Below are 70,224 nucleotides of genomic sequence, written 5' to 3' on the forward strand. Positions count from 1 at the left end.
CTATAAGGTATTACTTCAATCTCAAACCTGTAAATTACTTTTATGCACTAAAATGTTCATGTAATGCACACAAGGTCGTTATGGAGTGTGGAAAATGAGAGCTAGTTTTGGTTGGCTGTCCATAATAGAGGTGCTTGAGCATAAAACTGACTCTCTGGAGAGCCTCTCAGAAATAATATACAGAGAATAAGAAGAGTTCTTAAGGTGAACTTATGTTGGAGGATGGGTCAGAAAGACTGATGTAACTTATGATATTTAGAAAAATATAGGGCATTTCTGACAGACCATTATAAGTTTACACACGTTTCTTTTAAACCAAAAACACAACTCAGTGCAATTCATAATTCAAAGTACAGGACAGGTAAACCAATTGTGAAAGATCATTTCTAAAAACTGATTGGTACTGAAGAAAGCCCCAGTGCAAGTGTCACGCACACACACACACACACACACACACACACACACACACACACACACACACACACACACACACACACACACATACACACAAAGTAAAATACCCAAAACATACATGCAGTGATTCATAGAAATGTGAATAGCAGTCTAGGATTGCAGGTCAGCTTCAAAAATTATTATGCAGATGGTGTTTCAAACACAAACACAAACCTGTTTAAGCAATTATTATTTTTCATTATTCTGCATGTATGATAGGCCTACAGAAATGACATATTTTTCTTCAAAAAGCGAATGAATATGGTTTATAATATTAATCACATTTTTTACTGAAGGACCTTGCATATGTCTTTAATGTAAAAATGGCAATAAATATCAAATATTGTTCTTAGAATTCTAATACATGTAAAAGTTTACATCTTTAAATCTATAAACAAGACACTCTTGCCAACTGCTGCCTTGATATCCAAATCAAATCCACTTCTGGGGATTCTGTCTGTAACGGCAATCCCAAGGTTCATAAATAATATACTCACTGTAAACAAAATAATATGCACATGATTTGTGCAAAGCCCTAAAGCCCTCCAGCTGTTTGTATCTGAGTAAATCAATAACCTTAAAAAGAAATTTCTGCCGTTTCTAATAAAAGGTGACAAAACTAATAAATAGGTTGCGAGACTGTTACTCAAATCACATATATCCTGTATGAGCCTGTAAAATAATAAAACTAAATTGCAAGCTACAAGTGATCTGAAGGAATGTCAATACATATTCAGCATGTCACACTTTTCTTTGAAGTATTAACATGCACCTTTTAGGCATCGGCATATTACTTTTCATATTGCTTCGCCTTAAAGGAATAGTCCACAGAAAAAAAAAAGAAAATTATGTATCATGTATTCTGCAAAACATCTTATGAGTTGGCAAAATATACCATTAAATATACAACTCAAACCTTGATCTATTTGTATATCTGTACATATAGTGACGGAAACAGCACACTCACCGTTTACTTGAATGTAAGACTGCTGATAATATGGCTTTCCACTGTAATCCTGGAAAGGTGCTGAATTTGCTATATAAGTAATGACTTCAGAGATAAACAAACCACATGGATACACAGGAATGGACATGTATTCAGTAGCCAATGCCACTGAAAATAAGAAAAGAGCAATTTATACCACTAATATTTCAATGATCCGTTATGACATGAATGATTCATAATGAAACAGAGACCTGGTTACTGGACTGTATAGCTAAATTATTCACTTGCCTCTGGTGGAAGCTAAAATAATATAGCAGGGAAGCTGTTAGAAAAGCCTTATATACAGATTTTATGGAAGCAATTTTCATAATATTCACATTAGTTCTACACAGTTCGCCCTGCATAATCCCTTTCCCTGGTGCCACACAGGGGCCTTCATCTCAGAACTGTATACTGGGCCGACTGTACCAATATTCCCTGATTTATGTATCCATGTTTGGGCTCAGTATCCACTGTATAAAAATATTTCAATGTTCGTCATACCGCTACTGCCAACAGAGGTCACTGCCCTGTCCTCCAATTACTGGCTAGATCATACAAGAATGGGATGCGCTTTTAAATTAATTAGAGCTATTTTTAATTTTTGAAGGAAACTGGGGGTTGCTGTGTATTTATGGACATATACAGAAAGGTGGAAATATAAACGTGTGCAGCTTTTCAAAACGCACAAAAAACACCCACAGTCCTTCTCTCAGTCACACTTGCGCACTCACACTGTCAATCTGTCACACAAATATAACACATAGATACACACCTCTTGGCCCATGTGTCTCTTCCTTGCTCGCTTACACACACACACACACAGACACACACACACACACACATCAGGATTGTGTGCCAGTCAGAAGTGAATTGAGAGTGGCTTTTAAATTATGAATAGGAAATGAACAACAGGATTTGCCATTTGATTTTAGGGAGGCAAAATTAAAATGAAAGGAACTGCAGCAATATAAAATTCATATAATTTTTAACTAGAAGACAAAAGTGAATCATGAAAAACATTTAATTTTGTATTGACAGGCTTGTGTGTATAATATACAGCAGTTTGGGTCTACGTCTTACAAACAGACCAACAGATATACAAAAAGAAAATACAAAACCCCTTTATTTTAGTTAGTTCTCAAGGCACAATTTCTCACTTTTAAAATGTACTAAAAATATATATAAAAAGATTTTAATGTTAATAAAACATGTACATTTTCAAATGTACTAAAATATTAAAATTAAAACAGAAAATCTAATAAAATGCCAAAATTAAATAAACGAATATATATATATATATATATATATATATATATATATATATATATATATATATATATATATATATATATATATAAAATAATTTTTTTTTTTATAATTTCCTCCTAAGGCAAGGCTGACTTGTTAGCCTAACCAGTGTACTGTTTACTTTTCATTACTTTTTAATTAAAAAAAAAAAAAATTTTTTTATTGCAATGCTCAAATGCGAACAAATAGACAGTAATTCGATACATTTTAGTGCATTCCGTATTGATTCTCTTTCTTTTTTACTTTTAATTCCCATTCAATAAAACGATCTTCTTCTCAATTAAATCCAACTTCCTGTGGGGCGTGGCCAAATGATATTCAATTTTACGAACTCGCACCTTTCCGCTCCATCACGCGCGTCGTCTCCGTCCTCGCGAACGCGCTCTGAATCACCCGGCCCGTCCACATATCGTTCAGCGGCATAAAGTGATTACCTTCAGATAGGACAGCGGAGTGCTGAGCGCTCACGTTCTCTGCAGCATTCAACACCCAGATGTCCAGCAGAGGACAACAAAATGACCGGCTCGGGGAGGGGGGGAGAGGAGGAGTACGATAAAACAGACAAAAATCCTCAAGAGTTTGCTACGCTCTCGATATAGCTCACCTTTTCTCCTTGCGCCAGGCAAAGCCCGTCTGGATTGATAGAAATGAACGATTTGTAATAAACGACTTTGCTGGTCTCTCTGTGGAACACAATGACAGCAAAGAACGGATAATCCCAGGTTAGAGAATAATTTGGTGGAGCGTTTTATTTCTCTGCCGCCTCTCCTTTTTAGGCGGCTAAGTTGCGTCTCCGGGGTCTGTTGGAGGGGGACAAAAAAGCGGGAACGTTCCCGGCTGGGGTTAAAAGGACGGGAGGAGGCGTGCGAGGAAGCGGGCTGTAACAACTATCTTGATTGCATAGTGATACGCCACCGGCGCGTGTACAGCCGCTTTTAAAATATTCCAGCAACCGTCCACAACGGCAAGTTTAGCATTCAACACGTGTCGCGCGAGTGATGAAGAGAGAGAGAGGGAGGTTGCTAGGTGACGGGGCGTATATACTGAATTTTAACAAAATAACTGGAGAGAGAGACCGAGTGAGTGAGAAAGAGAGAGGAGGAGGGGGGAGGCGAGGAGGGTGGGAGAGAGCTAGTCAGCAACATGTAGGCAGGCTGAGTAAAGAGAGGTCGAGACTGTGTGTACGTACAATTTATTTTACGTTTTTTTTTTACCTCAGAGAAAACATACCGGGTGGAAACGTCGTGGAAATGGGCAGCTGTGGAATGGATGTACAAGTGACGAAGTGCCGCAGGGAGAACGGAGTGTCTGGATCCTGAAAAACAGTGAGTACGCTGGGTTTTTTTTTTTTTTTTTTTTTTTTCTTGTGGGGTGTTCGGTCAAGTCCTCAACGGATTTTTGCCCTTCAAATCGGCAAAAGGCGGCAAGCGAGAGACACGCTTCTGCGTCAGCGCCCGAACGCTCCCGCGTCTCGCGCGCACATCCACTTTGATGGATAGGAGACAACCGGCCGGTGCGCGAGGGGTTTGACCCCTCTGTCATTGATGCGCGTGCACATAACGCAAGGTCTCTCTCTCCCGCTAACCTGGCTATCACCTAGACATCCTAAACACATATAGGATGGCACTTACTTTCACCCTACGGGCTCGCGAATAGGGTCTTAACTTTACCTCACTGACAAGGGTAGAGCCTAGTATGCTTCCTCAGGGAGAGCAGCAGTCCACCGGGGAAAGCACGTATGTATAGCCATTCCGTATTCCGGTGTTATTTCTGACAAGTGGTCGCACGGATCTCCTTGACGGACTGTTCTCAATAGTCTTATATATCAGCTGTTTAATATTTTAACATTCCTGTGAAAACACTGCAGTTTTAATGCCGTCATTCGTTTCTCCTTGTGTGTTATTTTTTTTGGAGTTGAGATCAAATGATGAATCAGTTTTCGTCTTGTTGCAAAAATACGCCGACATCTCAAGGTTTTTTTTTTACACAACGTGTTTTTTCCCCCTCGCATAAAACCCAGAAATGGTGTTATTGCTGAAACTCAACCACAGTTTGTTTTACAAGTGTCGCATATTAAAACAGGTCGGTCTAATAAATGTAATGCTTCTCGACCGCGGGGATCAAATACATGTCATTCAGTCTGTAATATCAGAGTAAGTGTGCTGAGTTTAATAATTGAGGTGCCTTCTTTCTTGTAGCTCAGATTGCCTCCTTTTGTGTGCCACTTGTTACTGGGCAATCAAGATCCAAGGAATCTGCATGTCTCTGGCTTATTAGGAGGAATAAGCTGACTTTTTATTGTTCAGCGGGCTTAACTTTGCTGAAAATATCAGTTGGCTTTGATTGCTGTGAATGCCATATGTGTCGTTGGTTCAATTACTTTTGGTGTGGCTGCCGTTCTGCTTGTTCTCTCACCCAGCTCTCAGTGTCCAGGTTTTATATAGGGTGCTCGGTGCATTTGACAGCGCTTCACAAAGCCTTCAGCCACCTCCTACCTAAATGTTGAAGCTCTCCTAGTGACCTGCTGGAGACATTAGAGTTGGCTTGACAGTCTTAGACGATTCCCCATGGGAAAGCCAGGTTTTTGCAGAAGCCACCTAAAGGCTTGTCTGACAGGTTTGAAGGTGGCAGGAAGGTGCCGGTGATACTGGAGGAGGGGGTGGCACTGTTTGGGCTGTCTCAGAGATTGCTGCTGCTTCAAAGTCCTCCCCAGGTTATAGTTGTTGACTCCAAGAACATAACCACCCGCCATATAAAAACACACATACACAAGTGAAAAAAAAATCCTCACTTGTTTCAGTTGAAGCAGCACAGCTTGAGGGCATTTTGGGACGACTGCCCAACAGGAAGCTGGCCTAGAGGTCTTGAAAAGGCACATCCCAGGGAGAAAGCAAGAGAGAAGCCAAATTGCGTCCTGTTTTCCCCTCGCCTTTTCAAGCCCCCTCCCTACGGGATTCAGTGCTTGCCAGACCCCAGCTGTTCTGAGGAGCCACCTCCTACGTCCAACCCTGTCATGTCTATGCATCAGAGCTGTGTTACATCACCCTACGTATAAGACTGAGACTGACTGATATTTCTTCACAAGACTTTAGAGCAGTTGGAAATTGACTACATTATCTACCGTCACGTAGCGATCGTTGATTTGTTTGTAGCAGGGCGATATCTAGATCCGAAGCCTGAACTGCATGAAGATAACACATTTTGACATGTTAGAAAATTCTGATTTAAGTTCTTTTTGATCATCATTCGTAATCATTTTGATTTGGCGATTTGAAACCCCTTGTCTGACATGCTTATATTTTGCAGAACATCATTTCATTGTGATGAATTAGAGCGTTGTGCTGGATTACAGGGTGTGGATACTCTTTTCAAGGCCCCCATTAGAATGCACCTGCATTTGCCTCTAGTCTGTAGTATGTTAATATCGGTCACACAATAGATTTTAATCATACCCGAAACCCCCCAGAAGGACTTATCTTGCCCTTTAAACTTAATTAAATGTCAAAAAAGAGATATAGAAGCAATTAGCCTCTCTATATTCCAAAACATGCCTCAACAGGTGTCCAAAAATGGGTTTCTGAAATCCACAGAGATACTGAATATTTCTGTATGTATTATTTAGCTAGTGAAATAAGACAGGCAAATCAATTTTATAACCGTATCCATTAAAGGCTCATCAAACTTTTTCACCATGGTACGGTTTAAATAACCCCTATAGCTTTCTGTTCCTGCTGTCTGAAGCTCATAGGCATATAAAAATGGAATTGAATCTAAATGAAGTGGATGGAAGCAGTCGGCATTACTTTCCAGTGGTACCATAGGATTTGTCAACATCACTATGCAAAGCGAGACTTAAAATCTTGACAGTGTAGCTTTTCGGAGAACTAGAGTGCTAATGATTTTCAGTAGCTCTGCATCCTGCTTTTCCTGTTCTTCTCCTTGACGGCTCGTATGTGTTGATGTTGTCTTGGAGGAACAACTCAGACGCTGGCTGCATCTGGAAATAGCAGGCATTTTACTTAAAAAAAAAAAAAAAAAAAAAGAAGAAAAAAAAAACTCAATGTATGCTACTGGGGAAGATGCTGAAGCAGCAAAACTGCAAGCTTTGAAGCACAAAAAGGCATATGCTTGCGCGCAAGACATTTATTTATGTCTGTGATATATTTTTACCTAGATATTGATGCCTGGGGCTGGCCCACTGCGAAATTGGAAGATTTGTCTTTCTTTCATATAATTTCAGCATTATGGATGCACCAAGGAGAGCAGACATTGTCCATTTGCGGCTAATGAGAATAAATGTAGTTAAGTTAAGTGATATTATGTTCAGCGTGATGTACCATACTCTTCTGGAACCCCTCACTGTGCATGTGTTGTGTTTTAAATAATGGAAGCCACTATCTCAATGACAATTCTAGATCTGGTTTCACCTTTTATTTTTATCTTTGTGTATAAACTCCTGTCCCCAGACGACTGTAGTGACATTCACACTCCCAGGATATTCTCAGAAAACAATAGATTCGACTTTCGATCCAACTTTATGTCAAGGCAGGGTTTCGGCTCATCTGCAAGGTCGACCTCAAAGGCATGCGACAGGAAGTCAATGGTGCAACGAAGCCACAATTTTAAATAGCTTAAGCCTTCATCACTTTACGTTACACTCTATTTGACAACCTTCTGATTGCATATATCACCATATTGTAAAACGTTTAATCAAACCCCTCATTATTGAACCAAAAACTGGAAATAAAACACTTTATAAAGAATGAAGCGAATGATCCAACCCTCTGTTTCTGTTTATCACCTATTTCCGACAAGTATTTCTGCTATCCTCCTAGCTATTCAATCTCCTGTTTTTGCTTTATTTGGCTGTGAAAACACATTCAGACCCCCCGCTGTATACCGTGACAGAGTGACATGATATTTAAACACAATCTCTCCCAATGCGCAACAGACATTTTCTGTCTAATGGTCCTGCACTAGGCTGCCTGGCAGCCAGAATCTTTCCACATGCTCTCTCCCACCGGTCTTTTCTTCACCCCCTGAAGAATCTCGCCCAGACCGAGATGCGCTCTGATCACTGTGAATTAATAACTCCGCACTTCCTTCTCAGTACTAACGGAGACTCCCCAGATGTATTTATTCATCTGATTTTCAGTTCGATTCCAGTAAGAGCACTACTCTCATGCCCTGACTTGGTATGAACTTGATGTCCGTTGAGTTTCGTCCTTAATTTGTAGTCTTTTGGTCAAGTTGTATTTTTCCCCTCCGTCTCAAGTGATATGTGGTGGAATGATGTCTTTGTCTTTCGACCGCTGGGCTTGATTGCTCATCTAAATAAGTACCTTAGTGAAAAGGGAACAAGGGCGAACTGCTATTTCGCACTCTGTTAACATCGGGGCTTGAAATCAGCCGTAAATTACCCTTGCTTATCGGACAGGCGTGAATGTTTTTTTTCCCTTTTTTTCTTTCTCAGGCCATTGATTGTAAATCCCTTTTTGTTCCAATGTAAACCGACATTTTATCTGCGCACTTGTGCTTGATGAAGTCTGAGCGGTGGAGTCCAGAGCCTCTGAAACTAAAGCTAGCCAAGCTCATCCTGGGTTCGAATTAATCCGACATGATGTCTTGTGGGGGCGGGCGGATGGTAGGGTGGGGTTTGCAGGGATTCCCTCCTTCTCTTTCCCCTGAGCGAGACAGACAGAAACCGGCTCCCCGCAAGCATCTGAAATTAAATCTCAGGGGCCTCCACAGATGTGATTTTCAACGTAGGGCAATATGGCTTGCTGCTGCCACTGTCACTTTTACTCTTTGGTTCTCCACTCTCTCCTCCCTCCCACTGGGCTTTGGGATATGATTCAAATTAAGCTCCTCACCTTTGCGAGTTCTTCTTTTTTGTCTCCTGAGTGGGATACGGTTGTGTGTTTGATGAGATGGATGAGTTTTTTCAGCTCTTTTCATTTTGTACCTCAAGGAGGAGGCATTAATTTAACATGGAATCATGGCAAGAGGCTTCTTTGTTTTGGACAGGGCTGTTTTCTGATGTTTCACCAATTTATGGAAAATGTGTTGTTTGCTGAGGTACATCCAAAGAAAGACTTCCATAGAAAATGTTTTTATTGCTCGGAGGTTGCTCTGTCACAGCTCGGGGGATTTAATGGGAGTCTCAGATTTTTTTTAAGGAATATTCCAGGTACAAGTTAAGCAAAAGTGTTTGTAGTATGATGTTCATTACCACAAAAATTATTTATGCCTGTTTTTTTTAAAGAAATAAATCAAGGTTGCAATGAGGCTCTTACAATGGAAGTGAATGGGACCAATTTTTAGAGGATGTAAAAGCAGAACTGTGAATAATTTTAACAGTAATTTTAGGGTTTATCATGGTGGTTCTAAGTTGTAAAAGTTTAATATAGCCCAACTTTACAAAGGAAAAGATTAGAAAGTTTTTTCTTCTAAAATCGTGTGAACACACATATGTTTACATGTGATTATGCTATTAATATAGTGAGTTTTTTTACATCTATGGATTGGCCCTATTTAGTTTCATTGTAAATGCCTCACTGTAACCTACATTATCAAGAAATTAATTTCTGTTGTTATCAACATTTCTACAAATGCTGTCTATTCTTGTATTGAATCCACAGTATTGTGCCAACTTTTTTCTGTTAAAATTCCCTAGGAGGAATAAAAATGCAAAAAAAAAACAATTATAGCAAACAGACAGATATTTTAGATGCGTAACACCGAGGGACAGAAAACATTGTACACGAAGGACAAATTCTGGCCATGTTGAATATGACAGTACAGTCACCCTGTTTGCCAAGTCTCTTAAATCAAAGATGGTGATTAATGAACTGGGCAAAAACATCTGACTGTGATGCTGTACTCTGAGACAATTGTTATGGCTATAGGGCATTGTTAGTGTGAAGAGAACTAAAGTACATATTATCTGCATGGAGCAGATATATATTTTTGTAAATCTATCTTTAAAAATGAATAACTTAAATGACTTGGTCTTGAATGAATTAAGCTTTTAAACAGCAATGATATCAATAAACCAGTTTCTAGGTAAATCTGAGAGCATTGGGTGACATACTAGAGGAGACACTTGAGATTGTTTGGTGGTTTCTTATAGACTTTCTCAAAAGTCTCCATTTGTTCCTTATTTAATCATATTGGCCTCTTTTTTTTTCTTACCAGGTAGTTCCCTAAACCTGTTATAGCTTGGAACATATGTCAGGCTAGCATTTAAAAGCCACACGGTTTATTCTTCAGAGCCACACTTAAAATCATTGTATTGAAGATGAAGAAGCCCATTTGACAGATAAATCCAATGACATCAGTATCAAAGAATGAGAAGAGTGACTACGAAGCATTCAACTGTAACACTCACCCTGGGATTGTTTCTCATTAGCTCTAATAAAGTGCAGGGTCCTTGTGTAATGAAATAAGCCTTCAGGTGTGTTGTCAATGCTTTTCTGTTTATTATTTATCATCCCCCATTTTATTACTTCAGTCCTCTTCACACTAACAATGCCCCTAGCCGTAACAATGCTCTCGGAGTAGAGCTTCACAGCCAGATGTTTCTGCCCAGTCCATTACTCACCATCTTCATTTAAGAGCATTGGCAAATAGGGTAACTGAGCTGTCATACTCGAGATGGCCAAAATTTGTCCTTTGTGTACATTTGTTTTTCAGTGTCTCAGTGTTATTTGGGAATGATATCCGGCCAGGGACTGCACGGACTGTTTTTAGCAGATGCATATGGATTTCAGCGTTAAGACAAGATAGCAGACTTGGATGTGATTGTAGAATGAAAATATAGATTAATGTTAAATTCAAGGTTATATATTTAGCATCAACAGTGAAAGTAAAGTTGCAAGAAATTCTGAGGCCACAGCTGGAATTTTGAGTGACCAACATTGGCTTTATCTTATGCATTACTCGCTCTAATGCCATCAGTCAATCAAGGCTCAAAGTGGAGAGCACATCAATCACTGAAGTCCAAGCTAGATTCACTTTTACACGAAGACACTGGGGTGCATACTGATTGTGCCAAATCTTGCCGTCTTGATTTTCATGTCCATGCAGTCAGTACTTAGCAATTTGGGAAATGTCTGCTTGTGTCAAGAAAAGCTTTTTGTTTCACCAATATTTGTGATAAATCTGACCATTTTGTCCTTTTTGAAAATCACAGAGCTAACACTCACTACAATGTTGAATTTGTACGAATCTCGGTTTGTAGGAATTCTAGCTGAGCAGCTGCCAGTTTCATACACCAGTGAGCGAGACGACCCGCTCTGCTGATGCCGGGAAAGTTATCGCTTCAGGTCGCCGAACCGAGATGGTAGGCCACTGGCAGGCCGTCAGTAAATTTAATGTTACAGCCAAACATAACAAAGACACAACACTCATTGATGACACTGTTTCTGATTCAGTGGCATCTCTAATCTGGCTGCAGAACCCATAAATGGGTAGAGCTAATTTATTAATGATGCAGTCATAGTTATCTATAAAGCGTGCATACATTTAGCATTTATTAGTGGATAAAGAAGAGCAAGGCGATAAAAGCAGCAGTGCAGATAGCGCATTAGGCGTAGTTTTAAAATAGTGATATCATTCAATACAAGGCTCATTAGGCATCCAGATGAAGACAACAGATTTGATAGATCATATTACAGTAGGGAGTAGGGATGTCAAAAGTATCAGTTTTTTTGGTTATTTTTTTTGCCAAGTTGCTTTTGAACCATGCCATGTGAATTTATGTGCATGGTCTATTTTAATGATGCTGGAACAAAAATAGGATTTCTGTAAAATCCTGGATTTGGAAATGCAGCATATAGTGCTAATTAATGTTATTTTAATCAAACAACAGTATTGATGAGAAAACCCCTTGCTGCTCTCCTTGTTTTAAGCAAATATTTGTTTTTATTAGAAACGCTTAAAGCCGAAATTATTTAGTCGAAGCTTTTAAATGAAGAGTTTAATGCCACAAGTTAGAACATACATGTGTGGAAATTGCTTACATGTAATGTCACTGTGGCATGTGTTTGTGCTGAACTTCTGAAAGAAGATGTATTGTGTGCGATTTAACTTGCATCAGGGTAACCAACATAAAGCTACTCTACAACCTCACACCTAACCTTTAAAATATAGCCTTATTGATTAAATATACATATATTGACCAAAAGTCATGTATGCAGTGAATAATGCATGGATTTATTGAATCTTCTGGCTTCTGGTCTCAAGCGTAGAGTCTTACTTGTTCTCTTTCTTTCTCTCTCTCTCTCTCTCATATATATATATATATATAGACACACACACTCTATATATTTGTGTGCATTTTTTCAGTGTGGCCCACACACACCACAGATAACTAGTAGATGTCATCAGGGACATTTCTATTAGAAGTACTCGACAGCCTCATGATCGACTGTAGCCTTGGAGATTACAGTGATGTGGCCTGATGTGGTAAATGTTGTCTAAAATCAGTTACATCAGCATCAGCCAGTCTTTTTACAGCTTTCTTTGTTGTATTTTTTTCATGTAACAAAGCATTGCCACATTTGTTACTTAAAATCTATTACTTACGACCAAAATTGAGTACTCCTTAAAATCAAGATGTAGAACATTCCTTAGTGTTTTTTTCCTTCCATTTCAGTTTCATATACTTAACAAATTTAAAATCATACAATATTAAATTCTATTTTTAAATGTACTAATTTAAATATATTATGGATAATTAATAGATTATTATTGTGTATTGTATTTCTCTTTTTTATAATTTTTAAAATATACAAGTTGATTTATTTATTTCTTTTTTTCATTAGATATAAGAATGCGATATAGGCCAGCCTTAAAAGTAATATTTTATAATTTTGTAATTTGCTTTGTGCTAAATTTGATTCCGTTTTGGTGTGAACTATGAAATCGCACATGTTCTAGATATTTTGAGGTTCACCCAGTTTTAATTAAAGTTTGTATATTTTGAAAATGTTTTTTTGTGAGTTGCCACTGTTTTTGTCTGTTTCTCAGAAATAATGTCAGCTGTGCAAGGACACGTGCTGATTGCGGTTCATCTTTTACATTTTTTTTTTTTTCTAAATTTGAAATGATGTGGTGTTTGTAAACCAGTGACTGACCCTGTTTAAGTGTGAGAGTTCCATCTGCATGTTGGAGTGGGCCCTGAGGCCCCCAGCCGGCCTGCAATTCCCAGCAGCTCTCTTTAAGAGCCTGTGTCTGAGCCAGCTAAATATCAACTCATTAGCTCAGGCAAATGGGACTGCATTATAAAAAAAACAGAAAGCGAAAAGAGAATACTGAATCCATTTAAGCCTTGGTGAGAAACACAGGAAGCACTTGCATGGGAAAAGGTAGGAAACAGAGTTTTTGTAGCATTCTTCTTGCATATTTTGGCTTGTTTTTCTTTCCTGTATCAGACCTTATTGCTACTGTCCTTGGTCTGTCCTCATATTTCTTGTTCCACTTCTCTCGGTTTCTTTCCCCCTCACTCGCTCACTTTTTTTTGGTGTGTCTGTTCCTCCCTGTCTGTGGCCTATATCTTCTGCTTTCACTCTTTCCTTCCGCTCGCAACCTCTTTCACCTTTTGCAATCTGTAATTTCCTGTAAAATACAGCCATGGTGAATTTGCTCTCATTTTCCCAAGCCTCTTTTAAATCTAATTAACTAAATGATTGTTAAGAACACTGGAAACAAGGTCACAGTGATGCCTGTTGATTACTTTCCCCTTGTTGCAGAATACAGCAGAGCCAGCCGGCATCTGTCGATTCATATGCTAGGAGCCTCACAGATACCATAACACTCTTTTTTCCATTTCGTTTTTTAACACCTCATTTACAACAACAATGCTTTTTTTTTCATCACGTAGTCCTTTTGTGGATACAAAAGATTGCACCAGTGCCCAATCAACTGAGGCGTTCTTTTACCTTCAGTGTATCGTTTTATATTTTGCCTCCTTTGACTTCATCGTGCTTTGGGGCTTGCTGTTTCTCAGGTACAATCTGCTCTCTCGCAGCGACACGCTCTTGAAGAATATGCTTGAAGTAATGCGTCTGTGGTGCAATAAATTGCAATTCTGTGCTCTTTACGCCGGTGGACTTGTGCCAAACTGCGTGGAAGACTGAATGAAGATGTCGCTTCATGAAATGACAGGACTGATTTTGCCAGGTGGGTCTCTGAAAGAGAAATGGCAATTTGCACCAAGGAACTAATGATGGCATTATCGTATGCAAAACAAATATGCGATTAAATATTAATTTAACGCTGTAAAGATGGGTTTGTGTGTCGAGGCATGCTCTGAAATTAGTGCCTCTTGCATAGGGGGTGGAGGTGCTCTAAAGCAGACTGGCACATCGGCATATGAATTAGTATTTTTTTAGGTGTGTGTAGCGCGCGGAGTGTCACCCCTGTTGCGAGGGACAAGGCTGGGCCTGAGTGAGAGGAAGCCATCTTTAGCTGCATGAAATTCCATCTCTGTCAGAGCAGGGGCCCTGCAGTGCCGTGAAAAGCAGTTCGGTCTTGACAGAATTTAATTTGTTTTTTTCACTTTTCTCCTCCTCTCTTTTGGGTCGAGGTTGTGCAATATGTTGCTAAGAGGATGTTTTTGTTGGGAGGGGATCTTCAGCTTGATTGTGAATCCAAAGATAACACCTCACTATAGAATCCTTTTCCACAGAGGAGGTTATTGCTCCACGCGGAGAGCACTTGTGCGCGCTCTTTTGCACTAGCAAGACCGAAGGGGATGACGGCTTAGGTCAAGGTTCCGCTCTGTAATGTATTCAGTGAATGGGGTCTCTGCTCTGCTAATTATCCAAAGTAATTAACAGCAGGTTTTCAAGGTATTGCATATTATTATGTCATTAAAACTTTCCTGTGCGGAGGCGTTCGGGAGACGGTGGTGGACTCTGCAACCTCTGGAGTGACCGTGGGTGGACATTTTCTGTGGACATTTATGTATTGCATTTTACAATGACATGACTTTGACCTCTGTGTTGTAACCACATATAGTCTTATGCACTGCAAAATAGGAACTGTTGGAAAGGGCAGTGGGATCTGTCTTTGTTAAAGTCAACATGAAATCGAAATTGACCTTATTTACTTGCTTGATACACATTTCTGCTCATATTTTGCATGATTCATTCATGCATGTTATTCAAAAGAAAATTCTGTGTTCATATTTTTCTTTGTATTGTTTCATCAAAATGTAATAACCTCTGCTCCACCTCTCAGCAGCTTCTTTTTGGTTGATGCTGCCAATTCCTCTTATTTTTCAACCCCTTCCACCTGTCCCCATTTTGATATGTAACGCCCACTTTTCACAATCCAATCAATTCCACTGGATTAAATTGAGTCCTGCCCTTTACTGATAAGAATGAAGTTCTCAAATGATTCTTTGTTGGAAAGTATTCTTCCATGAAGAAACTTTTAACATTTTGGGAACCTACCCTTTGCACAAAATGTTCTCACTCTTAAAAATAAACGTTCCTGAATTAACTTTAATGGTATTTCAATCAGAAATAAATGGGTTATGGCTGTTGGTTTAACATTGACTGACTTTTTTTAAACAATAGAAACGCTGAATGCATCCAGAGAAGTCTTTGTAAAACCTGCGCCATGAGCTGTGAATGATGAAGGGCTCGTGCTGTTAGATGAGACACAGCAGACTCCGCCATAACTCATCTCCATGTCCGAATCACAGACGAACGCATGTTAGACAGCGCTGCGCAACGCAGACAGTGATCTGCCCACATCCCTTGCAGCAACAACAAAAAAGACCTGCAGGGATGGTGGCTTACACAAAATCCAACTTTCACAAAAAAGAGGCTTTGATATTGAAGATGTTGAAATCAATACCGCCCAGACGTTGGAAATGGCAAGGAAGATGTTCATGGTGGGCTTTTTCAGATGCTGATGTATGACACGGGCCTACCCGGATTAGCATCTCTTATATATTTTTTTATTTCTTCCCTTTTTTCCCCCAAGAGAGTCATTTCAGATAAGTACTTCTCTCTGGAAAGCACTGCACTGCAGACCTATGATCTGAACAAGTGACCATCTGTTCATCCCTCCATTTTTTCCCCCAACAAGCAACTTGCACATGTAAGAGGAAATTTGCAAGCTACTCAAAACCAAGCGCACAGATGCTACGGTGCCATACCAGAATATTTATAGGGGTTCATTGAGGAATACAGAATGATTTTTACAGTCATTCAAGACTGATGAAATTGCGCTGCTGTAAATTTACCTGCAGCAAAATCCTCAAGAGGTGGAGGGATGGGGGCACAGCTGAAGAGTAAACGATCCCAGAGATGTCATTTAGTTAGAATGTTATTTAAAGGTGCATTATTAACATGAAAATGCCCCGAAGAGCCAGCTTATTCCAAAGCTTTGAGTAAAAAAAAAAAACGGAGGTTGCTCTACGGATACCAAAAGCACAACCAGTGCTTGTAAAAGAACTGTACTTAGCTTTAGACATTCACAGAAGCACAAATTGCTGTTTTGAAAAGAGCGCAATTTCGGATGTAGAATACCTGTGACTAAAAGAGCAATAAATTCTTGTTAGCTTTATGAATAGATCCTGTTTTTCTAGGATATGCCAAGTCATCCGGATGCTGGCAAGTCATGAGGACTAGGAGAACGGATTCCAAGCCAGTCAATTTCTCAGAGTCAGTCAGTCGGATACAGAGCTCCACAAATTTACTGCCACGTACGCTAGTACCTCAAGCTGAACCACGCTGAAAAGAACCTGCTTGTTGAGCAGCGAGTAGCTCTTATTTGATTTTCGCCCTTCAGTTACCTTGACAACTTCTACAGTTTATCTTGTTTGATGTAGTTCTGAAAGACTAAAAGAACAGTTCTGAAATTCTGTCAGTATTTACACACCCTCATGTCGTTCCAAATCTGTGTGTTTTTTGTTTTTTCTTTAGTGGTGAGTCTTTAAGAATATCCTGCCACTCTTTTCCATATATTACAAGTGAATTGAGGCTGGGGCTGTCAAGCTCCAAAATGATAAAAGCGCAATAAAAAAAAGTATTATAAAAGTGCTTCAAACAACTTGCATGTTCTAACGGACAGTGTTGCATGTTCTGACTCAGTGTAACGAACACTGAGTCATTTGAACAAAAAATTTGAAACACAGGAAGCCTTTAAACCAGTGGTTATCAACGACAGTCTTAGGGACCAATTGCTGTGAACATTGTATGTTGTCCTTATTTAATGCATCTAATACAGACCATCAAATTGTTAGGAGAAAGCTTCAGAGTGTGCCAGATAAGGGAGACAAATGTACAATGACCAAAATTGAAAACCACCGTTTTAGATTTTTTTTTTTCCTAACTGAATCAAAAAAATTGGGGAATGCTACATTAGAATCTAATCAAATTGAGATCAGTTCTATTTCTGTTGCTTCTTCTCTCATGAAGTAGAAATGCTAGTTTGGCTCATTTTGCTTCAGATTATTTGGCTTTAGGTTATTGGTTCAGCTTCTTGAGCCCCAGAAACTATCTCTGCACTTCACATTGGAGAGCAGTGATGTGCTAAGATGTGGTCACCATGCAGAAAATGTATATTGCCTTTACAGTACGCCACAGAAATCTCAAGACATTTTTTCTTTGACTCATTTCATCATGAGGTCACTCGCCCCAGAATGAGTCAATTCTACTTATCAACCCTGAACGGATTTGCACTGTGCGACCTGTGTGTCGAGCCTGAAATATTTATTGCCATCATACTCTTGGGGAAACAACTTGAAATCACACAACAATACCCCACAGGGGAAGGTAAAATTCCATATACTATCCCTTTAGAATCCCATTTACATTTTTTTATATTGTAAAGCAGAATAATTTGAATAAGACTATAAATTGTGGGGTGGTAGTTGATTGATTTTAGACCCGTGGCTTGTTCTGAGACTGGAGTATAATCTATTTAAAGCTTGTTTAGCAGCATTAAGTTCTCTTTGTCTTTCAGCACCTGCTTTGCCACAACATCTAGATTTAAGTACTGTGTATTTTCTGAAGTACAATAGAAAAAAAAACACTATTGTGAAGTTACTGCTTTGTGGCCTTTTAATTTCTACTTGCAAGTTTAGTCACCAGTGTGCTTTCACGAAGGTTGCTTGTCATTTAGCAGACGATTTCTGCTATTCTACACAAATGGCAGGAGCTGTTTCCCTAGAGCAACATGGTATTAAGTGTCTTGATGAAAGACTTGATTGTGTTAGGCTTCACTTAGAAACTCCCCAGTTTATGTCTCAGTCCTGCCCAGAATCACATTTGTGACGTCTGCGTTATCAGCACAGAGTCTTAATCACCAGACGGCCACTCACAGAGGCAGCGACTGGCCAAATTGCCCGACTTAGAGTGTTTTCACACTTTGTACGATTGCTTCAGTCCATATCCAATTTCAGTTGTTCCCCTCTGGTCTGCTTTCACACTATTTTCTGATGTGCGTTTCCGTCATCAACATGTGGCAACAAGCTTTTAAATGCTCGTAAAAATAGGGAACAATGTTTGCTTCACCTTTTCAGTTTTGCAAATCGATTTCAAGGACATTTCAAATCATTATTCATTTTGAATAAATCAATATTTATGAACTTGGAGCAATGTACTGTACTGTCTTAAGCCTTTCATTTCTTTTTCGAAAAGGCTTGAATTGCTGTCTGGTTTCATTGTCGATATTGTAGCTGAATTCGGTCTTCCAGAGTCAAAAGCAGCTCTCTCTTTTAAACTCGTCTTCAGAAAGTCAAGCTCACAGACTTTAAGGGCAAAAGGAATTTAAGGGCAAAAGAAATATCTTGCCGTTTTGTCAATCATCTTAGCTTCAGCCCGGAGTAAAGGTGTGATATATACACTTGTGAGCATATCGTCCAATAGAAAGTGCACATTACTTATTTACATTATGCACAGCTATGCTGCCTATATCAGTGCTGGCTATGCATGAGTCTTATAGATGCATGAACTTATATATTTAAACTTCTACAAATAAAACATGTAAAAACAGTTTGAACGAAATAACAACTTCAAATAAATATTTTCATTATTTTTGCATATTAAAAATAATTTTTCAGGGTCATGCTGTACGCCTCCTAAAGGCACAAGCACAAGCCTAGATGACAAGAACCCTCAACCTCATTTATATGAGAAGTCATGCAGTTCCTTGGTGTAAACAAACCAGACTTTAACTTTAAACCAATCTGAATGTTTAACACACTTTGACACAAAATTCATAATTGCCCATAATTACTTTGCCTAAGATTTAACAAAAAAACACATTTGGGAATATCTATATTATAATACCTATAAATATTTAACCTATCAAATATTTGACCTCTTTTTGAATTCAACTCATGTTTAATATACATCTTGTGATTTTTACCTGAGGTATGTGTTGGACTTCCTGCTCTACTGTGTTATTGTGCACTCTCTTACTAATAACCCATTCGAATCAAACATAAGGAGCTTTATACCTCCACAGCTTCATTTATAATCATAGTTAACTATCCAGAACAGATGTTCCTATCTAGACTCGGTCTACTGTACTGGTTATTGTTTTCTTATCCATCCGTTGCTTCGTATTTCTTTGAAGCGGAATTATAATTTTAATGGATTTTTATGCTTGATGCACAAAGAAGTCACCTTCTCTGGTCCACAATCCCTTTGGATTTTAACACACCAAATGAGAACCGAAACCTATAGCCCTTCACTGCCATCCACTTGAAGCGCTGTGCGCACACACAAGAGTCAAATAAATTTTGTTTGTGTTCTTCCATTTAGTCCGCAGTATTTCCCACTGCAGTCTTTGCCTATAGGCCAGTGTGAATGCTGTAATGATGTGCTGAATTATGCAGCAGACCCTCTGATAGGCCCTTTCGCCTTTACTCGAAACTCCCTTTTAGGCATCTGTCCTTTACGTTATTGAACTCACTCTTAAATATTTCTCTTTTTACCTCCTTTGCTCCCATCGTTTCCATCCCTTCTCTTCATTCCCACTTCACACGCTCCGCTCTCATCCAAACGTCCACATCTCTTTAATTTTTTTCACCCCCTCTTCTCTGCCTATTGGTCTTTCCCAAACGGATCTCGCTTTCCCAAGTCTTAATCCCCCATTCTGTGTGTCTTTTTCCCCAGTGTCAAAAGAACCACAAGGAGAATTAATGGGGGAGAGAGAAGCAGGGAAATGAGAGAAAAAATTATGACGTCAGCTCGCCTTCTGGTTTAAAGCTATGACATTAGCTCCGGCGCTGAAACTTAGCCAGTATGACGGAGAGATAGATGTGCATTTGCGTTTGTGGGTGTGTGAATGTGCTGCCAAGCCCTGAGTCAGTGCTTTACTTAATATGCGTATATAGGTACGCTTGCGCTATACATCACACGCAGTATCACACTATTGCCAGTCTGTGCACTCACGTACAGGTTGTTTGTGTGTAAATAAGTGTGTTTAGTGGGAGGTTAATTAAAGAGAGTGTGTATGTGCACGTCTACCTCGAAGGCGGAGGGATGGGTGGGTAGGTTTTGATGGCTGGCGTACAAAGTGACTTGAAAATGATTCATGGTGTTGCTGGCGCTTACATGGCCTGCCATTTGTATCAGCACAAGCACGCCGTCTCTCCCTCCCTTTCTCGTTCTCTCGCTTTTTCGCTCATTGTGCAAGGAACACAAACAAAAGGCTCGGAGGGCGGCCTCATCCCCTCTGTTTTTCTTTTATATTCACTTTTATTTACTCAGTCTGCTCTGAATCTACCCAGGCAGGGATGGACGCTTTACGACCAAGCAGATTTATAGCAGAGAATCAAGACTCTCTCTCCTGCGTTGAAGGATCTAATGCATGAATCAGTGCAGGAGGAGTAATGATTTCCCATGTTCCCTGGGGAATGGTGGGGTTCAAGGAGGTGAGATGTGTTAGCTTTCTTCTCCAATCCCTGTGCAGTGACTAAACAACGACTGCCAGGTTAATGTATCTTGGTGTCTGGTGGCGTCCTAATTGATGCTGATGGACTGTATACCGATGGCTTGCCTTTCATGTTTTCCCTCTGTTCTGTTTGGGTACGGCATTTCTAACAGTTTTTCTTTCTTTTTTCCCTCAAGGTCCTGCATAAATCGCTACTCACCCAAGTGACTCTCTGGCCGTGTCATGGCGGCAAGGCCCGCCCTTTCATTCTTATTGGCTGTGCTGGCGTGCACTGGGCCGGCCCAGCCCTCCCCCCCACTGCTGCTCCGCCCCCGGGAGAGAGAGAGGGACTCTGGAGGGGCTTCGGGCGGAGTCAACATCGCTGTGGTCCACTCCGGCTCCTCCCACCTCCCGGAAACGAGCGCCGGGGTGGGGGGCGTGGGCGGCGCCTCTTCGGCGGGCTCTGGCTCCGGTGCCGGGCCAAGCAGCAGCAGCAACTCTGGGACGGGTTTTCTGAGTCGGGCCTGGTCGGGACAAGTGGGTGAGAGCGTGATGACACCGTGGGGACCCGCGAACGTGATTTGGCTGGCAGTGAACGAGAGCAGTCCTGGGAGCCTCTTGCTACAGTTGTGCGAGTTACTGGCTACCACTCCACTACAAGGCCTTGTGTTTGAGGAGGAAAAGCCACCACCACCCAACCGGGCACCACTGGCACCTATGCTGGAATTTGTCTCGGCCCAGACAGGAGTGCCTGTGATTGCTGTTGGAGGAGGCGCCGGCTTGGGAAGGGAGCCACAGGTAAGAACTATGATTCTATGATTCGATCATGTTGGCTTACATTTAAGGTTGGAACGTTTACAGTTGATTAAATAATAAAAAATATATTCTCTGTGGTTAGTATTACCTTTTTAATATTTTAATTATCATTAAAACTATTTGACTACCACGATTTGAATAACTCAGGATAAACAAATACTATCTAGCGTAAAGCAAAGTGTCAACAGTCTCAGGTTGCACAGCACGCAGAGCAGTTTCATGTTTTTGTGAAAACATGATTTTAAAAATGTGCAAAGGGAATTATACAAATATCAATTAATTAATTATATGAATGTACTTCTGAAGTTTCTGGTTGTCATCAGAAAGGATTTGATGGCATTTAGATTCTTAACCAAAATGTATTTGTTGCTTGCAAGAAAGTGTTTTCCCTTAGAAATCCACAGATACTAAATTGCCATCAATGGACAAGGATGATCATCATCTAGCAGGTGCAGCCTGCACTAGAGTAGCCAGACAAACCCTGACCCCTTGGTGCAGTCTAATTGAAAATAAACTAAAGCTCATTACCATTTTCTTTAGACCTAATTCTTTTTTTTTCCTGGAATGCATAAAGCACTTTCCCCTAGAGATGTAATAGTATTTGGTCATTTTTCAGCCATGACCTCAGTTGTCCTCTCTATGTACACTGCTCTCAGCGGCCTGGAAAAGCACTGAGCTGTCTCCCAGATATGCCTCTTCTAATTCTAGCGAAACAGTGGGTAATTATTCAAAGTATTAAGCATTAGTCAACAATACAGGTCATGCAGGGTTTTTTTAAACAGTAAATGGGCAGTAAACAGAACAGAATGTTGTGTAAGAGACCTGTGTACACTAGTAAAATGTTTTACCAATATTATGGTACATAACTTGAGTCAGTGCCTATACGCACTGGAATTTATCTACATTACAGTTTTGAGGGAAAAAATGCAAAAGGTTTGTAAAAGTGATGCTCTATCATTTGACCATAACTTATAAATTATACATTTTGACCTCAAAAATTTGTATCAGCTCTCTAAAGACATTTCAGAATGGCAGATGCAGAGAGAATTTCTGATTGGCTAGAAGAGTGTGACGCTTCCAGATTACTTTTTGCTGTTTATAGAGCCTAGGGCTGTCAGATACGGTATATCAGAACACACTTGATTTGATGTATTCCAAATAAACTGGTACCTTTTATTTTTAAATGTAAACTAGTATGTACAGTATTAAGATGACTTTGTATTTTCATAGTATTGTGCCATCAGTAGCAGAAAATCTTGCTAAGATGATTTTGTAGACACTCTATGATTACAGCATGAAAGTGTTATTCGTACACAAACACATCCGGTACATCTATTATAGTCAGAAATGACTCAGTCAGAGGCCTTTTGAAGGTCTCCTTTGTCACTTAAGCCTCATGCTGTCGACACATGCCCTGGATTTACAATATTTAAAATCTCTGTCTGTTTCACACTTTTCCCCGCTCTTTTGAACAAACACCGCCCGGGCTTGTTTGGAAAAATCCCTACTTTAATTATTCATTCTGCTGCAACCGGGATCTGCCACGCACATGTGACGGTGGACTAAAAATTCACCGTGTCGTACTACTTAATAAGATTTCAGCATAATTAAGATGACCAATTAAACTCGAATAAGTTTCAGGCTACCTATGTTGTTTTATTCACACTCGGGAGACAGCCTCTCCGCCACCGCATTTCTCTCCTGTGGAAAAATATTACATTACATTTTCATTTGCTTGCTTAGGCTTTAATTAACTACACTTAGAAAGGCTCATGTGTTGCGGATTGGTGAGAGCGTGGGTTTGGAGCCATGGAGTTAACTCTCTCTGGCAGGGCATGTCTCCAGAGACTTCTTTTACCTCTTCACAAACCGACAACCAGAGCACAAAGGAGTCACTTAACTGTTTTAATTAGGACAGTAATTAATTACATCATGTGGTTAAATATTTCTATGTGAGAAGAAAGTAGATGTTTCAGACGCTGTTTTGGCACCTGTCACACTTTGCCAGAGCTGCTAAATGTAATGCTGCAAGTGCAAATCCAGTTTCAAGTGCTCAATGTAGATTGATTTCAGCCGAATCAAAGCTGCGGCATCAGAAGAGACTGAAGTCTGTTAGTACTGGGATTCTTTTGAAAACACAAACACCTCAGGCACTTGCTCTCCCCCCTAAAAGAATGAAAAATAAATGTAGAATTGCATATTGCATCTGTTTTAGGCTGATTTTTTTTGGAGTCGTTTTTTAAACATAGCCTTCCAGGGTCCATTTTATTCTCTGAAAGCTTTTGAATAAAATAAAATAACTTAGTCCATCTGGACCTCAATATGGCACGTAATGCAGTACAGACGATTATTGCCGTCTCGGGGGCACAAGCTAGCACGTGAACGGTTCAAGTATAGTGTGCGCATATGAAACCAGCAGGAGTCGGTCGTTACTCAATTACACTGCAAAGCTATGCAATACTATACAATATGTGACACATTTGCACAAGAATGGAATACACGTTGAAGCCTTATCTAGCAACAGCATTAAATGTATCACTATAGAGTCATTTGATTACAAGTGGGTAGTTAAAAAAAAAAGTGTGCCATTTAGATTTTTGGACTCTTCAGTTGCCTGTACTGTATGTTATATGTGTTATAGACATTGGCACAGAACATCTAAATTTTCACTCCTAATACAATTGAATTTAAATAAAAGATGTTTTCTGTCACATTTAAATGGGTCGTTTTTGGGAGGAAACAAGAACATTGATTTTATATTCTTACCGATATACAATTGATGTTTCCAAAAATATAATGTGTTTGGTTTGGTTGCTGAGAGGTTGCAGAGCTGGCTGTTCCAATTCTCTACGTACAGAATGTAATTGCTAACAGAAGGTACTTCATTAGCGCGTATAGATTTACATCTGGGGTCATTTAGAGCTGAAATTGATCTAGTAGTGTTTATTATACTGTATATTGTTTTGCAATTTAATCTAAATCTTCCCACCTGCAATGCATTTAATGCATGCTGCAAATCCAGTTTCAAGTGCTCAATGTAGATTGATTTTAGAGCCGAATCAAAGCTGCGGCATCAGAAGAAACTGGAGTCTGTTAGTACTCGGGTTCTTTTTGAAGCAAAAACACCACAGGCAAAACAGCCTCCACCTTCAAAAAGAAATGAAGAAATGCTAATTTCTTCAGTTTTAAACACATGCATTTAATTTGGAAAAAAAGGAAAGCATTATTGTTTTATATTCTTGAAAATAATAATAATAATAAACATAAAATCACCACAAATTATACAGTAAATACTTTTATTATATAGGCCTATATTCATTTCATTATATATGTACAGTATGTCAGGAAGACCTGAAATGAATCTCTTCCTCACTCTCAGTGAAGTATAATGAAAGATATTTACCTGCTCCAATTTTGGTGTATCAAATTTATCAAGGTATTTGATTCCAATGCGGAGTTGAAGGAAATGTCGAAACGTGGAAAATATAACCTGACCCATTTAGGTGCTTCACTGCTGCAAGTTACAGTACTACTGTAAGCTCTTTGAGCTTTTACAAGCTAGTCTTCATTTAAATATAGAGCGGAGGTGAGCCTTTATGCCTGGTTAATGCTCTGCAGTCGTGACATTTTCCTCCTCACCAGGTTTGCAGCTCCTCTGTCTGGTTATTATTTGAAAGACTCAACGTAATAGCCTGGCTTTATCTTTTGGTCACACAGTATGAACACTTGTTTTGCATGTGTGTGCGTTGTAATAAGCATGTTAGAAAGCATGCTGAGTGCCTTGAATGCTGACAGATGTTAAAAAATTTCCTCGCTGTATTTTACAGGTATGTATCATGAATATACTAACAGTGTAAGTGTAATTATAAAAAAACCTGCCAGATTGCCAAGGTAACGCCTAGGGGGAAATTATTCATAAGGGAAAAGTACTGCAGAGTTAATTGAGATTTTATTTGCATAGGAAGCATTTGTAATAGGGAAAAACTGTTCTAGATGAAGACAAACTTAACATGAACTGTGTGTTCAATACACATATTTTGTTGTGTCATTATGTCAGGTGTCTATACCGGGTTAAAAACAAGCCAATTTGGGTAGTTTTTAAACATGATGTCGGGTAAATAATAAACTAAAGACACGCTGTGTTAATCTTATTCGACAAGTTGGGGCGCTCATTTACCCAGCAGGCTGGGTTATGCATTTAACACAGACGGTAGCTCATTTTGACTAGAATTCTGGACTGATAAGTGGCTATTATTTTAATCTTTCTATAACTCTAGAAATAAATTGATTAACCGTGAACTTGAATAGGCTGTTTTTGCAGTCACAGAATTATTAATTCATACATAGATGACTCAGACCATTTAAATAAAATTAGCACTTTGGCTCTTTCAAATTACAATGCAGAAATGATAATGCCTGTAGAAAAATATAGATGTTATGGACCAGCAAATAGCCTAAACGAATACTCGCTTTTACAAATGGATGCAACATCACTATATGTTGTATCATCACCTCCATTATGATCAATACAGCTGTACGGTAGCCTTATTCAGTGGCAGCTTTGATTATTATAACAGGGTCCATCTTGAGTGGTCACATCTCTTCACTTGCTCTGACACGTTGTATGGTTGTGTAAACCCAGCAAATGAAATGAAGTTTTAGGCGAAGCTATACCAAAAACAGTGCAAATATACCATGCACATTTAACCCACAGGTTTTAAAGCATACAGGCATTTCACCCTTATGCTTCTCCATGTAAAAGCATTAATACACTTGAAATATGTTCTGTTGTCTAAGCTTTGTCTGTGCTGTTCACGTGCAGATGCATGATTTGTCTGTATGCAATTTGCATAGCTGCAATTACAGTATTTACTCTAATGTGGTGTTTTAGCAGCTGCAGTATACACAAAACATCTGCCCAGAAATTATCTTTCAAAGATCCACGGAGGTCACGTTTAGCTCGTCTGAATTTTCAAGAAGTAAATTCAATTATAAAGGCAGTACACTTTCTCCATTTAATGACCAGTATCACCAGCAGGCACAAAACAGGTGTCATGCCACATTTGTGATATATTTGATCATGATTATGATGCATTAGCAAGTGTCAGACTAAGCGTTGCTATTTTTCACTATCAGAAATATGGCTTTGTGTCAGAGTCATAAATCTCCTCGATTGTACAGTGGAATGGTCACCTTCCGGGGTATAGAAAAAAAGATGCTGAGATGAGCTGAAGCAAAGCCGAACCGACTGTTTCAAAACCTAAAGCAGCCAAGGACACTAATGTCACCTGAAACACAGGCTTATGAATAGCAATGAATCCTTTACGTCATGCTGTGTGGGTATTAAGAATGACTGTATTGATCTGAATGAGTAAGAAGCAGAGGGTAAATGGAGGGAAGAGAAAAAAGGCCTGATGAATGAGATCTACTGAAACAAAGTGCTTGTAGATGGTCTATAACTATGAACAGACATTAAGAGAACATTTAGGCTGGTAAGTGAACTTCCTTTCAGAAGTTTCTCCGTTTATGCAAAATCGTATGTTGGGAAGTTTCTCCATGTCCCACATTTTCTCGCACTTTTAGGAAAGCGGCTCCGTCTACTTGCAGTTCTCGTGCTCCACTGGCCTTCAGCTGGAGGTTATTTTCGAAGTTCTGGAGGAGTTTGATTGGACGGCTTTCTCTGTGGTTACCACACGGCACCACGGCTATGAGGACTTCCTGGCCATGGTAGAAGGCATGATAGATGGCTCCTTCATCGGCTGGGAGAGAAAGAGCGTGGTGATGCTCAACCTGACTGATGACCCCGGAGGAGCTCGTACACGCAGGCTGCTGAAAGAGAATGAAGCACAGGTCAGGAGTGAGAATATAAAGGCAGTTGATTTTGAACGTCTGAAACCACTCAAAATGCTTCTATTTTGCACGCTTTTTGTAGCTGAATACATTTCACTTCCAAACGTTATTATCGGCACAAACATTACAGTGAAAAGTTAACATTTTAGGTTAAAAATAAACATATCAGAAATAGTTTTTGGTTTATCTCTTTTGCTGTAATGACAGCAGCACTCGAGCAGCTGCTTGAACTTGACAAGCTTGTGTAAAACCTGATGATCATGTTTTCCAGCATGATCTGAGAATGATCAAAGGGCATCTTGAGCATCAATGGAAACAAGAGCATCTTACTTTCTGTACAAAGGAGTCACATGATCACTATTACAACTTTTTAGCATTTGATTAGTTACATATAAATAGTGCAAGATTATTTATTTTTTCTTATTTATTTACATTTTAATGGTTTATTCGCAGATTCGAATCCCAGATTTTCTTATGCTTTGACATTCATTTATTTGTTCAAATCAATTCTCAAAATTATCTTTCTTGTAGGGATGCCAATATTAGATTTTTGCCAATATCCGATATGCAATTTTTTTTTCCCAACTCATTTTTGCAAATGCCCATGCGGATACTGATATATTTCCTTTTGTTTGGAAAAAACACTTAAGTCTATCCTGTGCAGGGATTCTAAAAAAATTACATTTTGGTTCGTTTTTAACAAAAATACGTTAGAGTTAAATACACAATAATGAATTTCTTTTATAATAAGAGTACATTGAAAGCTTTAAAAAAAAATTATAAATCAACTCCAATTACAATAACTTTTTTTGGACAGATGCAGTGGTAACCTTAACATTTTATTTAAAGATTTAACATTTGTATGGTCTAAAGAAAAAGAAAAAGAGTTCTAAAAAACTATATCAGTAAAATAATAATAAAAAAACATGTGTATTACACATTTAGGAATGTATTTAATGTACAATTGTCATGTTTTTGATGTTCTTCTTCTTCTTCTGACCTTTTAAATCAAAACATACTCATGATTTTACGACATCAGATACTGCTTTATTTAATCAGAAATAAATCTTGATATTATTTGTGTACTTTCATTTTAATACAAGTAGGCCATTAAAACTCCTTACCTGATAAGCATTAGGACCCAGGGGAGGCTGCTGCTGTTGCATGGGCTAGTTACGAAATCTATCAAAATCTAATCACCACTCAGGCAAAAAAAATGACCACAATGCTGACTCTACCTTATCGCTAGCATACCATGAGTATTATTTGTCTTATCTGCAAGACTTATCGGTATAATTGTATGTATCAGACCGATAACGAATTTTACATTATCGGCCCATTCTGTGATAATATTGTGCATCTTTACATTCTTGTATATCATTTTATGTCTTTATGTAAATCATAAAATGTATATTTTTGGATTGAAAGCCTAGAAGTCTTTCATTTGATCTGATGTTTCTTTCTTTCCTTCTTAAGCCTTTTTCTTTAAATCCCACAATATTTATTTCCAGTTTAAATAGAAGGCTTTTAATGACGTATAATCCCTTTTTTCTTTGATTTATCATAAATTATTAATCATAATTGCTTGTAAAGAGAGACAGAGACAGAAAGTGACGGTTTTATTTATCATTGCGACAGCTCATATTTAAAAGTCCAAGTTTTCACAATAACATTCTTGTTTAATCTGTAATTTTTTTTTTCAAATCTTCATATAATCCAGTCCATTGTGCGAACTGCACTGGAAGCTCTTTCTCTCCATTGGGATTGTCCAGTTCATTCTCTTCCCATTTTTTTGTTTCCTTTCACTATCATTCCCACTCCACCAGCTCCTATTTCATCCCCCCCCCTCCTTTTTTTAAATTCAAAGTTGCTTCTCTGCCAGCACAATTAACAACTGTATTACCAAATCAGTCTTGGTTAATTATAGAAATATGAATATGACAACAAAAAGAGAAAAGACAGCTCTAATGCCCCAGAGCAATTATTCTACAGCTCTCGAAAATCAGCAACATAAGGTAAAGCTCCTCATGCGTTGTATAAGTCACTTCCTCCATATTCCCAGCTTGATTTCCTGATTAACCTTCTCTTTCATTGCTCATGTATCCGTTCCACGCTTTCATTTCTTCTTACTCTCTCTCTCACTCTCCTGCGTTCTTTGGCCTTTACGTGAAGGCTCCCAAAGAGAAGGAGGTCACGTGACCTACGAAAGGGGAGATGGCATCCGTAATGTTACTGAGCAGCGTGACATTAAATGACAGTTTCCATCTGACCCAAAGGTGGCCAACTCAATTCCCCACAGGACTGGCCATGCCAGCAGACATCCTCGACGTTCAACAACTTGACTGATTAATTCTCCACAGTGTCCAAGCACCCAGACGTTCAGACCCTAATCAGTGACTGATACAGGAGCACATTCAAAGTGCCTGTCACAGTTCCAGCATGAAAAAGAACGAGGAAAAAATTGGGGTCAGCTTGATGCAATGTGATAGGAACTTTTTCGGGGGTTTTTCTCGCAGTGATTTAAACATCAGTTTGGTTTTTGTAAGGGCCCGACAGACACACGCTACATCAAAGTGCAGATGTTATCGGCAAGCTTTGTTATAAATGTAAAAACTCTGCCTCCAGTGATTTGCTTTGAAACATAAGCTTACTAGCTTTATTTTATTCGAATAAGCTTTACCAAAAAGACCAGCATGATAATAAATTGTAAATGTAAAATGTAAACTGCTCCATTATCAAAACTGCTATCAGAATGAATATTTCACAAGTGTTTAACCCTCAGAGGCCCAGCGTAGAAGAATCGCAACAGCTGTATAAAGCAATGAAATAAAAAATCATTTCATTATATGCGAGTTAAAAACAACACATAACAGTGATACACTGAAAAATTGCATATTAACGCTAAAGTCAAAGACAGCTGTTGCAGTATTCAAGCTTATATGGACTGAAATTCAGAACATAGAATAATTTTAGTCAGAAATATTAGTGCCAAAAATGAATGCATACATAAATATGTTGCTCTTACAAAGAGGTACCTATTATTTTAATTATTCCATGTATGTTTTGATATGAATAATTATTGCAGTATCAACAGTAAATGATCAAATAATAACATTTATTAACTTTTTAATCAATTGTTTTCTTTCTTTTTTTTCAATTTCAAACTTTAACTTAGTGTCTAAAATACTGTAATAAAATTTTGCATTGTAAAATTATACCCCGTGTCTTTTTTTCATGATTTAAGTGATATAAGTGCTTAGGCCTCTTATGTAAAAATGGTAATGAACGTCTAAGTTTGCATTGTCATCAACTGCAAGTGTCAGAATTGTAGTTCAGGAGATGTTTATATTTAAGTATTTCCATTCACTTTTGGCCGTGAAACGCAGAAAATAAAACCCATGGCCATTGAAAAAACATCTGGGGGTGTAGTTCAGTAGCCTGAGCCTAGTCTTGCCCTGCTTGAAGGTCTATTGATTCCACACTTCTACTTTTGCTGTAGTTGTTATACTGTAGGAATTGTTGGAGGAGTGCAGGTCACCAGTCAACAACCCTCAAGAGTAGTTTTATCTCCCTGTCAGGAGCCTGTGGCTATATGTTGACAAGTGGGATAAGCAACCCATCTCCAGCAAGAAAAACAACACCCCTGCACATCAAAGTAATTTCAAGATGTCTGACATCTCTGACCTTTTTTCTAAAACGTGTGAAGAAAAATCCCTTGTACACCTCTTCCATGGTTTGAGGTTTACAAAAAACCCATGGTCATGCTAAGGAAATTGAAGAACATGAGTTAGCACATGTATAACAAGCTGACCAGATCACTGTGTTCCGACAGGACAATCTCTGAAATTATAGAAGTATCATGAGCAGCCAGAAAGACCTTATTGGGCTTGATGATTCAGCATGATATTCATTTTCTAGATAACATTTTTTTTTATATTCTTTGCATTTTAGAGTAAATCAGTACATTTAATGAGAAAGAAGTGGCTCCAGTTTCATTTTGTTTAAACATCACAATTATTATTTTTTTCTTAATGCTCATTCATTTGTGCATAATCATGAAAAAAAGTAAATACGTTTTGATTATATGTCGACTTTAAAATGAAGAAGTGGTTCTTGGAATACTTATTCCTTTGTTACTCTGCCTCTCTTTACAGGTGCGACTGCTATATTGCTCGCAGGAAGAGGCGGAGCACATTTTTAAGGCTGCATGGGCATCAGGGCAGGCTACTCCCTCACACATGTGGTTTGCGGTGGGCCCAGGTCTGTCTGGACTTGGTCTTGAGGGTCTACCCAAGGCTCTGTTTGCTGTGCGACCCCAGGGATGGAGGGACGAGCCGCGGCGACGAATTGCAAAGGGTGTGTCAGTACTGACGCACGGTGCTATGGCTTTACGTAGAGAATACGGTGGGGCTCGAGGGACAAGCTTTGCTGGGAACTGCGTGATGGATGGAAATCAAACACAGAGGGTACCAGATAGAATCAGGTGAGAAAATCGAATTGAGAGCCGATAAATTCACAGCTTTGGTAATATTCCTGTTTCATCTTAATATATTTAAAAATGGTGCAAATACCACGAATTAGACGAGTTCAAATGTTTTGAAATTTGAATACTCTCCTGCCATAATTGTTTTGCGTCTGAATAGAAACTCTGTGTTCAGTAAGGTCAGGCACAAAAATAACTGTATCTACGCCTTTTCATAGCTAATTCTTCATTGCGCGTCTTCGGTAAATCCTAGCAGTACTGTTTTAAAGGCAAAAGATGGTTTGCACTGGTGCAGGCTGTTAGTATATCCAGCACTTAATTTCTTAGAAAAAAAATTTAGACTGACCTCATAAAATGACTTAACCAGCGCAGATTTGGAGGCATTTCTCTTTCTATTAAAATTTGGATTGGGTTAAGATGCGTGTTTCAGGTTTTAGTCTTTTTTTTTGTAGAGAATGTAAATAAATGCACTAAAAAGACAGAAAATACCGTTTCAGTCTTTCTACTTAAACATTCATGATTAATTTAAAGTCTTACAAGAACGTCTTTTTAATTATTTGTGAAATTTACTAGCAGTTGAATAAAAATAGTTCTACCACCAAATTATTTTCAGCGTAAGCTAAAATGTGGGTCCACAAATCACATATTTTAATTTTATAACGTCTTTAGGAAATCATGAATAGTGTTTATTTAACCATGATCTGCACATAATTGTGCAGGGATAAAAATTTCCAGCTGCATTTGAACGAATAAAAGTACTGACCCAAATGCAGTCCTGACTCATTCCACTCAAAATTGTTAAAGCATTCATTTGATAATAAATATTTATTATATTTTTGTTATAATATATCTCCCCACAGACTCCTAACACAAACTGAAATCTTTATTTCAGACCGTGCATCACTGCTTTTAATTATGTATGAACACTACATTGACTTTGTACTGTTAGAGGAAATGGCCCTAAACCGGGTGCATCACGAACAGCAAAACCAAAAAAAAAAAATTCTAACGAGTTCCTGTTTCATCTCTTGCAGCACAGAATTCAAAGAGCGGTGCCAAACAGTGCGACTGTGATGACTGTATCAAAAACCCGTGTTGTCTGTTTCCTGGGTCTCTTTTCACCCATCACCCCAATGAGGCCACATGTGTTCACTCACACACACGCCCTTAACCTGCGTTTGATTTGTGTTTGACAGCCCATACTGCAGGGATTTGCTGCCTGTCAGTCATGCTTCTCACAAATCACTCAATCTCCAAAAAACTGTGGCCTCAAACAGCACTGTCGTCTAGTCTTTATGGTGGGGGGAGCTCTCTCGGAAGTGTTCGTGTCACTCAGGCATGAACTGAGAGAATCATAAATCTTTTAACCACCTTCAAAAGTCAATCACTTAAACATGCCATCAGGTTAGGTTAGCTGACCCGGCCGCTTCGTTTTCATATCGAGCGTTCTCTCAATCCCACTTTACAAGCACCGTTATCAATCATTGGATTTAGTTTGATGTGACATCTGCATACTAGGTGTAACCGAAATGATCCATATTTCAAAACGAATTTCTCTACTCTTCGCCTGAAAAGGATTTGCTTCTCTACCTCAAAGTATTGCAACAGCTATTCCTTCAGGGAGCCAACGGACAGCCTGTACACGTTAAAAGCTGCTGCTATATTTTGCTCAAGGTTTTTCCATTGATCTCTATTCATTAGCGCTGAGCACGGAGTCACATCTATAGATCCTTTACGAGTACTTATGTACAGACTTTTTCATTGTTTCCCTCTCATTTAATTGTTTTCTTCCTTATTTTGAAATCATTGCAAACTGGATTTGAACAAACTCATCTTCCTATCTTCATGCTTTTCATATTGGATTTAAGCAGTGGGGGAATATGACACCATTAGCACATTCTGCAAAGCTTTTTGTAGGTGCATTTTTATTCTCCAATTAATTTTTTTAAAACGGGTGGTTGTCCAGGTCATATTTCAGTTCCAAAATCAAAACAAAAAAATAATACAATATACTTTGCATATTGCCTATTTTTAGGGCCATTAGGATTGTGACACTTTTTCTTGACAAATGACCATATTTTCTTTCCGCATTCTCATTACAGCGATATATCAGGATATTTTACTTTTGAGTTTATTTGTAATTCTCGTTATTTTCAATAGGGATTCTCATTAGGTTCTCATTAAATGACCTTACAATTGATATAATATGTACGGTAAGATTTTTTTTTTGCCCACTTTATGATAATAAGAGTTTAGGGAAAATTGTCCCCAAGTGTTCTTTTGGGCCCCTTTAGTTTTAATTGTATTAAGAGTCAGATTTGAAATTACACAAAGATGAGCAAATTATTTTATATCTCAATTCTGAGAAAAAAACTTGCGAGAAAATTGTCATAAAATTCACCACTTGTGAAAAAGGGCTCACTGAAAACCTTTTCAACTAAGTATGGCAAGATTCATGCAGCCTCTTGGCATATTTTGATTGATATTGATCACACTTTGAGTTATGAACCACCCATGCTTGATATTTGAGTATAGTGGTCATGTATTAGAGAAACTGAATTGATTATTATAATGGTGGTCAGCTGGATAATGGAAAGTTACAATACAGCTTCTACTATGAATAGGATTCATCTACAATCCACTTTTGACTTGATGAAATAATGAAATATCGCTTTGATTTATTTCTTTGTCCTCATTATACTCTACCGTTATCTGCAGTCCAATCAATGGCACTAGTTGACGGATTACGCATACGTGTACTGTATATTATACAGATTTGTCTCAGACGGTCGCACCATATGACCGTCTGCTCTGGAAACAGTATAATCCAGTCACTCCAGATTAAATATGGAAGCAGATGCGCAGAGAACTGTTCCTAAATCACTCATTAGAGTCTGGTGCAGGAAACGGGAGTGCTGGCATTACTATGAGTAAGCATATTGTAACAGACCTGTTGCCCCCTACTGCTAACTTTTTGTTACTGCTTAAGTTAATGGAGTGTGATGAATGCTCACCTGTACTCCTGCCCATTGTTATTCACCCTTCATCGCCTTTCTCCTTTCAACCTTTTTACCCTCTTTTTTGGGCTGTTTCTCATTGTTTTGCTTTCTTTTAGTCTCTCAAATCCCCTACTCATTTTTCTGTCATTCTTTTCACCCTTTTTCACGTCCTCCCACTCTTTCATGCCCGTGCCTTTCTCAGTCCTTGCACTCTTTGATAATAACTCTCCTCTCTCATCATGTCGACATTACTGTCCCCACTCTAATTCCATCTCTTTATCTCATACTCTTCGCTCTCTCCCGCACTCATTCTTTCCTGCCCCCCCCCTCCTTTTCTCCCACCCTTTTGTTGGCCCCCACTGTCTCATCCCTTCATTTTTCCTCTTCGCTCTCGTCTTGCCCCTGCGGGCGGCTCTAAAGAGGCACGCATGCGGTGTCGTTTTGCATGTAAATAGGATAATTGGTTATGGTGCGCCGAATGCAGGGGGAAATATCACAGACTGTCACCAATGGAACTGATCTCGCAGCCACCCGGCTTCACCCACACGCACACTCAAACTCAATCTTACTCTCACTCATTCACTCACTCAAGGTCTGCTCCATCCCTCATTCGCTCACTCTTACGCCCACTTCCTCCTATTAACTCATGCTGTCTGTGCAGGATGTCGCAGCAGTATTGACGTCTTCAGCCAACTTTGCCAACTTCCCCTCTCTCTCTCGCTCTCTGGTTGTGTTTCAAAACCTTGTGAGCTGCTTATGGAGACTATTTTTTTTGATCTCTCAGGCACTTTCCTGTGTGGGTGCATTCAAATATTCCTACTTTTTGTAGCATTATTAATGTGTGGCACTTTTCCTGCAATTTTCCTTCTTTATTCACACTGTACAGTAGATGCATTCAAATATTTTCACCTAGACCATTTTCGAGATCAAAATTATGCAAATATCATAGGTGCATTTTTTACTGATTGATTTTTTTTTGAGGAGCATCACAGTTATGTTTAAACTACATCATAGGTGTGTTTTAACAGTCATATGTATAAATAGTTTGGGGCATAATAGATGCATTTTAAGCATCAGACACAGACTATTTTTATTCTTAGATTGCAACTATGGTCGTGATAGGCACATTTGAACATTTCTGCCTTTTTTTTTTTAACAACTTTTGTTTCTTAAACAACATTTGTGTGATGCTGAACAGAGGAATGCACTAGCATGCATTGTGGTACTCTCATGAACAAAAATCACACAAAAAAGAGAATACATTTTCTGTGTGTTTTTTTGCACACACAAAAAAGCATTCTCATGGCATCATAAAATCAAGGTTAAACCACTGATGTTGCATGTTCTGAATTTTTTTTTATTGTGTTGACCATATCTCTACACCTAAACCTAACTATACCCATGAGTAATCTCTAAATTCAGAGGAAATAATAAAAGAATGACACTGATGTGCAGCCCCCTAAAACTGATTGTAAGCCTAAACTTCACAAAAACTATAAACTGGTTCCTTCAAATCTGATTGTTAATCATAATATTGTTCCAGGGTCCGAAAAGATGTTGATCTAGGAACATGTTGCACTTGGTAAAATCAGGTTCTGAGACTAATGTCATAGGACTGTTTTATCAATGTCTTAACTTTCTGGGCCTTAATGGTTTTAGTTGCTTTGTTGTCTGTAGAGGGACAGAAAGCTCTCTAATTTCATCAAAAATATTTTAATTTGTGTTCCCAAGATGAATGGATGTTTTATGGGTTTGGAACAACAAGAGTGTGAGTAATTAATTACAGAATTTTCATTTTTGGCTGAACTATCCCTTTAAGCAGTAGTTTTCATAGACAGCAGTTTTAGGCATTGGTAAAGTGTTGCTGCCAAGACAGATTTAGATAACCTTACAGGCCTTTTTGGGTATCATAGGCACATTCCAATGCTTCTAAATTGGCTGCTTTTTTTGGCCATGTTGTGTTTGAAGACTCCAATCTAGACAGTTACTACAAGCTCCATTTTTGGCCAGCTTGATCACATCCTTAGCCAATATTTTTGGGGATCATAGACACATCATTTTTTAGGTATTGGGCACATACAAATGTTGCATCACATGTGCTTTCAAACATTCCTACATTAACCAGTTTTGGGTAACCAGTTATGCTCCAACTCGGATATTTTCAGCATTCAGAATTTTTTTTTGTGCGGAACAGGTGTGTTGAATGTTCGTAGACAATATTTTTAAGCATCAATATGGAGTTCAAACAAAACTCTTTTTTTGCTGTTGTGGCTTTCCATTGCACTGATTTTCCATTGTTGAATGTAAAAATGTGGATGTGATCGACCATTTCACTCTCGTCTTGCATCGCCCCTTCTTCCGGTCTAGCTTTTTGGGCATGATAAGCATGTTAAATATGCCTAGAAAGCATATTTGGGGCATCACCCTTGAGCTCGAACATTCATTCCTAGACAGCATTTTCAGAATTTAGTAGGCGTATTTGAATGTTCCTACTTACATTCTTAGGCATTGTGGCTGAGCTTAAACATTCTTGCTAAGACAGCATTTTTGACCCTTTCAATTAACTTTTTAACCTTTTGAACCCCAAAAATGCGGTCTAGGTGTTGTTAGGCTTTGGAACAGCCTCTCTTTTTATGACTTTCGTTCATAGGGTAACCATATTGCTGTGGTATACAGCCATACTGCTTTGAGATACTCTTCTCTTTCAATCACACACACAGCTGCAGAGGGCAGTGCCTCTGCTCATCACCATACTAATGCAGCTTTAATGGACACATTAAAACCCCTCAAATGTTTCTGATGTTTAAACACCCCTCTGATGTTTAAACATTCTGCATCTCTCCTTATCCTGTCCTGGTGTGTGCGCCGCACACGTCCCCCCCCGCCTCCTCTTCCTTGTGTCTCCAGGCTTTTTCATTTCACATTCTGTGTGACAGTACATCACTGCTACGTTTCCATTTTGTGTCAGGCTCACGCTCCCTTTTTCCTGCCTCTCTCTTTCTCGTCTTCATTGTGATGACACAAGTGACATCTGTATTCCGCTACGTGCTGTGCTTTAGGTTGTTTGTTCACCCCACAATGTAAGGCATTAGCGGAACACATGTAATGTCAATGGCTGTGTCGCTATGACAACCTTGCAGGGGTCTAGTGCGAGGGAACGAGGGAAGTGTGAGTGCTGGCATTGCTGACTTGAGGTTGTTAAGATTGTTACGCTCTCCATTGCACTCTCGAAATGAGTGCCGGATAAATTAATTACGCCGGATCAGACGGTTTCTTTAATTGCCGATCCGTGGCAGATATCGCGTGTGACAAATCGAAGAAGTTTAAGAGCGATTTGTAAACTCGATTACGGTTCCCTTCTGAGTGTGCATGAAAAATGAACAGAGCCTTATTTCGTATTTCTAAAAGTGTTTAGAGTGCCGTTGTGAGAGCAAATGAAGTTTGGCTAAGCAATACCTTGAAGGTTCTATTAAACAGGGCATTAAACCAGAAGCCCGTGGTAGCAATCATTGCAACCAGCGATTTGAAATGAACATCATCTCTTATATAGAGCCTGACATAAATTATGGATTAGATATCAAGTACAATTTCTCCCAAAGACAGAAGTAGAAAGACTTATGAGACATGTCTCATAAAAACGAGCCTAGCGTCCCGTGCAATGACGGGCTAAAATAAAAAAATGAAAAACGAGCTGGTTGAAAGAGTCTTTTTCTCTGGTCATTACCACATCACAAGTGAAAGGAAAACTGCTGACGAATGCCCAGCGAGTGAAGCAGCTTCCGCACGCGCAGGGGAGAAAGATTGCTTCGTCGTGATGTTCGCTCTTGCCGTCTGTTCCAGAGTTTGGGTGCTACTCTCGTGCTTCTAGTTGTCATGGCGACTAACAAGAGCATCTCGGCAGCATCCTAAGAGCTCCAAACACTGAATATTGAAAACGAGCCACTGGCGAGATGACTGCCGTGTCCTGCCGTCGATCTGGAAGTGCGATAAAAGCGCAATCGGAACCATGGCTGCGGTGCCTGAGGGCATGTCATTCATCCTTCATCCACCCAGTGCCTCTTTCATAGATTCATCGATTCATTCCTCTGTGAAGGTTATCCTTTACTTTACCCTTTTTTTTTATCTGTCCATCACAATTTTTCTTCATAAACAGTGAAAACATATATAAATACAAATTTTATTTGTTCTGATTTTTTTTTATTCTTTCTTTCCATACTGTTCCACTGTACATTCTTTTTAGTCATTTATCTTTTCATCCATGTTTTTTCTCTGCATTCATTCATTCATTAATTTATTCACTATTTACCCTTTAAACTAGTCTTTGTTTTTTTATTATTTATCTTTTTAAATTAAATTTATTCATGAAATTGATCCTATTTTACCTGCCTATTCATTCATCTTTTTCTCTTCGCTTATTAGTGATTCCCTGATTTATACTTTATAAAGGTTATCCTACAGTACCCTTAATTTTTATTCATCTTTAAATCTATCCATAATTAAAATAAATACAACCACACACACACACACATATATATGTATATGTGTGTATATATATATATATATATATATATATATATATATGTATGTATGTATATATGTATGTGTGTGTGTGTATGTATATATATATATATATATATATATATATATATATATATATATATATATATATATATATACATACATTTCTTTCTCTTTGTCCATACTGTCTGTTATCATCTGTATTCATTTTATTTATTTATTTGGTTACACAGTTATACTGGGAGTTTTTGATCATTTTATGTTCAGAAAGATTCAATGCTGTCTTTTCTATTTAATGTTCATACAGTTTCGTTCATTCATTATTTTTGCTCTTTAAACTACAAATTTTTATCCATTCATCCATCCCATTTCTCTTTCCTATTCATTCATTTATTCATGAAGTTGATCCTTTTTACTCACGTTCATATTTTATCTGTGTGTTCATCCATCTTTTTCTCTCTACTTCTTCGTTCCCTAATTTATACATTTGTGAAGTTCATCTTTCAGCACCTTCATCTTTTCATTCATCTATGCATTTGTCTACCCTTTCTTCCAGTATATTTCTTATCCTTTCACAAATACCGTACATCCACCCTAGCTATTCATTCATTCATCAATTTTTTTTTTTTTGTATTTCATTTCAAATTTAGCTTGATCGTTCATTCTTTTGTTCGTTCCTTAATTCATTGTTACTTTGCCAATTGTTTTTTTTTTTTTTTTTTTATCCTTCCATACTGTCATTCTTCTCCTTTATTAATTCATCGATTCATTCATTTGGTTAGGCAGTTTTAGCCGTTTCGGCCGTTCTGTAAATGAATTTCTTTTTTATGTTCATTGAGATTCAGTGTTGTCATTTCTGTTTAATGTTCAGCAGAGAAGGTTTGCTTAAGAGTCCCTTAAGCATTCAGCACAAATCACACACAGCACCCCAAGTGGAGAGGTGACTAATGGAACTCCCATCTATCACTCTTTATCTCTCGCTGCTCTCTCTCCTTCTCTTTATCACTTTCACTCAGACTCCTCCTTTATCACCCTGCTCTTTTTTCCCTCTTCTCCTCCTGCAGGTTCTTCAGTAACATAACTCTATCTGGACGGGACTATTCCTTTAATAATGACGGTTATCTGGCAAATCCGCTCCTGGATGTTATCTCCTACACTGCAGGAAGAGGCTGGGAGGAGGTAGGGGTGGAGCCATTAGTATGCTTAAATGTGTTTAGATATTCATGGTTATCATTGAACTGTTTTAAATGCAGCTCCCAAGTGAGTTCACATTTTGCCATGCCATTTAAATGCAATATAAACGAAATGTGAAGAACGCATATGAAATGAACCGTGTGTTGCATACAGAAGGGACTGAAGTGCATCAAATAATAAATATATGCACATTCACATTACAATACATTTTGCACAAAGCCCAAAATTTGCATCAACAGTTTTTTTAAATTGTATTATAATGTATAAACCGTTATGAAAATCAAGGTCTCAATGCTGCTGTTTTCATTACAATCGGAACTGTATTTGTGTTATTATTAACACAGCTATCCTTGATTTCTATATTCAGTACTATATTTAGTACATGTACATTTGATGTAATGCAGCAAAATGATCAACTTACTGCACTGAGAGTTTTGTGCAGAGCGAACTTACTGTGCACTGAGAGTTATAAAAATGACTAGACGGCAGTTTATACATTTATGTCTTTATATGCTTATTTATGTTTTACATAATTCACAATGTTCCTGTTTTCCAGTGACTTATTTTAAATTACGCTCAAAAGGGAAAATGTTTACGGGGCAGTGCAACTTGAATGCAATTGAGCGGCAATTGCAAATGATTGCACATACTGCATTTTCCTGGCAAATGTCAATAAGCCATGGGAAATAATAGATTTTTGCAGGAACGTATTTGGTATTGGTTATTCATGTACTTTTTGACAGTTTGAAATGACTGGTTTCAGAAGAATGCCAGTGGAGCTGCAGAAATATTAAATCATTCATTGTCAAGTTAGAACAAGTCCTTATTATATTTAATTGTCATGTTCGCTGAAAGATGGTTAACACTTGGGAGCGGGGAATCATGTGAAGTTAAAAAAGGTGCCATGCTGCAGTAGCTTTGAAAGGTTTGGCTTTACGTGACTTGATAAAAGGTAAAATAGCTGTCACTTGGGAAGACAGAAATTTTAAATGTTCTTCAGTTTCTTACTTAGTTGGCATTACATCCACAGTCTGTCTTTAGAATGTCAAAAAGAAAACCGATGCCAACACCGATCATGTAACTTCTTTATAGTGCCATTGTGAAAACACTCTGCGTCTGTCTGAGGTCTCATTTGAATGGCATCTTGTTATTGTTGTAGGTAGGTTGGTGGGAAAATGGTGTGCTCCGTTTGCGTTACCCGCCCTGGTCCCGTTACGGCCCGTTCCTCAAACCTCTGGATGACTCCCAGCACTTGCGTGTGGTTACTCTGGAGGAGAGGCCGTTCGTCATCGTAGAGCCTGCTGATCCTGGAACAGGCTCCTGCATCAGAGACTCTGTGCCGTGCCGTCTGCCGCTCAACAACAGGTCATGGTTCAGTCTGTGGATTTTTAGACTGGAAATGTTCAACCTTTGAGGTTATCACTTTGGCAAATGTGGCAGTGAATATGCAGATGTTGCAAATTACATTCACATTAGCCCAGGGGCATTCATTCCCCGTCCTGTCACTAGCACTGATGGAATTTAAATAAATTAGAAATGCACGTAGAAATGGAAGAGGTTGATCAATGATGGTTCTGCGTTAGAGTGCTTTACTTCATTTACTTTATTTAAATGCAGAATTTCTCTGAATACTTCCTTGTCTAGCATACCACGCCTGGGTGAGTCTCAATAAAAAACTAAATGGCATAGGGCGTATTTCACCACAAAAATCTGCTTTATATAATAAGAAGCATTATAACTTTGTTTGACCAAAATAATTTTGCATAAATTTTAAAATTCCATGATATTTTCATTATAGTTAATGTGTAAAAAATTATTTGATTATATATACAGTACATATATTCTCGTTAACGGAAAAAATAGTGTAATATCTATATTACATCAAATTGTGAATTTTTTTGTAATAAGTAAAACTGCTACTATATATTGTAATGGCTACTTTTTGGAATAAAATGCATTTTACAAGAATTAATTAAATAACATTACTTAAAATTTTTTAAAGAATTTAAAAGAACATTTCTGTTATTGCAGTATTTTTCGATAAAATCATTGGCGAGTATTTATTTGATACAATACTTATTCCAAAAATATAAGAAAATCTTTAATTATTCAAAGCCTTTGGCCACTAAAGTATATTTCTAAAATGATTGCAGTGGTGATTCTCGTTTGATTCATAATGAGAATCATTAAACAATCAGGAGTAAAATGATGGGTTATGATGATGAGAGATAAGGCAAAATGTTCTTATTTGTCATGACAATCAAGTCACAGTGTAAAAAATATTAAACAATAGCTTCGATTAGCCACAATTAATACAAAGAATGTGATTTTGGGTGATATATGGCACGTAGTCTTTATATAAATAATAACCTTTTCCTGTTTAATCACTTCTCCAGTATCTATTGAGTAGTGCTTATTTTTAGCAAACCATTTCCTTTAAAGAGTCTTATTCTTCATGCTAGATCTCAGATTATATTTGTTTGCTTTAGTGACACAGCACTGAATTCTGAGCAGGGATGTTCATTTAGTTTCTTTTGCTTTCTTTCTCTACATTATTTCTTTCTTTTATCACTGTCCCCTTTCTATTTCTTTTTCCTTTTCTATGTCTTTCTCCTCCTCTTCTTCTTTTCAATTACAGCATGGTTGTTGAGGGCATTCAATCCATGAAGCACTGCTGCAAAGGCTTCTGTATTGATGTTCTCAAGCGCCTGGCTAAAATAGTGGGCTTCACCTATGACCTCTATCTGGTGACCAATGGCAGACATGGAAAGAACATAGACGGAGAGTGGAATGGAATGGTCGGGGAGGTCAGGCCCTCATTTTATCTCTCAACTATTTGTTCACTTTGATTTTAATATCACAAAGTCCACTGAATTCAGGTGCAGCAGGGGGGGTTTTTCGTCTTGAATTGTGACACCGGCAAAGCACCATAATATACAAACTAATGTTCCATAAATTATTAACAATTAAACTGAATATTTTTAAAATGTGTAAACTAACATTCAAACTAGTAGTCCATAAAGGGTTAATTACCATCTTGACCATCTGTTTAACTTTTTCAAATGCACTTTCACCGTTCGTAATGTTATTAGTCTCTTTCCCCACCAGGTGGTGTCCAAGCGGGCCGACATGGCGATCGGCTCCCTGACTATTAATGAAGAGAGGTCAGAGGTTGTGGAGTTCTCTGTACCTTTTGTGGAGACTGGCATCAGTGTCATGGTCTCTCGCAGCAATGGCACGGTGTCACCATCTGCTTTCCTCGGTAAGGCAATAGGAGGGAGCACCAGACTTTTTTACTTTTAGGCATTTAGCATACACTTTTCCAAACTAATACAATTTATCAATTTGTATCTTTCCTGTGGAATCAAGCCTCTGACTTTGATTTTGCCAGCACTATGCTGTATCAGTATCTACAGACTCCATATTACTTCAGATTTAGTGTTATATTTAGTGTGTTATATGTTGCCTTTGCAATTATTCAGCTTATAAAACAAATTATTGCCTTTTGCCTTTTTATGCATGCTGCCAAATGAGAGAGTTTTAAGGATCCTTACTTAGCAAGCCAACTTAACCTCTCCTTGACAATGAAAATTTCTTGATTGTTTAGACAATCTTGTCATCATCAAATACTTTGAACACACTCCCCAGTCTAAAAAGAACAATTATTTAATCTGAAACGCTCTGTGCATAGTTTAACTCGTGTCAGGGAAATGCAAAGACTGTTTAAAAACATGGATGCAGTGTCTGGCATCACTCATGGGTTTCTAAAGAGCATTTTTGAAGCTCAGAGGGGGCAGAGCCAGCCATTGCCTACTGCACCTGCTGCTCTGCAAATACCTCTGAAAGATCCCAGCATTAACAAAAATGACTGAAATTTATTTGAACGAATTACCTGACAATTCCTCGCTTGATTTTAATGTGCACACTTTTACATGGATTTAATAATTGTACTGTTCAATTCTAGGGTGGAAAAAGGAGCTCAGGGGGAAAGATCATGTTGTTCGGATTGCCATCTATTCATTTTTATACTTTCCCCACTATTTTAGAGCCATACAGCCCAGCTGTGTGGGTTATGATGTTCGTCATGTGCCTTTCTGTGGTAGCTGTGACCGTCTTCATATTCGAGTTCTTCAGCCCTGTTGGATATAACCGAAGCTTACAGAGTGGGAAGAGTACGTTGTTTATATATTTAAGGTTTTGCCCTAGGCACTTTCATGAATGCAATCAGCAACGAAGGACTGTTTACAGATTGTGATTATCATTGTAAGCATGTTCCACAGTTCACCTCGAGCTGTGTTCCTTGTTTTCTCAGGTGTCTCTTTGTTGTCTCCCTTTACACTGTTATCACTGTGTATGTCATAATAAGACATGCCTCATTTGGCCTTCCTGTGTTATTCTTTTCTCAGAGGCAGGGGGTTCAAAGTTCACCATAGGGAAGTCTATTTGGCTGCTTTGGGCTCTGGTATTTAACAACTCTGTTCCGGTGGAAAACCCGAGAGGCACCACCAGTAAGATAATGGTGCTGGTCTGGGCTTTCTTTGCTGTCATCTTCCTGGCCAGCTACACCGCTAACCTGGCTGCTTTCATGATTCAAGAAGAGTACATCGATACTGTGTCTGGCCTCAGTGATAAGAAGGTAGACAATAATTTTTTTTTTTTGTAACAAATTTAGCTATTATGTTGAGACTAAGGTCGTACTTGTGTGGAAATGTTATGTCATTAATATGATTAACCTGTATAATTATTTATAATTTATAATTGTCATAATATATCAACCACTATTGGATACTGAATTGTTAGATGACCAACTTAAAGGGATATTTCTACGTTATAGTAAAAACAGGATGTTCCCTGTGCTATTTGTTTTTCGTAGCAGCACGTGTTGAAGAAAATTATTTATTCATTATTCATTATTCATTTTGCATATTAAGTACATAGTTGTAATAGTATTTTAATTATACTGTTATAGTATAATTAATTATTTTAATTTAGCCAAGTAATTTTGTTGAGTGCTTTTGTCATTTGTATTCATTTTTATTTTATTTATAGTTTTAATTTTCATTATGTAGTACGTTAATGTGTTAAGGCAACATTTCTTATTTTTGTTCAAGATTACAATTACAATTTTCATCTAGCATTTATGTTTAATTTATTTTAACGTCATTTCAGTTTCTTCAAACATTCCGTAATAAATTTAGTTAATGATAACATCATGGTTATCATCGGTAAAATGAAAATGATTATTGGCTTATTAGTATCAGTCACGATCAGTACATCCCTTTTTACTGGACATGAATTTTTATAGAAGCTGAAATTGTTTAAAACAATAACTGACATTGCAGTGATACGGATACACTCTATAAATCTTTTTAAATGCGTCTCACTTTCATCTCAACCAGGCATTTGTTTGTGTGGAGCAGTTGGGGCCAAATTATGCAAATAAATCATTGGCCTATAATCATATGAAACAATTCCATTTTCATTCTTTTTACACCCACCACACACTTTAATGTTTCCAATGATAGTTAGCCACATGATTAATTATGTGAATTTCAGTGGCCTAAACTGTAATCTCATATTTCAGAGACTTAATGAAGTATCTCCTGTCTTGTTCAGTTTCAGCAGCCCACAGAACAGTATCCTCCTTTACGCTTCGGCACTGTCCCAAACGGAAGTACGGAGGAAAATATACGGAGCAATTACCCAAACATGCATCAGTACATGGTGCGAAACAATCAGAGAGGAGTGGAAGAGGCCATCGACAACCTTAAAACCGGGTGAGTGAATGATGACCATCGTGAAAGAATCGGGTTCAAATGTGTACACACTCTCTCGGAAGAATCCATAGGTTAATCCATATGGATAAGCTGTATCTATAATGAAGTGTTTTAGTAGCAGCCAAAAAAATCAGCCAATCTCCAGCTTTAATCCTGCCCTAATTCAGACCACAAAAGTGTTACGTCTCAATGAATCAAGATGTTCTTTTAAGCAGTGGGGGGAAACAGATGTGCTCACAAGTAATTGACTGATATGGGTGACATGATGGATCACAACAGAGGCGTTAATTATTTTGTTGGCTGTTGCTTTTCGCCTCTATTTCGAAGGAGAGTGTGAAGATTGAATTTCTTCTTTGGTGCTATGTCAATGGAAGGACCAAACCTTCAGCAGGCTTCACTACTTCCACAGGACACTACTACTATAACTGGATTCATGCTGTGATATATAGATGAGGAACATCACAAGCAATTTGTCAGAACAGGACGGTCTTAAATAATCAGTGTAACTAGCATTCAATGAGTGTTTTTTATTCACACTTTCATGCATTAAATCAATCTAGATTTACATTGTTATTTCAGATCAATGATGTTTTTAAATAAATGCTTTTTGGCTTCCGATATGTCAAAAAATGCAGAATGGTTTCTACAAAGCTATTAACAACTGTTTTTAATGTTGATATTACTAGGAAATGTTTCTTGATCAACAAAACGGTACATTAGAATGATTTTTGAGGGATCATGTGACATTGAAGACTGCAGTAATGATAATAAAAAATTTTGAATAAAAAATTCTAAATGTTATCAAATATTTTTACAAATATTGAATTATAAAATACTTTAGTTTAAATTGTAATATTTCACAACATTACTGTTCTGTTGTATCATTACATATTTTTGAGCATAAGAGACTTCTTTGTAAAAAAGTTATGTATTTTTCTGCTATAAATTATGTATATGTTTTGAGAATGTCCAATTGGCTTAATCTAACTTATATTAGTCATGTGTTATAATATTGAGTAAATGCTTTTAGGTGTTCTTTGCTTTTAGTAGTTTAATGCTGTCACACTGAATATGATCTTTGTTGTTTTAATGCCGGAATAAATACTGCTCTAAATGCAAAAACAAACCATACAGTTGGCAAGTTGCATATTTAAAAGATTACCTCCTTCTGCGAATGCAAATCTAGAAAGTAGTCTCATTACCTTTAATGTATTTGTATTGAAGGCAAACAATGACACCTGCTTTATACTGCTGTCACAGACTGTGTTTTTGTTAGCGTCGCATTGTGACCCTCGGCCCTGGAAGCTTAGTTTAGAGGCATGGCGGTATTGTGATTGTTCAGTCAAGCATAGTTTTCTTGGTGCTTTTATGTGCCGAGCCAGTTGACACCACTCAGTATGATGCTAGTTTAGGAAACAAAACTTTTTAAAAAGCTTTGTCAGACTTTGTTATACAAAGAGCATTTGATGTCATTCCATTTTCATCCGTTAGCGTTTAATCACCGAAACGAGCAGTTCTGCACTTGTGTATTATTCATTCGCTGCTCTGCATCATAAGATGCCATGATTGTTCCAGAATTATTAAATAGCAATATGGTGTCGCTAACACTGCCTCACTGCCCTCGGATCTGCGCACGAGAGTGTGCGCGTCTACAGCTGTACTATCTAAAGCTCGAGTCTCTGCATTATGCATACAAAGGACATGAATATGCACCCTATCGCAAAAAAAGGTTATGTTTGCGGGCTAGAATGGGTAATCGCAGTGTTCAGGCTTTGCAATTGCTCATGAAGATTTCATCTGTCATTCATAAGCACTCGGTTTGTGTAATAGTAGCAGCCTGCAGAGTGAGACTTTCGATTTCAAGCCGTGCAATGCAAGGCAGGCCCGCCGGCCCACAAGTCAACAAGTCAGGTCTCCAACTAGGCGCTAGCTGATTCTCAAAGGCACTTGTGTACCTCAACAGCCTACCTACTGTTTTTACTGCTTTCCTATTTCAGTCGGGTTGTACTGTGGGGCAGTGTGCTGTGCTATCAAACACCTGTCTGTGTGTGTTCTGTTCGTTTGGTTTCACCCTTACTGAAATGTGTGACTCATTTTCCCCCAAGGGCTCTGTTTTGTTGGATACAACACTTCTGACAAAAGCTGCCACCTTGAATGCTAATGTGGTGCTCGCTGGTCTTGGAGGGCCAGGTTGAGCTTGTTAATAACCTCAAGGTGTGCTTAGCAGGAGGTTGAAGAGTAGCCAGTAATAAGCTGTCAATTTGGGTTTTTGCTGCGAAGACGTTGGCATGTTACAAGGTGGGTGAAATATGATCAAAGATAGAGGCATACCGGTGCACCTGACTCTGATAAGGCACAAAGCTTCCTTGACTTCTGAAAAGTAACTTACTTTTATGTCTTTACTGTAAGAGACTCCCGCGCTGAATTATTTAGCACTATGAATATGGAATAATGAGATTAAAGTGGATTTTTGCATTAAATGACACAATTTTTGCCTGTTTTATCATGCAGCAGGTGAACATTTTAGTTTGATTGCTTAGGAACATAATTGCACAAAATGCTCTATTCCGAACATCACATTTCAAACTGTTACTCAACAATCTTCACCACTGACAGGATGTGTATTTGAGACATTTCAAGAATCTTGCTGCTAGCCACTTTTAGTCCCAGTTTCATGTTTTTTTTTTTTTTTTTTTGTTGTTTTACATGGGGTTTATTTGAAGACCAGTGTCTGCACAAATTAGCCCTCCTATTATGCGCTGCTTATTTCAGCAAAGCGAACAGCCAGACAATCTCAGCGTTCTTTGGAGCTATTCTGCAAAGTGCTTGTGCGCATATATTATCACATTTATGGCAGAGAAACAAGTCGTGTCCCAGAAAATTCTTGAGGTATTTGATTATACACCTGCATATAAAAACAGAGTATGTCTGCATGAAGTAGCTGCGTATTTGAGGCTTATTCATGGCTTATTTACACTTACAGTTTATAGTTTTATCACTATATTTTGTATATTGTATAAAAATATAAACATTCATTGTGCTATGTTGTTAATTTAAGAAATAAAATTATAAACAGCGTAGTAAAAAGACATCACTGATTCTTCAAAGATCATTAATTTAGCTGTGATTCATTGAAAATATTTTCCAGAAATCATTCTAATATACTGATATGGTGCTCAAGAAACATTTATTAATAATCAATAATAAATAACAATAGTATTATTTGAATTAGTTTTATGTTTTTTTTGGAACAATGATCCCAGTGTCACAATTCCACAAAGGAATCCAACTGGAAAACCCATAGAAAGGTAATAGAAAAATCATGGAAATTCGCTTGTTTTAAAGACGGCAAAGAGCTTTTTGAAAGGCAATAAAAAAACATGTCCTAAAAAGAATTTCATTTCTGCTAAGCCAAGAAATGCATGGTGTAGAACTGGGATGGCTACTTAACTGGCTCCACTGATTCCCCGTTACAGACTATTTAGCTTAGAAACAGGATTTCCCTGAAGATCATCAATGTTTTCGCCCTTACCTGTAACAATCAATAAAATGATAATTGGTCTCGTAAAGTAATTTCCCAATGCCTTTATTTCCCATTTCCGTTTTGTCTCTGCAGGAAGCTGGACGCATTCATATATGATGCGGCTGTCCTGAACTACATGGCTCGTGAGGACGAGGGCTGCAAAGTAATGACCATCGGCTCTGGCAAAGTGTTCGCTACAACAGGGTATGGCATTGCCTTACACAAAAACTCCCGCTGGAAGCGGCCGCTAGACCTTGCCCTCCTGCAGCTTGTTGGAGACGGTAAGACAATGAAATATCTAGGTACTCCCCAGGTTTAACAACACATTAACCCCTCGCTATTGAGTTTTGTTGTTTGTTTCTGGAGCTGACAAAGAAACATTCCTACTGTTTTGTTTACATAGTGACAGAGTGGATTTTTGGGGAAGTGTTGTTACACTTGTTATTCTGATTCTCTGAGGTCCTTCCCCCTTTCCTCCCATCTCACATGCACACACATTCTCATGTTTTTCTCTCGCATTGCTTGTTTTTCTTTGATCAGACTCGATGATGAGGAACCTAGTGCCTCATAATGATTAAAGAATAAATGTGAAAGGGAGCTGGAAGACTCTCACTGAAATATGATAAATGATATTAGAAAGAATGTCACAGCAAATGAACACAATTATGAATAGCCATAGGGTCACTTCAGTAAACAGCGCATGCTGTAGTCGAACACCTCAATTTTTTAATTTCAACTCATTCCAATTTGGATTGAAATTCTCAGGGCTGATTTTTGCTTGTTTGAATAAATAAATATAATGACAAATATTAGGATTTCAGTTACTGTGATTACATTTTTCATTACCTAAGCCATAGTTCAAGGCCATATTGTCATAAATTGAAACACGTAATTAACCTGTGGGGTCCACACAGTTGTTTTGTTTTTATTCTTTGTTTCATATGAAAAGAGGATTTAGGCTTATCTCTTTCCCTCCTTCGTGGCAAAGGAATAATCCTTGATATAAAGCCAGCATCTAAATGCATATGTCGTTTTTCTGCCAGAAACATGCCCTTGTCATGCCTTTATTTTTTCCACAGTGACATTTTCACTCTGATAAATGCACTAATGGCTATTGTTGGGAGGTAGGCCCATCAGTCTAGAGCTTTCATCTCCAAACTACTCTGGGCCTGTCTTATCACAAGAGCCTCGAAACCAGGCCATTTCAGACCTCCATCAAAGCTGTTATTATCCTCCAGTCTCTCTTTCTCTGCTTCTCTCGTTCCTCCTCCTTGCCTTTCATGATTCTTTTCCTGTGTTTTTTCTTTTCCATTTTCACCTTTTTGTGAACAAAGTGTAATAATAACCAAAGCTAAACCAAGATCTCCACTGTTTGGAGATTTGAATTAAAGACTCACTTTTCCCAACAATAGAGTTTGAATCTAGTGCTCTTTTGCCTTCTTTAGCCTTTCTTTTTCATTCTCTCCCTTCTGTCCATCTGTCTTGTCCCCTGTTTATACGCCTGCTTATCTTTCTTGCTTCTTATCTTCTGTCATTTTGCTCATCTTTTCCTTCTTTTTAGATGAGATTGACATGCTTGAACGACTCTGGCTGTCTGGGATCTGTCATAATGATAAGATTGAGGTGATGAGTTCCAAACTGGACATAGACAATATGGCAGGAGTCTTCTATATGCTTCTGGTTGCCATGGGCCTAAGTCTGCTGGTGTTTGCATGGGAGCATCTCGTCTATTGGAAGCTTCGCCACTGTTTGGGCCGCTCTGGAGGACTGGACTTCCTACTTGCTTTCAGTCGAGTGAGTGACCCAAATAAAATCCATTCTAATAAAAATAGCTGTCAGTTAATCCATTCATTTTTAATGAAAGAAAACAAAATAATATATGTAATTATTGTTCTTCAATTTGTGTTAATGGCACTCAGAATACATGTACCCACCCCCCATCACCACCACCATTGACCCACAGTCCTCTGCTGGTGATTGCATTAACATTTTTATGAATGACTGTGTTCCACTTGTGGATGATGTTTCACTTTTTGAGCCTCAATGATAATTAAATTTCATTATAAAAAGGCTGCAAATGACTTTACCATTGTTAAACGTCCCATCTGGGTTTAATTTATAAATAAATAATCTGTAGAATAATGGTTTTCTCAGTCATTTAGGCCACTGATAAATGGGAGCACCCATAGGGAATTTTTTGCATATGTGTGAGAGAGACTTGCGCTGTGGCTCTAGAGGGTTTTGGTCAGTTCTGAAAGCCTCCCATTCATTTTTAGAAATCACACAAAACAGATCTAGTTCAATATCAGAATAAAAGTGTTATTTGCACTTAAAAACATTTAATTAATTACAAACATGTTAACACGTATACATTTTCATAGCCCTTATAAATATACTAATTTCAGGAATATTTCTGATAAAACAATTTGAGAGAAGGTGGTAAAATAAATTGAGGAACAATAATTGTACCGTAATGATCCTTTCATTCCAGCTCTGTAAACTGAAATCAGTAGCCCAGGAAATGTAAAAATTAACCTAAGAAAGCTGAAATGATTTAAATGTATTTGCAAGTAAAAGGAAAGATTACCCTTTTTTGCAATTCTTGTTATTTGCACCAAGAACAAAGACTGACATGCAGTAATCTCTTGCAATCAGGCGTTAAATCCTTAGAAGGGGACTTTGCAGCACACTCCTTTAATTCCTGTCATTTCTAAAATGTGATGGCATATCCAGAATTCCCACTGCACACATAGAGGGATTTTATGAAAGCCCATAACTTCTCTCATAGTAATGATTGGGGAGGAAGCGGATGACAGAAGATTGATAATTTATTTGTTATGTTTTATCACAATTTGTCTTTGTTTACATTGTGGAAAGAATGAGAAGAACCTTAAATCCCCCTTTGCAAGCCACCAGACTTTCTATAAGAGAATTGTAAGCCAGTTAGGTTAAATGGGACTCTCAAACATTGAGGTCAGCATTGGCATTACCTCAGAGAAAGGTTAGCTGAGCTTACAGTGTGTACTCTTGCATCATCAAAGCACTAGGAGCTTTACAATTTCATTATTATGGTAATGTTTCTCATCTTTACCGAGACATTTTCCAAGTGCCTAAATCGGTTTGTATGTCACCAAGGGGAATATTATGATATCCTGAACTGTTTGCTAAATAAATCTTTTGCTTGTTATCTCTTACAGGGAATGTACAGCTGCTGCAATTTTGAGGATGAAACAGCTCCTGGAGGTTCCCAAAGCACACTTCCTCAATATCATCATGTCTCCACAGTTCCTCCTCCTCCACCACCTCATGTGATCTCTACAGCCATGGCCAATCCCCCCATTGCTATGGCCCAACAACAACAGCAGCAGCAACAACAAAAGCAACACCACCAGCAGCCACCGGTATACAATGCGCTTCTTCCCGGCTCTCCTCCTTCTGGTGGACATTCTGGAATGGCTCTAGGCCCGTCAAACAGTCCCATTCTTGGAGCACCCATGCCTTGCTCTACATTCCTACCACGGCATGATCGTCGACTAGCTGTGGTGGATCGGTGGACACGTCCAAAGGTTGGTCCTGAGAAGCCTGGTGTGAGCAGTGGAATAGCAGACTTACCACAGTTCCAAGGCATGCCCCCTCACTGGGGTGCAGGAATAAGTGGAGGAGAGGGGGGTCTGGATGAATATAAGAGATACTATGGGCCAATTGATCCAGAAGGCTTAGGGGTCTCTGCTGAACCTCAAAATGTAGGCACCCAAACTCCAAAAACAAAGCATCGAGGGACAAAATCCTCTGGTAACCCACGGTTACCTCCTAAAGGTCAAGCCTCTGGACACTTACCAATTAACCATGCTTTGCCACATCCATCTCCACCTCAGCAATCTATCTGGAGGAGAAGCAGCTTCTCAAAAAGGAAGGGCTCAGGTGGGCCACTCTACGAAAACATCCTTCCACTCGGAAGGAGAGGTGGTGGCAGATATGGAATGAGGGATGGTGGTGGGAGAAGAGGACGTCGTCCCCCTCCCCTTCCTCTGCCTATACCTGTGCCCCTCTCTTCACCAACACAGACTCCGCCCTCACCTTCTCCAACTATATGCTACACATCCACTTCGTCAAGCAGCTCCAGCACCACCAGTTCATCCTCTTCTTCAGAATCAGTCTCCCGATCCAATTCTCCTTCATCTTCATCATCGTACACATCATCCCAGAGCTTTAGATATCGAGCAGATGTGCGAGATGTGTATGAGGACTATGACACAGATGAGCTTACGGAGGAGTCGAGTTTGCTTTTGGGGAGGAGAAAAAGTCGTTCACGTATGTCCTCTCGGTCCCTGCCCAGCAGTCCTCCACCACCACCTATACCACCCCGCAAACCTTGCGGACAGAGGGCGCAGGTGAGAGACAGAGCTGGCAGCCAGATTGCACAGCTTCAAGAGTGGTGGGCCTCTTGGGGAGAGAAAGAAAAGGGTAGAAGAGCAGTTGGAGATAGAGATGTTAAGGAGGAGAAACGACATCATAAAGAAAGGGAAAGAGAGAGAAAGAGGAGAAAGAAGGGTAGAAAGAAAAAGAAGAGAGAAGAGCGTGAAAGAGAAAGGGAGCGTAAAAGACGTAAGGTGAAAAAGAAAAAGAAAAAAGAGGAAAAATCAAGAAGAAGGGAGAGGGAAAAACGATCTGAACAAGAGGAGGTAGATATGGACAGGAAAGATGTATTTGAAAAAGGTATAGGACAGGAATACTCTTCTTATCCTGCTCTGAGGCGAAGCTCTTTCCGAAAAAAGAGTGAAAGCTCTACAAGAAGTTATGAGTGGGATATTATCAGAGATGGAGTTAAGAGAGAGAGGGATGATCAAGGTGGAGAAGATGAAGAAGGCAGTAGAGGAAAGGAAAGGCATCAGAGAAGCCCAAAATCACAACGCCATTCCAGGCCAAGGTCCAACAACAAGCATTTTTCTAGCTCAAACAAACCTTCTTCAACTGTGAAATTTTGGAGTAGTGGGAACCCAACTTCTGATTCGCCATCATCTTTTGTACCCTTGCTTCCCATATCTAAAAGACGAAAATCTGTAGGAGCTGAGAGAGATGAGAGAGGAAGAGGTGGAGAGAGTCGACCCCTTTTGGGAAAAAACAAGAGAGTTAAGCCTTGCTCAAGAGAAGGCCTGTCATTTCACGAATGGGATTCTGAGGAAGAGGAAGACGAGGAGTCTGAAGTGGAAAGAAGCAGGCCAGAAGAACAGGGGCGACGACGAGAAAGCAGAGGAATGGACTCGGAATCCGAAAGGGACAGAGAAAAAACTGTTGAGATATACACAGATGATGAGGGTTCCTCAGGGGAGTTTGGTAAGTTTGAGAGATATTGGGAGGGTCACGAAGGAAGGGCAGTTGGAGGCATTGGAGGAGGAGGATGGTTCTTTGGCACGTACCCTGCCAGAGAAAGAGGAGGCAGTATAAACAGTAGAGATGATTCCTTTTTGGGGTGGGGTGGTGGAGAAAGTGGTCTGGGTTTCGGAGCTGGAACAGGGTGGGGATCAGGAGGCTTAGGTTCAAACCAGTGGCCTCCAACTCCATTGACTCCGCCTCCTCCTCGAAGATATTGGTCTGTTGATAAATTACCAGTGAAGACTGAAAAGAAATCTAAAAGCAGGTCTCAAGAGAAGAGCCGAGCCCACACATCCTGTTCCTGCCAGTCACCCCATCACTCTGCCAGCACTCACTCCAAATGGAATCGGGTGACTTCAAGGAGTCAGGAGGAGCTTCTCCCCCACTGCCACAGTTTCAGCAGCAGCGTAAGACCCAAGCGGCAATCATCCAAACCGGATCGGGCTCAGAGCCAGTCAAAGTCTGGAAGCCAATCCAACCTTAGTGCACAAAGACCACAGCGCTCAGACCGGTCCCGACAACCACCATCCCCTCCTCAGAGTCTGCCGCCATCTTTACCCTCTCCAATGGTCCCTGCGCTCCCAGCCCCACCCTCTTCCTCTCACCATATACATGTACCTCCACCTACCTCCTCTTCATCAGTTTCCTCCCCTTCGGTTGTCTCATCTACTCCTGGTGCCCCACAGCCCTCCTCTTTGTCCTCCTCTAGTGCTAAGCTCCAGTACCAGAAACTTCGATCAGTTCCCCAACCCCAACGGTATCAATCCCCACATCTTCCCCTCAAAACCAAGAGCTTGTGCTCTCGTCGAGGCTCTGCCCACTTCTCCAGTGTGGAGAGCGAGGTCTGAGGAACTTAATTAAATGAGGAACATCAGCAAGTAGCCCCTAGGGGCGATCAAATCACCTGCTCATGCCACAAACTGTTAACTGTTCATAGCAGCCGAGTTGGGTTGTTTTCGCTGGCACCCATCTCTTGCACAAAGCTCTAATGCTCAGAGACAAAACTGGATTGGGATGTCACATAAATTGTAGCCCATTCTCTTTTCTTGTGTAAGAATGGAATACTGCCATGCTGACAAATCTTGTCGACGTTAGCAAGGCTGTTTGTATGGGATTGGCTTTGCTTTTCTTACTTCTTGGGGGCTTTAAGGTGGAGCGTCAATAATGTGATTTTTCTTGGAGTGTTTTGCTGCTCGATGGCTCAGGAAAGATTTTTCGAAGGGAGATTCTGAGGTCAAAATACAAAGCCCTAATGCCCCACACCCAAATCTTTTTTTTTTTTTCTGCTCTCAGAGCTCTGAATCACAATGTAATTGTTGTGTGTATTTGTTCAAAATATCTCAAGGGAAGCATTCACAAAAGAAAGTAGCAAACCATTTTTCTTGACCTCCACCTTTCACAAACTGACATCTAGCATTCTGTGTGTTGTTGTCAGTGTTTGTATTCCTAGCAACAGGGTAAGTTAGCCATGACTGATCACATATTGGCTTACTGAAGCTGAATGCCAAACTAAAAGTGGAGCTGATGTACAGTCTTGTTCTGTTGAAACCATTTCACAGGTCCTCATGTTTCATTCTTGTCCCTTGAGCAATACATAATTAACTACAAACAACATACAATACATATATTTTATATTTAAAAGTTATTTTATTATATATATAATATATATGTTTTGTGATCTGGTTCAAAGCAGTTGTGTTGAGTTATTAAAAAAAATATAAGCACTGTGCTGTATTACTGTAGGGCACATGCAATGTTTCAACTACCTATAATCGGTGGCAGCCCTTCCCCTCTCGACTGAATGTACATGTTGCCATGACAACACAGTGTGCTGCAACCAAGACACTTTTAAGATCGTAGCTTTCTCGGGGGAGACCTTCTCGTCGGAGCCAGTTAGGGTAGCTTTGAACACTGATGTTAAGAGTGCCAGGATGACAGGGCTAGCCATACTGCAGCACTGTACTTGCTAACCGAGATGTCAGTGAGTGATGAAAGACATGCCATCATTCAGAGAGCGATAAGTGAAGGAGAGCACTGTTTACAGTTTAACACTGTGTTTTTACACATTTTTTACAAGCTGCTCTGCTCTGCCATTTATTAGCTTCGGACACAATACTCATACTTGCTTAGCAAGTTTGCTTAAGCTGTACAAGTAGCAGCAACAATAAACTGGTCAAATGACAGCAAAATAGATTTGCAGTTTTATGCTTTTACTAGACATATCTGTTAAGTAAAAGGAAAAAAAAAAGAAAAGAAAGCCAGATCAAGTTTTACTTTGAGGAACTGTGAGGAAAAGACTGATTAGCAAACCAGTCAGGTAGATCTTTTGTTTAATTTAGCTTTTACCATTAGCCAAAAGCTAGCATCTTTATAGTGATCGCTATAATTGACTGTGAATATTGCTAAGGGCAATGCTTGTTGGCAGCAGGTCTGAGTCATCTATGTTTCATTTTATTTATTTTGTTTATACAGTATTTAAAATTTTAGAGTTCCTTTTGTTTCATATTACTGGATTTTGTAATTGTTGTCTTGACAAAGCCACAGCATACTATACTATAAAAAATCCCAACACCTCTCGCCAGTAATCAGAGGATGAGCATGCTACATCCATCCAATCCTTCAGGCTGTTCTGACCATTTGGGGGTAACACAAGTAATGCAAGTAATTTAAACTAAACCCAAGTAACTAGTAAAGTAATGCATTACTTTTAAAGGTCACACTTTGTATTGGGTGGCCCTAACTACTATATACTTGTATTAAAAAAATAAGTACAATGTACTTATTCTGGTGTATAATTAAAAATGTAAAAATTAATTACACATGTACTAATGGGTGTGTATGTGTGTGTGTGTGTGTATACATACATACATATATATATATATATATATATATATATATATATATATATATATATATATAGTATTTTTAAAAATACACATACAATGTAAAATCATGTATGTTCACATTAAGTGAATTGTATTATTAATATGTAAGTACACAGTAGTTAAGGCCACCTAATATAAAGTGGGAACCTTTTAAATGTACAAGAAAATGTTACTTTAACCTTGCCTTCTGTTACTTCAAATAAGTAACGCAATAAACGCTTCCCTGTTTATTCACTGACACCTCTCCTGTCCTGTGTTCAGAGATATTAGTAGTGTGCACAGACCAGAGGCACTGAGATTTAATAATTTCACTCTTGGGGCAAAAGGGCCTTTACAGTTGCCAAATATATAATTTCTGGGTTTTCTGTTAAATAAACAAGAAATCCCAGCCCAGGTGACAAAAAGTAACTAAAAAAGTAACGTAATGCATTACTTTCCATGAAAAGTAACTAAATAAAACAACTAATGCGATATTGCGACGCATTACTTTTAAATATTCTAAAAATTGCCCAAAATGAAATATGCACATCTTGTATATGTATAGATCTTTTAAGCAGTTATAATTTATTTGAAACTATCAGGCAGGGCTTTGTCAAGTCAGCAGCAAAGTTCGACTAAATTCAATTTGGTCTGAAGCATTGTATACATGTGTATGAATTTATTTAAGTGCATATTTGACACAGAACCACGTACAGTCCAACAGGCTAGTTGTTTTTTTGTGTGCTTGTAACTGCATCTGAGCCATATTATGCTTATTTGTTGTATGCTGAGCTTTTTACAAGTAGTACTAATTAATTGGGGTATATTTTGTTGTCAATGGGCTAAACAGTAATGTCAAGAGACTTTGGAGTACTAGAAACATAAAGGGTGATGATTTATTATTTTTTTTAAACACTGATGACTTTTGTTTGGTGAAATCGGGAGGGCAGTTACAGAAATCTTGTCAATTCTGACCAGAATCATAACAAACTGCCTCACTGTCACAGAGTAATTGAGTAATTTGACATTAACATTTAGAATATTTGGCAGCTTATGTATGTATATCCTTTTGACTCCAACTTTGTTGTGTAATACGTGTCTGGATTACTTTATATATAGATGTACCTCATATATGTGTTTGTGACGTTTAGATAGCAATAGAGAAATAGCTGTTCAGCAAAGCAGTATAGCTGAAGACAAGAGTATTGTTTTCAAACATTTCTCTCGGCAGACTTGATAATTAAGATGTTTCATGTATTAGCTGTGAAAAATAATTTGAAATTCTCTTTCCGATCCATTGTGCACATTAAAGTAGACAGCTTTGATAAAACATTTGGGCTGAAACAGCAAGGAGATTAAGGTAATGTCTTTTTTTTTTTTTTTTTTTTTTTTTCATTTCAAATAAAACACCGGGCATATTGCACAAGTTTTAGTAGAAACCGCCACCACCAAGAATTTTAAAATGGCCTTTTTCTAGACATGTGTCTTGTTGTGTTGCTAGTGTCTTTGACGGTAAATGTTTCGTTTGTTTGTTTATTTGTTTATTACTCTAAGAATAAGTCTCTTATCGAAGCAGCAGCATATGAATATATACATATAGATATAAATGATATATTTCAACAAATAACATGCATATATATATATATATATATATATATATATGTGTATATATATACATATATATATATAATGTTTATCTACTAAATTTATTATCTTTGAATTGGTATTCTTTTGTCTCTTTGTCCTCTGTCGTCTCATAACAGCTGACATCAGAGACCAGTTTTCAACTGTGTTTTTATGAATAACATGGCCGACCATCGACTACAATGAATTTATGTTGCAAATAACCAACGCTGTGATTTAGGTGTGTGTGTGTGTACTTTTTGGGCCGTGGTGATGCACAGCTGTAGGCTCCACACTAGGATCACTATGAGCGAAGCAAACGGATTTGACCCCTCTACGTCAAAACCTTTGCAGTCTCGACGTGTGTCACACAGGTCCGGCTTTGGAAACGGTGTGTGTGTGTGTGTGTGTGAGTGTGTGCTCTGTCTGTGCCAAGCTGCAGTGTGTTATGCCGAAAACACATTCGAACACATGCGATGCTGCTCTGTAATACTTTATGATAATGTAGCTGAGCAGAGCCAGTTATGTTTTATGCCACTCTGTGCCAGGACGGTAGTGCCCCCCCCGGTACCACTGTGTTAGGTTCTTGTGCCATACTCCTCTCAGTAGGGGAGCCTCACAGGGGGGCCACTCGCTGAGCCGCTCGACCATGGGAGACTATACTATGCTGTGCTGCGAGCAGAACAGAATAAAAGACTTTTAATACAACAGCGTTTGGTCTGTTTTGTTGTTTTCAGCGTGTGCTCGACAGAGAATGTTTGTGATTGACAGCAAACGCGGTGAATAATTGTTCAAGTCTTTGTTTTCTAGGTTTCTGGGGAGAGAGACGACATGAAAAGAAAGAGTGAAAAGCCTTTTGAAACCACTGGTGAGGACACCTACGTTTTACCTTGATTAATGCAGAGAATTTTAAAGAAGTTTTAATAGAGTTGGGAGAGCCCTTTTATATCGCTGTACATCACAAACGAGAGCTAGTTAATTTATCAGATGTTTCTTCTAGGCAGGGCCAACATTCTTCATACAAAAATATTCTATATTTTATATATATATATATATATATATAGAGAGAGAGAGAGAGAGAGAGAGAGAGAGAGAGAGAGAGAGAGAGAGAAAGATAGATAATGTAGATGTGAGTAAAATTTTAATATGTCAGTATAACCCTAATTAAATTATTGCTGTGTTTCAGTAGTGACAAATTTGGGGGGAGGACATATATTCCAAAACTTTCTGAAAATACAATAAGATAATAAACTGCAATTCCTGGAAATGCATTCCTTGGATATTATACAATCTACATAAAATTTTTCCAACTTTGACTTTGGACCAATATATAGGCATGCAAACATTTGATTTGGTATCATTTTGTTTAGTTGTGTTTCAGATATTTTTCTATAATTTAAAACTGAATTTTTTAGGCCTACCATTTTTAGGAGAAGCATCTGAAAGTTGAAGCTCCATTATGTCTCCTGAACTATGAAAGGTTCCTCTGGATAATTTTTATTCCAGAATCACAGTAGCCTACTTTCACCAAACTTTTAGGGATGTAAATACCGCAAAATTGCGACCTGTATCTTGCGGGGAAAGTCTATCACACCTCGGCCATATTGAATTGCGCGATGTCCACAGGGGTTGTCTTTCCAGCAGCACAGCTATCTATTCACTATCCATAGCGAAGGATTTCAGATGAATCTACCGTTTATTCTTTGATTCCAAATATGCCAGCATCTGCAGTGAATTCAGCATGTGTGCTCCGTGTGAGTGAGTACATTCTGTGGGAAATATTGGAAATGGGAGATAAGAGAGCTATTGGACACACGCTGTAGGTATGCAGGAACATTAGAGATTGTACAACCCAAAAGAAATATAAGCATGTAAAATGCAGGTGACAGCAAGTTTGCAGAAAGCATTGCCTTCTCGTCCCAGCAGACACCGAGGTGAAGGCAACTAGTATTACTCATTTTCCAGAAAGAGAAAAGCGAGAATGAGAGGTTACTGTGGGTTACCTAAGTAATAGATTGAGCATTTATCAAACATCAGATATTTTGAACAGACTGCTGATGCAATTTATATGTATTTTCCCCCCTTCTTACATCTGTCTCTCTCCCTTTTTTTAATTAGTTACAAATGCAAGATTTATGTAACCGCACTGTTTCCATGCCACCACAGAGGGAATATAATTAACCGATGGGGGCCATTTACTGGAGATTAATGGAGAAAATAAGAGTCGAACTGTAAGAAAATCTTTACCTTTAATGGCTTTAGTTGGTAAGCGTGTAGAGAAAGGAGAAACGGACAATGTTGTTGAGAAAGCCTTTGTTCGATATATACTGCTTTGTGGGATTATATACAGTATGGATGAGTATTGATTAGTATTCTTAAGGATTTCATATCAAAATCTGAACTGTAGGATCAGAGGGTTATTCAAACAAACAGTGATGTTTGACTCTTTCAATTATGTCTTATCACCAAACCAATTCTATTTGATGTCGTGCCAGTGCATGTGCGAACATCTCTCCAGATTTCTAAAGATTTTTCTCTCTCGCCTCCTTTTCGGTTGTAGAATGTGGAGCAGAAATCAGGCCAAGGAGAAAGAAGATAAGACATGAAAAAAATCATACAGGAAGGTTTGAGAAAGATTGGGGAAAGGACAGACGTATAGACAAAGGAGAGAAATCTGGGATTAGGGGGGACTGGGAGAGCCAGATAAAATGATCAACGTTAATTTGAAATTAATTTAACGGTGCGATTTGCAAAAATGCGCTGATAAACTGCAGCCTCTGGTGAAATGCACTCAGGAAAAATTCTATCTTGATAGAGCTCCTGCTATTGTGTGGAAGTTGGATTACAGCATCACAGGAAATGGGTGCCTGCAGTGAGATTATCCGGCTCCAATCCTGAGAGGTGGAGGGCAGGAGCTTGCTAATCACTGTGAAAATTAAAAGATACTTTAGGCACCATTTGGGGTTCCTCAGATCATCACGCTGACAGAAGCCTCTGGAGAACATCTAGGCTTTTGAAGGTACCTCTAATACCAATTCCTTACTGACAGAACTTCAAATGTGTATTTCAAGTGCCTCGGGTGTCTTTTAGAGTTCTTGCAGGAACTTTCATTTTAGAGCTTCTCCAGAGGTTTCTGTCATAGCGGCAATCCAAGGAACCCCAAATTGTGCATCAAGGATCGTTTTTTTGCAACAATGTTTAATTCCTGTTTGAAAGGCATCTTTAAGAAATTGGCTTCATTTATCTTCTAGGTTGTTTGACATATTTAATTAATGTTTTGCCTGTAAGCAAACTTATCAATAATGCTGTTATGCATCGAGATCTCTAATGAAAATGCGTCAGAGATCAGTGAAAAGGCGCCTGTTTCAAAGAAAAAATCATTTAAATGGTTTTATGGACATAACAGTTCGAAATCATTGCGTAAAACCTAATAATTTTCGACAGAATCTTGACCCTCAAATTTCACCAACTAATTTAAGCGTTTATTTTTGCTAAAACTTTGTTTATCATAGGTTAAAATGTAGGACTAAATGACAGGTTATCAATGCTGTCTCAGACAGATCACACTGTTGGCTATGTTCAGTGTTATTACATCAATAAAATCCACGATTATACAAAGGCCCATATATCATGGCATTCTCATACCATGCCACAAGAGGACAGCATTTCCATACTTCCTAAAAGGAAATTCCCAATCGGACACGTTCAACAGCATAGCCCATAAATCGGAATGACAACCAATTACACAGCCTTCTGCCTATTAAATCCACTACAGCCATATTTAGGGCAAGAACCTCCGTGGCAGACAACATACAAAGAAAATATGGCCCGCCTGTCTTGACGCATTAAATATACCAATAAACTCCAGCGGCGGATAAATATATCCCGCGCATGTGCCGCAGCTGACAGCAGCGGGGCGCTCTCAGGCTGAAGAGGGGCATCTTGGCGGGAATCTCTTCACGCGCGCGTCGAGGATATCTCGGGCACGTAATGATGACGCGGTGGAATTAAATTGACATCGCTTAAAAAAAAAACCTGTCAATTAAATATCTCAGCGACGAAATGTAATTAGGAATGAGAGAAATGCGGGGCTGATACATGTTTTTTTTTTTTTTTTTTTTTTTTTTTTAAATTGAAAATGTTCATATAGGCTAGTCGTTCATCCAATATGTTAAACAAGTATAAAAAGTAATGTTTTATTCTATAATAAATTAGTAATAGCAGGCTTTGTAGTGGAGCGAGACGCTAGTTAAATTTCACACAGCATTTGCTGTCATATTAAAAGTGAAAAAGAAATTTAGTGCATTTTAACAGCTGCCAGTAGATTATAGGTATTGGCCTTTCGAGTCGGTGATTGTTAAAAAATAGTTTTGATTTAGAATCGCTTACAAATTAATCAGTTTAATGGCTGATTATTGAAAATTACAATTCTGAGAATCACTAGCTGTATTTCAGATACTATTAATTATACAGTATATGTCTGTGTGTATGTATGTATATATATATGTATGTATATATATATATATATATATATATATATATATATATATATATATATATATATATATATATATATTTATTTATTTATTTTATTTATTTATTTATTTGTGTTGGGGTTATTTTATAAACTGGCCAAAAAGAAAATCAACTGCAGTTTGAAACCAAAGTTATCTGTTTTTGCAAATGAACTCCATACTCCATATACCGTTTCAGTCTTACCTGTAGTATCGATGCAGTCGGTCGAGTAAACTAACATCAGGAGCACTGAAACAAAAAGTGCTGATTTGTCTGTCTTCAGAGAAGTCATCCATCTAAATAAGCAGGAAAAACTAACAGAAACTGACGATCAAAAGACCAAAACGGTCCCAACGTTTTACTCACTCCTGGGAATGAGTTGTCAAAAGTCAAAAATGAGGAATGAGGAAAATAAAGTTAGGAGCTCTAATGACAGGAGAGACGAGGCGACGGCACGCAATCCAAACATCATTAGATACAAATGGCAAGCCGTGGCCTTAAGACGTTTCGTGATAACAAGAAACCGTGATCTGACACCATAAGCGGCTACGCTGTTAGATAATCGCAGGGAGCAGGAGTGAATGCCAGCAGTGGGTGTAAGGCAATTTTAAATGTCCCTTTAGTTATGACATTTTCTAGGTAATAATACACTCTGAACTATAACTAATAGTGAAGTCAAGGTGATAATTAAAGAGGCTTGTTTTAACTGTTGGCCACTGAAGCATTTCCTAGTTCATTCCTGGCTCACCTCAGTATCCTAATTACTCAAATTAATTAATAAATGGGCCTGTTTCTCCTAACAAGACTATTAGCAGCCCTGTATGAATGTAGCTAATAAGAACAGATTGCGCCTGTATTTTGACCTAAAGGGGCTTATGTAATTTGCGAGTTTGTACACACTAGTGTGTGTGTGTGTGTGTGTGTGTGTGTGTGTGTGTGTGCGTGTGTGTCTTTTTACACTCGGTAGATAGTAATGAGCAATTAAGGTACGAGAAAATAAACAAAGACTTTTTCCACATAATGTTTTTTTTTTTTTTTTTAATAATCCCTGACTGAATTTAACTCTTTTGCTTCTTCCTATATCTGTATCTGTTCAGAATCTGCAGTGTTTAACATTTTTCAGTGAAAACACGAGGGACCATATTATTATTTTTTTTTTTTCATTTTTAGCTCTGCCAGGATGCATTTACACGCTGAAAGCTATTTACGTTTATTCCACAAGACAAATTTTCAGAAATGATCCTGTTCAATGTTCTTGGTTACTAAAAGCATGTCTTGTCTCCTCGAGCATCGATGACTGTTTGTAGTCTTGTTTCTGAGTCACTGGTTTGTCCTGAGCAGTAGAGCTCTTGACAAGCATCCTCCAGGACCTGTCAGTTCTTTGGAATATAATGAAATCTGTTATGCAAATATCTTAAATCAAGGCGAAATTATAATAACAAATATATATTTTTAGATGCACTCCTTTTAAAACTTTTGAAAGAGGTCTCTTAAGCTCTCCAAGACTGTGTTTATTTAATAAAAAATACAGGACAAACTGTAATATTGTTAAATGTTATTAGATTTTGAAATCACCGTTTTACATTTCAAATCACTGAAGTAACGTCCCATTGCTGCAGATACTCAATCTCGCATATTTCATAAATGATCATATGCTGATTTGATGCTCAAGAAACATTTTCTGTTATTAATGTTGAAAACCGTTGTGCTGCTTAATCATTTTGTGGAAACTATTTTTTGAGAAATATAAAGTTAAAAAGAACAGCAATTGTTTTCATCCTTATTGCGTTAAAGTGTTCATTTCTGTCTGTTTTTTTTAAGTAAATATCAAACAAATTCTGCAGAAGTCAATGTATGATTATGACATGATTAAGATATATGGTATATTTCTGATGACTGACATGAAGAATGGGATATTTTTTAATATTTATCTTTCTTGATGCTGTGCATGAATGCAGATGGAATTTGTAAAGATATTAAACAATAATAATAAAATAACTGCTCCAAATAAAATAAGAGCTTTTTATTAAGCTACAGACGTACAGTAGTCCTCTAGTTGACGTTGTGTGTGTCTCTTGTGATAGCGTTTATTTCTTTCTGTTCAGTGTTTTAATGAGCAAAAAGATTATTTGAATATAGTACATTTTTGGAAAAAAGAAGTGCTCGGCTATTAGTAGGTCCTGAGCACAGCTCGTGATATCGTGCAACATCTCAGAAGTCCAAGAAAACTTGAGTTCCAGTGATTTTTGTCACAGATGTGGCAGAGCTGGACAGCTCGAGGCCACACACACACACACACACACACACACACTGAACATCAAGGCACAGCACAGCGCTGCCCCGAACTGGGTCACAGCCACAAAACATAACAGTCCTAAAAACATCCAGTGCATCACACAAACACTTTTAATCATTTCCGTGCACTATATTTACATGCATACAGCAAAAAAATACCTAAACTTCTAAAAAAAGCTTGTATGCAAGTTTGATGTCTGTAAAGGTTACGGTAAACCTTTTGACAAAATTTAAATTGCCCGAAATAATGTGTGTGCCTTTGAATATGCATCATAAATCAGTTTCTAGGCGTCTGTCCATGGTTATATACGGATGGGAGTGTATGTGTGTAAGCATATATATGTATATAAATTTGTGATCTCACGACTGCCTTTTCCTCTCTGGGAGACTTTTAAAAACGGCTAGGCTCTATATCGTGTGTGTTTATGTGAATTTACACGTTTATGCGTCTTCTGCATGCGTGGTGCTCGACAACCTTTGTAAATTTTATTTTGTTCCACGATTTTGATTTCGTCTTATTTTTCCCTTTTCCGTTCTCCACGAAATAGTTTTCTCCCTGTTGCTCTCGTTCTGCCTCCATCCGTCTCTCTCCGTATGAGCTGCCTGTATCCCTACAAGTTATCCATATGCATAAATGTATTCAAATCATCTGTGCGTGTCCCTATAATCTGTCCTCATTTGCATAATCTCCACATGGGTGCTTATGCGTTTCCCGCTCTGTTCTCACTGACTGGACTGTGAGCTTCTCCCTCTTGCATTCTTGCCTTCCCTTGTCCTGTTCCATCAAACTCTAACTCTCTCTCTCTCTCTCTCTCTCTCTCTCTCTCTCTTACTGTTGATTTCATGTTTTAACTCGCCCCTACTTCCCGCCTCTCTGATGAGACCTCTTTGAAGTCACGGTTGTCACAGCAACGACATGATAGTGAGGGCTGGTTGCGGGCCTTTTCTCTGTGGAACGCTGGGGATTCTCTTATCGGTCCAAGTCTGTAAATCAAACTCCGAAATTAGCCTTTTTCTTGGTAAGTGAATACGGTAATCATTCAGTGGTTACGGTTCACCCACAGCGGTGCTATTCCCCCCAATACGTTTAAAGACATGTCTGTAACCGTGCTTTGAAAGCCGTTTCAAATGTCGCTCCGTCTGTGATATTTGAGAGTGCGAGGATTCGTTGAAGGAGGCTTCAATGCAGATTTTAGGCCGTCCTTGACTGGAGATATCGGGTCAGTCGACGGCACTGTGTGTTATTTTTATCACACATGTATTGGGTTTCCCCACCAGGGGTCTAAAAATAGACAAAAACAAAAAAAAGAGGAAGGGAGAGGCGGTCTAGTGAAGAGCGGGAGGGAGGAAGAGGAGAGAGAAGAAGGATGAGAGAGTGAAAGACTCCTCCTGTCTCTGCTGGAGCGGATCGATCACCGAGACCCTCAGAGGGGCTCAATCTCAAGACCACCATAAAGTGAATTCTTTATTACGTACCTGCCGGTGGCAAAGCCTTTTCAGTGTGTGTGTGCAAACTGAAGCGAGCTCCAGACGCTAGGTGAAGCCTATATTAAAGAGGACGTGACCAGATAGTTTGACAGATTTGTGCGTCTACATAAAGTTTGATCAAACATTAACACTATATATGGGTCAAAAAATAAAACAGATTTTAAGCGTAAAACAGTAAGTGTAATGCTGCTTTAAATTGATGTTTTCTCAAAAAAATGTAGGAAGTGTTCTGTTTCATTTAATTGTAATATATTTTTTTTTTTTTCTGAGCAAAAACTAAATATACTTTTACCAAAAACACCCACTAAAATGTCATTCAGTGCGCCAGTTTTGTCAGTCGTATGACAAAAATCAATTTCCGACATAATGACTAAATATGTCAGAAGGTTTATTTACTTTTTTTTTAATTTGCCACTATCCTAGCTTTTGCCCATCTGTCAGTACGAATGTTTTACTAATTTAAAATAAAATTTAATACGCTCCCTTATTCTTTTGTACGTTTTAAATCAGAATAAGAATGTTGTTTGGCTTTTTAGATAAATATTTTGTTACACTGAGTGACAATGTAACAAAATGTGTACATATTATTCTCCAAAAACTTAGTAGACATTTTACTTCCAATTAATGTGCTTTCTACGGACATGAAATCGCAGTCTTTTGATGCAAACATCTAGACGTCTTTAAACCGTATTACATTCTGCTTCGTCTGATGTCAAAATAGCAACCTGATTGACGGTTCACAAAGAGCTTGATTGACGGGCGATCAGACCAATCACAATGCAAGAATACACCCTCTTGCCTGACGAACAAATCAGACAGGACAAACAGGAAAACTGCAGACCTGGCAACACTGAGTTTGACAGCGGCATGGCTTGTTGGACTTAGCAACAGTAACTGAGGAGGGTGGGCTTTTTTAAAGTGTCAACTGTGCATTTAAATGAAGTGATTTATTTTGAAGTTCACCTACAACATGTCAGCATTTAGTCACAGTTTTTTTGATTGAAATCAGTGAAGTCTAATTTTTGCATTTAATTTAAAACTATTTAACATCACTAATCCAACCTAAATATCACTAAACAAAATTGAAGGGTCACTGTTCGTTCCCTACTGTTTGATGTATTGCTTCTCTATCCACTTTTTTCCTTTCTTTTTTTTATCACCATCATTCGGTTAGGATGATTAGCAAAGCATAAAAGATGCCTAAGAATGCCTAAGTTTATCCACTGAATAATTAACTATCTATCTTTCAGCTCTGTTATTGATCCTGACCGAATTGACTGAATGTTAAATGTCTTCAACTAAGACACAAGAAGCACCCGAGGAGAAAAAGGTGGGTGGCTGATCGTGTTTGTACAGTACACTGTCAGGGAAAAAAATGTTCAAAAAGTGTACCTTTAGGGGTACAATAGATTGTGACTGGTGCAGAACTCTCAAAGGGACATCTTCTTTACCATTAAAGAGTGCGTGTTAGTGCTTTAAGAGTAGTAATATACCTTTAAGGTACTGCTAAGAACGCTTTAGGGGGTTTGGAAAGGTACAAAGGTGCCCCAGTAACCCCCTCTTAGGGTGTGTGGTGCATATGCATAATGTTGTGGTTTAATCTAAATATTTCCACCTCACCGGCTTTCGTTTTTTCACCGTACTCTTCCTCATTCAAGCACAAATGCACATGCACCACAAACATCAGTGCTGCTCTGCTGCATGGGCAGGTTGGGAGTAAAAAAGCCCAAGGCTGTGCAGTGCAGCACCTTGAACCACACACACACACACACACTTTTCTTTAGCACATAATGGTTTATCACATACAGACACTCAGAGGCTGCATACAACACACACACACACACACACACACACTGCAGTGTTGTAAACATCTGCTTATGTGCTGCAGTCTAGTGGTATCTCTACATTTCCTACAGCAGAATTAGTTTTCTTTTACTGCAGTACAGTGGGCATCTGTGGGCCCAAACATCTGTTATTCACAATGCTTTCAGATGAGTTTGTCATGGAAGTTTGTAAGTGTTCCCGTCGAGAGAACATTGTTTAATTTAAAACATTATGCCTGTAAATAACTGCCAATTCTGGCATTGTCCCCTTATTGTTTTTGTATCACTTTAGCAAAAAAAACCTTGAAAACTGTCATGGACTGTAGAAAATGTTAGTAAAAAGTTGTCTTTTTGTAATCCTACCATACAGTAAAAATGTATAAAATTTTATATACAAATATATATCTTTCATTTATTAAATTCATATTCA

General features: G+C 38.5%; 1 protein-coding gene across 1 annotated transcript; it reads left to right on the plus strand.

Moving 5' to 3' along the window:
* The first annotated feature begins 3,903 nt into the window (after window positions 1–3,903).
* On the plus strand, window positions 3,904–60,381 carry grin2da (glutamate receptor, ionotropic, N-methyl D-aspartate 2D, a). The gene is made up of 15 exons (XM_043218487.1): window positions 3,904–4,074; window positions 20,851–21,451; window positions 27,053–27,319; window positions 31,474–31,802; window positions 40,384–40,498; window positions 41,673–41,878; window positions 43,152–43,320; window positions 43,622–43,775; window positions 44,560–44,685; window positions 44,920–45,149; window positions 46,130–46,290; window positions 49,907–50,094; window positions 51,375–51,607; window positions 53,011–58,040; window positions 59,915–60,381. Exons 2-14 carry the CDS (start codon window positions 20,897–20,899, stop codon window positions 56,032–56,034), a joined length of 5,757 nt encoding a protein of 1,918 aa, XP_043074422.1. The 5' UTR covers window positions 3,904–4,074; window positions 20,851–20,896; the 3' UTR covers window positions 56,035–58,040; window positions 59,915–60,381.
* Window positions 60,382–70,224: the final 9,843 nt, after the last annotated feature.

This window comes from Puntigrus tetrazona, chromosome 19 (assembly GCF_018831695.1).
Source record: "Puntigrus tetrazona isolate hp1 chromosome 19, ASM1883169v1, whole genome shotgun sequence".
Classification (NCBI taxonomy): domain Eukaryota; kingdom Metazoa; phylum Chordata; class Actinopteri; order Cypriniformes; family Cyprinidae; genus Puntigrus; species Puntigrus tetrazona.

Bases quoted from the DNA above. Each gene is read 5' to 3' on its own strand.
- grin2da (XM_043218487.1), top strand. From the start codon at position 20,897: ATGGCGGCAAGGCCCGCCCTTTCATTCTTATTGGCTGTGCTGGCGTGC. The intron at 40,499-41,672 runs GTAGGGGTGGAG...TTATTGTTGTAG, and splicing joins CAGGAAGAGGCTGGGAGGAG to GTAGGTTGGTGGGAAAATGG. The intron at 45,150-46,129 runs GTAGACAATAAT...TGTCTTGTTCAG, and splicing joins CTGGCCTCAGTGATAAGAAG to TTTCAGCAGCCCACAGAACA.